The 72,089-nt window shown below is 37.9% G+C and overlaps 1 protein-coding gene and 2 long non-coding RNA genes across 3 annotated transcripts; 2 read left to right on the top strand and 1 right to left on the bottom strand.

Moving 5' to 3' along the window:
- The first annotated feature begins 30,977 nt into the window (after positions 1–30,977).
- On the top strand, positions 30,978–31,412 carry LOC127517142 (uncharacterized). The gene is made up of 3 exons (XR_007931190.1): positions 30,978–31,089; positions 31,212–31,277; positions 31,359–31,412. It is a non-coding gene; the product is annotated as an uncharacterized LOC127517142 (long non-coding RNA).
- Positions 31,413–31,546: 134 nt separating this feature from the next.
- LOC127517143 (uncharacterized) lies at positions 31,547–32,288 on the top strand. The gene is made up of 3 exons (XR_007931191.1): positions 31,547–31,871; positions 32,048–32,149; positions 32,248–32,288. It is a non-coding gene; the product is annotated as an uncharacterized LOC127517143 (long non-coding RNA).
- A 3,068-nt stretch (positions 32,289–35,356) lies between these two features.
- Positions 35,357–57,467, bottom strand: LOC127517135 (HLA class II histocompatibility antigen, DP alpha 1 chain). The gene is made up of 5 exons (XM_051902360.1): positions 57,359–57,467; positions 41,708–41,953; positions 38,350–38,634; positions 38,058–38,218; positions 35,357–35,489 (listed from the first exon to the last, which is right to left on the bottom strand). Exons 1-4 carry the CDS (start codon positions 57,441–57,443, stop codon positions 38,097–38,099), a joined length of 738 nt encoding a protein of 245 aa, XP_051758320.1. The 5' UTR covers positions 57,444–57,467; the 3' UTR covers positions 35,357–35,489; positions 38,058–38,096.
- Between the last annotated feature and the right edge of the window lie 14,622 nt (positions 57,468–72,089).

Genomic DNA, 72,089 nt, shown 5'->3' with positions numbered 1-72,089 from the left:
ATTATGGTACAATGTTGCCTTGAGGCAACACACAGTTTTTTGTTATTTTCTCTAAAACATTTGATGATAATATAATGTAAAGTTCTTAAAAATACTTCTTTATAAGGTGACCGGTAGGGGACATGTTCAGTTCATTTAGTTTTGTTGTGGCCACGACATATAAACTTGTGGGAACGTGATAATATGTCGTGGCCACATGATATTAATTTGTGGGAACGGCATATTAACTCGTGGGAACGTGATCATAAGTCGTGGCCACGAGATCATTTTGTCGAGGTAACGACATCCTTATGTCGTGGCCACGCAATGTAAAGTCATGTCCTCGAGATCATATGGTGAGGGAACGATATATTTTTCTCGTGGCCACGACTTCAATATGTTGAGGGAACGAGTTAAATGTGTAAACAACCTGCGCAACCATAGCAACCTGGAATTATCAGAAATGGACAATACCATAATAATATTTTTAATTAAGAATGAAAAATAAGGGTGGAATTAAGATATGAAAACCTATATAAATTCCCTTAAAATAATTTCCTGTAAAATTCCTGTGCGCCTACAGAAATAAAACAAAATCATAAATAAAGCTTTCATAGGTTATATACAAATAACAAACAAAATATTCTTTTAAAATAGCCTATTAATAGTAAAACATTTATTAACTTAATTTGACTGCTGTCACAGGCACGAGTGAAAACAGACGCTCATTTAAGCTACTGTAGTCAGAAATAGGCTAGCCTACAGAAACAATCATAAAGTCAAAACTTTATTGGCATAATCGGGCATTTACAGTATACAAACTTTAAGTAGGCTAACATAAAGTACAGAATGTTAATTAGATAAAGAAATATGGGAAATGAAGGGGAAAATAAAGCAAATAAATGTACAAATGTAACTAATAATAATATAAACATATTAAATAAAAAATAAACGATCAGTGAATGGATTTAAAAGACTGTTGGATGGGATTAAAATGTACAACATTTATTGATAAACTTCACATTGCGACTTTACATCGCGTGGCCACGACATAAGGATGTCGTTACCTCGAAAAAATCATCTCGTGGCCACGAGTTATTATCACGTTCCCACGAATGAATATCTTGTGGCCACGACATATCATGTTCCCACGAGTTTATATGTTGTGGCCACGACAAAACTACGTGAACCGAACATGTCCCAAAATGGACCCCTGTTGGTCATGTTTTGGTCTTTTTTGCACTTTTATTGATTAGTATTTGATTTATTCTGTCCTGAGATACATTTGATCAATCAATTGTTGCCTTGTTTTATTAAAAACAAACTAAAATAGACAGGTGTAGCGTCTGGACCAATCAGACACACAATTATTCATTATATTTAATGAATTATCTGTAAACTCACTCGACCAAAGTTCTATGAACCCATCCTCCTAAAACTGCAACTAGCATCCCAAACGTAGCTAACACACAGGCAGAACTAGGTGTCCTGTTACAGGACACAGGAAAACTGATAAGAACTTTTACGATCAGAAAGAATTTTGCAGAGACTAGTGACTCTGAATTCATTCTTTCTAAGAAGGACAAATAAACCCTCTTAATCCTATATATTCTATATATAACCCATTGAGATATGTATAAACATGTATCCAATTTTCCCATCTCATGACTTTCCTTTTATAGGCTTTATTCTATGTATTAATTCTCTCTTTTGAACTATTTTGGTATTAATGTTCCAGAGTTTCAAATGTATAGTTAACTGAAATCACATGGGTAGCATGTTTGGTATCTACGGACTCCAACTTTCGTTTCCTATTTGGTCATTTATGTTACGTGTTACTAGCTCTGTGACACGTTAGTATTATAAGAATCTAGAAGGTTCTTCTCCCATTCATCCAATCCAGTGTCTTATGCTAATATCCTGCCAAAGTCACAAAGACTCGTAAAGTTCCCTCTGAGGGGGCAACTCCTTATTGGCTCAGACACCTCAAGAGGGTGTGACACCTTCACCGCTTATATTCACTGATCACAAGATCAAACTCTCTCTTCCTCTCTTCTCTTTTACTGACAAATGCTGATGTCAAGATGATGCTGTAAGAAGCTAGAAGCTTCTAAGGAACCCCAAGCTTTTGCCAGGCTTCGGCCTAGACCTTCCATTCACCAAAGATCCTCTGGTTTTCTTTCATCAAGACAATATCAGCAAAGATTCAACGGGAGCCTCCACAAATTGCATCAGGACAGTTTTAATTCAACTTGGAGAGACATGCAAGTATCAAACTTAGTCTCATTATCTGATACATTAAGTATCCTTACCCCTTTTAAAGAAGGGCCTGTTAAAACTAAACTGATGGTTTGCTCAAGGCTGTTGATCTGCTGAATGTCAAACAATGCTGTAACTTCTTGCTTTCCTGTATTCTGCTTCAGCTCTCTCTTTCTCTTGGTAAACTGTATGCATGTATGTGTGTGAATGTTAGAGTAGTTAAGTGTTTAGTCTAGCTAATAAAGTCTTGTTCATGTCACATGTAAAGTTGTCCGTGTTTTGCGCTCATATACTGGAGTCCCTATTCATGCAGATCCTGACTACAGGCTCTCAGTAGTACTGTACAATAAGATTGTTATTTTCCCATAACCTGGAAATTAACATTTCTTAGAATTAATAAACAATTAACACTGTGTGTTCGTTGGACAACAGGTTAATTGATTGTAATATTAATTTTATTACATTAAGTTAATTTTATTAACTGATCCAAATATTTATAATTAATTATAACTAGTTATGATTAATTATTCATTTTGAGCTAATTTGCTACACAGGCAACACCGTATGTTTATAAAATGACACCTTTATAACATTTTGTAAAATGAATTGAACTGAGGAGCAGGACAAGTGCTCACATTCCCTCGTCTGAGGGAAATGGCACAAACAAGCAAAAACCCATGGCTATCTATGTGTAGACAGCACACGGGAGGACACCGGGTCCACTCTGAGATTATAAAATCTCGCAAATGTGTTTGGTGTCACCCAGCCTGCAGCTCTGCAGATGTCTGCCACAGAGGCGCCGTGTGCTAACGCCCAGGAGGAAGCAACACCCTGAGTGGAGTGAGCTCTCAAACCGAGGGGGCACGGCTCGCCTTGGGACTGGTACACCAAGGTGATGGTATCCACTATCCAGTGGGCCAACCTCTGTTTGGAGAGAGCCTTTCCCTTCTTCTGACCTCCAAAGCAAACAAGGAACTGCTCAGAGCTTCTGAAGCTCTGCGTGCGGTTCATGTAAACACGCAGGGTGCGAACAGGACACAGCAATGCTAGGGCTGAGTCTGCCTCCTCCAGGGGCAGTGCTTGCAAGTTCACCACCTGGTCCTGGAAGGGAGTGGTGGGAACTTTGGGCACATATCCAAGCTGGGGACTCAGGATAATGTGAGAGGAAGCCGGCCCGAATTCTAGGCACGATTTGACCAAAAATGCTTGCAGGTCCCCAACCCTCTTGAAAGAAGCGAGCGCAGTCAGGAGCACTGTCTTCAACGACAGATGTTTCAGCCCGCCAGGGCAACAGAGAGGTCCCAAGAGGGAACGAGGCGAGGCCTAGGGGGATTTAACCTTCTGGCACCTCTGAGGAACCAGATGATCAGGTCGTGCTTCCCCATTGACCTGCCACCGACCACATCGTGATGTGCTGCGATGGCGGCCACATAGACCTTCAAGGTGGAGGGGGACAGCCTCCGCTCTGTTGATGAATATGATGATTATGCAATTACTCTATTTTGTTTAAAGTTGTTTTTCTTTGTAGTAGCTTTATGTAACCCAATTAGTGATGATGCATAAAAATGTATTGAAATGATGGAATGTAGAAAAGAAAACTATGTATAAGAATGATATTAATGGCTATTATGTATGCATGTATACTTAACCATGTTGAAGTAGTTTATATATGGCTGTTTTACTTACAGTATATGTTTATGTTAAAAAGAAATATTAAACTGTAGTGTATAGTACAAAATTTATATTAAAGTAATGTAGAGTAGAGAACATTTATGTATTAGATACAAGGAAATTGTAATGCTGTAGATAAGGCATATTTTACAGACGAAAAGGAGACGGACACAGAGGAGAAGAGCCAAGAGGAGAGCTAACAGGAGAAAACGCAGGCACACCTTAAAAGGATTGTGGAAGACTTGGCAGCTCTCCAACTGATGACAACAGATGAGAATTTAACATCAGCAGTGAACTGTCTGAGTATAAAAGACGGATGAGAAGACTGGCAGGCAGATACTGATTGAGCAGTGTCTCTCGACGCGAGAAACCCAGTTGATTACACCTTTGATTGAAACGTTGCTTTGTTTTGTTAACTTTGTTAACCTTTGTTTGCCTTTACTTTTATTAAATTGTAATTAAAATTATTATTACATTAATTGCAAATAACTGTCTACCGATATTTTATTACTAAACCCTTGAGCACGAACAGACCACAGAGAAGTCTTCTGAACAAACTGTAAGTACTGTTTGAATGCTTATGATTTAGGTCAGATTTGACTTACTCAACCTAACCTGAGAATAATAAATGATAAGGTTAAAGGTGTTAAGGTAAAAGTTATACACCATAAAACATGGCGCCCAATGTGGGGCTTGAATTGTTCAATTACTGGCCAGAATTGAACAATTAAGTGTCCGCTTTAAGCGTGTACATTGTTTTGCTTAAGGATAACGTAGTAGTTTGAAAAATAAAAAGATAAGTCACCTAATAAACGACGACTAGAGAAACTAGGTCGGGAAGAAATAATCTGGAGAGATTGTTTAAAAAAAAAAAAAAAGGAACCCAGAAAGGGTTGAATGTGCACATAATAAATTAATTTAAGAGTAAAGGAAATGACTACGAAGTCTCTATAAGAAGAGGTTTCACTATGGCAGTAAAAGCCCAGGACAAACCCAGCAATATTTTTATACAAGTTTATACATGGGGAGATTCTCGTGTATTAGGATGGCAGGAAATAGCCTTACAGGCAGAGACGTCAGTCCAAGAGACGGAACCAGGAGAAATACTTCTTTGGCTCCCCTCAAAAGATGGACTGAAAGCAGGGAAATTTAAAGAAAGTGAAGTAGGTCTGGCAGTAATAAAATGGATGCAGGAATTAGGGAAAAATCGTGATTGTAATATACAATTACAGTGTAAAACACCAGAAGCAGAGAATATAATAGCTACTATTAGCAAAAGAGATCAAGGCAAAATAGAAATTTATGATATGAGAGGTAAAGCACTGAAAAAAGTAAGAGGAGATATACCAGATATGGAAAAAGTCAAGAAATATCAGCTTGGCATTAATGACTTTGAACAAGCAGCAGAAATTTGATTCTCTATCCTCCTCTTCATTTACTGGTAGAGTTAAAGTGTTATTACCATGGCCCATCAATATTCACCTACCCCAGAATCGTACGAGTTAGAAATAGGAAGAATAAAACTTTTAGTTCGTGACAGCTTAATTGAGAGAACAGAAGGGGGCGTTGCAATACTAAATGGAAACAAACAAATGATAGCTGGATCTGGAACAGCTGAAGCAATTTTCAGTAGACTAGGTACTCAGGCATTACAGGAAATAGAGAGCATGAGGGCTCAGCTTGGACCCCAAAATGCAGCAACAGTAAGAATGACATCTGGGCTCCCTCAGTGGAATTATGTTGCGCATACTGTAACATCAGTAATAGAAGGAATAATACCAGGAATCACAGATATGTCTCAGGAAGGTCAGATAACCATAAAAGTATTAATGACTAATACAAATCGAGAAGAATTAGAAAAAATTCTTAAATGGAGAGATGAAAAAAAAACAGCCAGGATCCTCTCATCCGTCCGCTCCACAATGGGATGAACCTAGAGTAGAAAAAGATTTACAACAGGCTGAGACGGAGTCAGAATTTGAGTCTGAGATGTCAGTGCAAGAATATGATTCTGACACGTCAGATTCTTTATCATCGGGCACAAATAGTGACAGTAGCGAAGTAGAAAATATTAATAAAGAAGCTAGACTCTGAAATAAAGGAGGAAGTAAGCTTGAATTAAAACGAGTAACACATCAAAAAGAAAATGACTGGCCTGAAGTTGATATAAAAGGGACTAAATATAGAAATCCTACTAGTGAGAAACGGGGTAGAACATTAACAAAAAAGTGGGACCAGAGAATTGTTCAAGATAGAAGTATGACTTACGGACAAATGAGGTCAGCAAGTCGCTCCCCATCGGCCCAGCAAGTTGCTAGTACGGAAGGATGGTCTAAAACGGGGAAGCAAATATTGTTTCAAGAAGGATATGAATATAATAGGAAAGTGGTTAAAGAATTAGAAAAAGTGATTAAGTCACTGAAATCAGAAATTAAAAGTTTGAAAAGAGAAGTGGAAATATTAAAATGTCAGAAAGCGATAAGAGAAAATACTATATTTACGGAGCCGGAGGACTGGGAGAGAGAAATATCAGAACCTAGGAAAATGGTCAGAATTAGACCAGCAACCCCTGGATTTAAGACTCCAATTAGACAATTAGAATTTGAGACTCCTCAGGAGACCAGGGAAGATCAGAGTAGCGTACATGCAAAGCTGCTAGAATTACAGCTTACTGAAGCAGTAAGAAAGCAAGTAGGGGGCAAAAAGATGCATGAAGACCCCAGTGCATATGCAGATCGTATTATGAAAGCAGCAGAGAATGCACAGCTGAGCCGGGATGCCGCTACAAGGCTTGTACAAACCTGTACTGGTCATCCCATCTCTGCTGAAGCCTTAGGACGAATGAGAAATCTAACAGGCATAGAAGATAAATTTGTCGAATGGGAAAAAAACCCTCGTTAATGCCCAAAAGGAGCAGGTTCCATTATTAGGAATTTGGTTATCCATTGAGCAGGAGATTCCTGCTACGGAAAAGGTGCCGTTATTAAGACAAGTTGGACGGAAAATTCCCGGGGGACAAGGACTTGTTACACTGTTAAACAATACGACTAGAGAAAAGATTGAAGAAAAATTGGCTGAATATGATCTTAGTTCCCGACATGTGAAGGCAATAAAGAAAATGGCACCTCAAAATAAACCAAATCAGGGGCAACAGAATAAAAAGAAATTTAAAAATAATAGATTTCAAGTAAATAAGAAGGGTTTAAAAAGTATGACACACGATTCCAGAGTGAACAGAGGAGATTAAATAAGTTTGCTGGAAATAGACAGAACTGTAACACAATAAAGAAAACAGTGCATAATATATCAGGTGGGAAAAAGAGCATAAGGACCCCGCCTAATACAGGCTTTATTCCAGCAGAAAAGTGGGAAGAGATGACCCCGGTAGAAAGAAGTAAAGTGATAGAAGACCGTAAGAACCAAACTTATAACTCAAAAAAAGTTAGGAGGAATAAGATAGTCGAGCAGGCAGAGAAGCAAACGCAACCTAAGAAAGAAAAAACAGACAAAGCTATTAAGAAAGAGAGAAACGGCTCTGACCCGGAATGAAATACGGCTGGCCAGCTGAAAAATAGACTTTGTGACCCCAGAGTGATAGAGGAAGATTGTAATTTATATATTGAAATACAAGGGACAAATTACTTGATTGATACTGGCGCCGAAGTCTCTATTTCAGCTGAGCCCTTAGATAAAAGTGGTATAATTCATGTACAAACGTATGATGGACAAATAAGAACGGAAAAAACAGGGGAAAAATATGGAATTACTATGATTGAAGGCTCAGAAAATTTATTAGCAGCAAAAGACCTAAAGAAGATTTTAAGATTGAAAGAGGTCAACTATGAACAAGAATTACAAAGAATAGAAAAAGAAATTAAGGGTTCAGAGTGGGCAAAGAATCAGTTAATGTCAGCATTAAGGAAAACCCCATATGGGCAGAGTAAAAATGATTGTGGAAAAGTGAGTGATAAATTTGCACGTTATTGAGGGAGGAATACATAAACCTCAACGACAATACCCGATTAATAAAAAAGGAATACCTGAACTAAAACAAACAATACAAGAATTAGAGGAGCAAGGGGTTATAAAAGAAATAAAAGGAGCTATTACTAATAGCCCAATACAGCTAGTACCTAAACCTGATGGAACATTCAGATTAGTAACTAATTATAAAGCCTTGAACATGGTAACAAAGCCAGATAGACGTTACCTTATTAATTCTCGAGACACAATTGAATGATTACGAGATGGAAAATGTTTCTTAAAATTAGACCTTGTGAATGGATTTTGGTCTATACCTTTAGCAAAAGAAAGTCAGGAAAAAACAGCCTTTACTGTAAATAATAAACATTATGTTTATCAAAGGTTACCACAAGGTTATTTAAATTCACCAGTAGTGTTTCAAGCGATAATGTTAGAAATATTAAAGGATTTGGAGGTTGAAATTTATATAGACGATGTGTTGATTGTATCTAACGATGAAGAAGAACATGTAAAAACTGTAAAACAGGTGTTAAGTCGTCTTGCGGAGGCAGGTTTCAAATTAAAAATAAAAAAGACAGACATGGTTGAATTTTTAGGTTTTTGGATTTCAGCAGGAAATCGAGGGGTTACTCAGTCTATGAAAGACAGAGTAAGCCAACTTGGAACACCGAAAACCGTTCAAGAAGTTCAACAAACAATGGGATTGATGGGGTATGTTAGAGACTTAATTCCTCGTTTTAGCCAGATGGCAAAACCAATTTATATGGCAATAAAGGGTGGACACCTAAATTGGACTGAAAAAGCAGAGGAAGCTTTGCAAGAAATTAAAGCAGCTATTTTAAATTCAGGACAGTTGGAAGGGAGAAATGATGGAAAAAATTTAGAAGCTGATTTGGAAATTGATAATATAGGATATCAACTAATAGTGAGGAATGAAAAAAGTAACATACCTACTAGAATTATGTCGGGTAGTTGGGAAAATCCAGAAACTAAATTTACTCCTGTGGAAAAGCAACTTGCAGCCCTCAGTAAAAGATATTCCGAGTTGAAAGGTCTGGCACGAGGGCAGAAAATAATTATTAACACAAATACAGCAGGACTGGCTCATCTTTCCAAAAATAAAGTTAAAGATGCTCGTGCACAAAATATTCGATGGCAGCGATGGGAAAATATGCTCATGGATCCAGACTTGATCCAGATGATTAGGTATAAAGAATTAAGAAAATGTCAAAAAAGACACTGGATCTGTACAAAAGTACAGTTATTTTCACTGATGGTTCTAAAACGAATAAAGATAAGAAAGCTCATTGGGCTTTCATTGTGAAACAAGGTATTAAGGTCAGGGAAATATAGGAATATACGATTAAACTGTGAAAACTGTATGCGGAAAGGGTATAATAGAACAATACGAAATGATTATGGAAGTATAACTCCAGAAAGAGTAAATCAAGAATGGTCTTTAGATATTGCAGGGCCATTGAACCCTCGATCTAAAGCAGGTAATAAATATTTATTAGTGGCAGTGGATGGATTTACAGGACGAATTTGGGCAAAGCCTTTAAAAGAAACAAAAGCTAATGCAACAATTAAGGCCGTTGAAGAGTTAATGATTTCATGGGGCCGCCCTGAAAGTATACGTGTTGATAATGGTACATATTTTGTTGGAAGACAGTTTGAAGATTTTCTAACCGAAAAACATATAATCTTAACTAAGTCCTTGAGATATGCTCCAGAGAGCAATGGCCTTGCTGAAAGAGCTGTAGGCACTATCAAAAGTTGGATCAGAGCGAACTGTAACCATGCCAAGTGGGACCAACACATTGAAGACTTGTTGTTTCATGTTAATCTTACAGAGATTAAACGAAAGACTACAGTAAAGGAAAAGCAGCCAGAGGACTGTTGCCAAGTAGGAGACTACGTCTGGATCAGGTTGGACAATAAAAATACAAATAAACCATTTAAAGATTTAGTTACAAAAAAAGATAAAATAATCAAGCTAGTTGATAAACATACAGTAGAATTAGCTGAAAATGGCCTCTGGAATAAAAGAAATTTGGTTCTTGTTAAGGAATAGGGAGGCAAATAAAGAAATGAAACAAGGGAATTATCAACATGATAAAGAAGAACTGCTTAAGTTAGTAGAAATACATAGTCAAAGAGGTGTTATTAGAATTGAAACTAATTTAATGACAAAATGTGAAGCTAATTATATAGTAACAAATGTCGAACATGAAAGAGCTAGACAAATAGGCAGGTTAGTTAAACCTGTGAAAATAAAATGTGATAAAGCGTTTTTTGGAGGAATGTGTGTTATTTGTGGTAGTTTTGGAGAATATATTTGATGGGATGGGCCAGCCAAAAGTAAACCAAAATCCAGAAAGGAATTAAAAGATAGCAAACCACAAACAATGTCCAAAGTACCAAGAGACCAATATTTCAAATGCCCTGGGGGCATAAAAGCAGCATTGTGTGTTATCTGCCAGGAATGCAGGATTAGTTTCCCTAAACTTGAAGTGATAATGACTCAAAGACTTGGAGAAAGGAAAGATGCCTGTGAATGTTTATGGACAGGAATTAAATGGATTAAATGTGATGAATGTCTTGAAGACATTAAACAACGGAAATTGCTGGTGTACGGTAGACATAGAGTATGGTCTTGGCATAAGACTTATGGTGATTTATCTAGTAAAGGCAGAATTGAAGGTGCAAAGGTGTACATGGATAATACAAATTATCAGAAACAGCTGGGTAATTCTAGCGTCGATTATTTAGGGTCCTACCGTATGAAGAAAAATATGGAGGATGTTCAAAGTAAATGGCTGCTACTTGACCCTAGAGATCTAGGGAAAGAGTTAGAGAACCTAAAAACTTGCTTTGATGAAAAAGGCAGAATGTTTCGGCCTGAAAAAGGAATTGGAATTATTTGGTCAATAGCTACTATTGCCAAAACATTATTAGAAAGTCATGGAGGAACACAAATTTCACCACCACGAATTGATTATTCAAGAAGGGGAAAATGTGATGAGGTGAATGGTAATATGCGTTGTCAATTTGGACAATTGGATGAAGAACGATGCTCGAATAAAATCTTGTTAAAAGAGAGCAGAGTTATGTGTGTTCCAATTGGCTTCTGGAGACAAGGAAACATGCAACCAGGTGCTTCATCTCCTGGCAGGAGGCCAATAATGGAGGGGGAAACCTCAGTTTTGCCAGTACACAGGCATACGCTGGTGTTTAAAGTAATAATAAATATGACCACAGCCTCAGAACCTCAAATTCTTGCATGTGCTGTTGAAATTGAATTGGCACAAGATTAATAATCAAGTGAGTTGACAGGAGATTCTGGGGTGGGGGGTGATCTAAAATTTCTATTATATTTTTCAGGAATGATGCAATTTCAAGACGGAGATGAACGAGAAGAATGGGCAAGAAAATTACAACAATGGAGGAAACCGTGTTTGCCTAGGCCTTTTCTGGTGGTAATGCTAGCAATAGGGATTGTAATCCTAACAGGAATTTGGCCTTTAATTGATTTCACCACACAATTGATAGTAGTGGATGAAATTACTATAAGAGAAGTAGCAAATTGTACAATAGAAACAAGATTCATTTTTGGCTCATGTGAACAGAAAACTTTGGAGGTGTGTAGCCGATGTGAAGAAATAGTAAAAAACTATACAGTGGGAAAAAATACAATAGTGAAATGTAGAACAAGAAAAGACATATTTAATATTACACAAAGAAAGAAAATTTGGACTTGGCACAAGATGCAAGGAATAGAATATATTGGACCTGGAGAGAAGCATGGATGTTATCAGGAACATCAAGAGGAAATTACTATGAAGAATAGAGAACCTCAAATTGTTCCGACCCCACTCGCACCAGCTAATGGCGGATCACAAAAAGAAAAGTGGGGGTTGTATAATCCTAAAAGAAATTTTCAGAGAAACTGTGAAAAGTACTATACTAGAAATAAGTATACTATGTATGAAACGCCAAAAAAGATGTGGGATCCATTTTCATGGATAAAGTGGTATAATGAATCCACCAGATTAGGGGAAACTACCCTAGGCCGATACTCTAGAAGATTACGAAACTTATACCAAATTAGTATTGTAACACATAAATTCTGAGAAGACTGTCCAGAAAAGAACTTAAGTAAATGTGATGGTACTCAATATAATTGGGATTTACACACCATTTGGAGATTAAAGGCTTTAGATGCCTATAGGAAAATGATTGAGAACCAAAACTGTGTAGAAAGAGAGAAAGAATATACTACCAGTATATGCCCATGTGACCAAAAGTAAAGAAAATAGAATTGTGGGAAAGATTATATGGCTAGAGCTGGAATCACCTGGAAAGAAGAAGACAAAACTAAACACTGGTTAGCTTTTTGGAGAAACCCAAAAGGTCAAACTTGGCAAGGTTTACGAATAGCAATAATGGAGAGAAATAACGAATTGTGGAAAAAGGTGATTACTGACAATGGGACTGAGACTGACCAAATGGTAATACAATTCAGACTATGGGATTTATTTGGAGATATTGGAACTAATATTTTAGAAAGCATTACTGTGAAAAGTATGAAAGCTCAAACAATTAAAATAAACAATAAAGAAACTCATAATGGTATGGGAATACAATATAAGAATACATGGTTAGGAGGTTATTATCCCTTACCTATAGTAAGGATGAGATATGCAAATGATAGTAGAATAGTATGGGCTATTCCTAGAGGAATTCCTGAATACCATAATAGAGAGAATGTGCCAACACCAAAATATAGAATGTCAGTTAATTTCAGTGGCATTGTGAATGACCAGGAAGAAATGTCAGTCGACAGGAGTTTATGGACTGTTTATTACTTTGAAGGTAAAAAGACATTTGTGTATGCTGGATGGGCTTATCTAAATACAACTATAGACAGTAACCTTAGGAGAATGGATATTAATCAGGGAATTAACAGGATGTTGGCATATGAAGTTACTTCTTATAAACCTATATATATATATGGATAGCAAAATTGTTTATGATGAAGAGGATAAAGGGAGATGCATGCCTCCTTACCCATTCTATTGGGCATTGGCTAGACTGCAATATGCTGAAAAAAATTCAGGATACAGACAATGGACTACCCAAGACTGGAAACACATAGGAAGTAAAATATTTCAAGGATGGAAAATAGTGGGCAAAAATGTCAAAGAAACAATCGAGACAATAGTTAATGTAGGAAAAGGAGTGGTTACTACAACATATAATGCAATACAGTGGATAATTGATCACTGGTATGTTATATTGATAGTAGGAGCTATTATAGGTATTTTGATTCTATTAGAAATTACAGGCCTTGGAGGGGTAATGAGAGCTTTATTAAAGGGCTTTTGTTGTGGACTCATTAAGTTTATCATGCAGGTGTCTGGGCAAAGCAAGAGAGCAGATAAGGAGGACAAACAAGCTCTTATTGTAAATCGGAAGCACTGCAAGGCCTTGACTGGATCTAGAACCCCTCAGAAATGATTAATAATGAATATAAATATGTTTTTGAATTATACTATAATAGCATATTGTGTGTAGGACTGAAATGAATTAAATAAGTTATTGGGTTTTAAGTAACTGATAATAATTATTAAATTATGAAAAAGAACATTAGTAAAGGGAAAATTAAGGCTTTTTAAACTCATATTTAACATATATGCTGGATATGTCAATGAATGAAAAAGGAACACATTTTGGATATAACTTATTTAATGTTCCTAGGAACTCAGAAGAGCTCCAGGGGGAGAACTTTTGACAAGACGATTTAATTACTGGGTGGTTATTGATGATGGAAAATGTATGAGAGGCTGCCAGACACTGATGGACCCAAGAGTAAAACTTGTAATGGGCGATTTATGTAAAGATTGTTATAAAAGTATGGCATATATTCTGTGGTACAATGATGATGAAACCATTGAGTATACTGTGAGATCTTTTGAAGTAATTACTGGATTAAGTACAGACATTCTGGAAGAGAGGAAGAACAATTTAAAAATTTTTGAACCAGGATTCAAAGATTGGTACAATGATTTGGATGCACACAAGGCATGGCAGTCGGGGGACCAGGTTTTTGTGCACTGCTTGCACAGCAAATATACTACAGAGGTTATAAGATTAGTTAAATTTGATGGGGTGTTTTTTGTTGTAGACAGAGTAGTTTGTGGATTTTCTGGAGACGGAAGATCAAACAACAAACAAGTCACCTTCACGCCCCAAGGATCCGAAGAACAGGAAAACGGCACAGGTTTCCAAGGTACTCTGCCTGGAAGACCAGATTCCCTTGCTTGGCTACTGCAAACCTTGTCTGAGCCAGGGGAGGAGCCGAACGTTCCTGTGTGAGGATCCTAAAGGGCGCTTGCTTGGAATGGGTGTACATGAGATTACAAATGGAAGGCTATTGAGATCAAAATTTGGCCAGTATTTGACTATCCTTAAGCAGAGCACAAAGATTTGGCCCCCAGGTGATGCTGTGAAAGGTACAATAATTCATAAGGTAAATTTGAAACCAAGAAACAACCGCATTTGGGTGGAACACTACATGGATGTGTTTCACACCAACTTGCTAATAAATGATGGAACAGTGTACATGCTCCTTGCCAAATACAATAAATTCAAAGACCTTGTTGTGCAGTATCTTAGTTTGAAACTGCAAACTTAGAAAAATAGAATAATTGCAAGGAGTGGGTGTTGATGAATATGATGATAATGCTCTATTTTGTTTAAAGTTGTTTTTCTTTGTAGTAGCTTTATGTAACCCAATTAGTGATGATGCATAAAAATGTATTGAAATGATGGAATGTAGAAAAGAAAACTATGTATAAGAATGATATTAATGGCTATTATGTATCCATGTATACTTAACCATGTTGAAGTAGTTTATATATGGCTGTTTTACTTAAAGTATATGTTTATGTTAAAAAGAAATATTAAACTGTAGTGTATAGTACAAAATTTATATTAAAGTAATGTAGAGTAGAGAACATTTATGTATTAGATACAAGGAAATTGTAATGCTGTAGAGAAGGCATATTTTACAGACGAAAAGGAGACGGACACAGAGGAGAAGAGCCAAGAGGAGAGCTAACAGGAGAGAACGCAGGCTACGTCAGAAACACCTTAAAAGGATTGTGGAAGACTTAGCAGCTCTCCAACTGATGACAACAGATGAGAATTTAACATCAGCAGTGAACTGTCTGAGTATAAAAGACGGATGAGAAGACTGGCAGGCAGATACTGATTGAGCAGTGTCTCTCGACGCGAGAAACCCAGTTGATTACACCTTTGATTGAAACTTTGCTTTGTTTTGTTAACTTTGTTAATAACCTTTGTTTGCCTTTACTTTTATTAAATTGTAATTAAAATTATTATTACATTAATTGCAAATAACTGTCTACCGATATTTTATTACTAAACCCTTGAGCACGAACAGACCACAGAGAAGTCTTCTGAACAAATTGTGATTACTGTTTGAATGCTTATGATTTAGGTCAGATTTGACTTACTCAGCCTAACCTGAGAATAATAAATAATAAGGTTAAAGGTGTTAAGGTAAAAGTTATACACCATAAAACAGCTCCAAGCCATCTTGAAGGAAGGAAAGCACAGAACTGACCAGGCATTTTTGGAGGTCTTCTCGGCGGGAAGAACACCACTCAGCGAACAGACTCCACTTCATGGCAATAGCGCGCCTCGTAGAGGGGGCTCTAGCCAAAGTGGTAGTGTCAACTACCGCTGGTGGTAGGCCACTTAAATCCTCCGCGTCCCGTCCAGAGACCACACGTGGAGGTTCCAGAGGTAGGGATGTGGGTGCCATATGGTGCCCCATCCCTGAGAAAGCAGGTCCTTCCTCAGGGGAATCCGCCAGGGAGGGGCTGTCGTGAGGAGCATCACCTCTGGGAACCAGGTCTGGTTGGGCCAGTACGGCACAACTAGCAAGACCTGCTCCTTGTCCTCCCTGACCTTGCCCAGCATCTGTTGTGACAACAACATGCCTGGACACTTGTACTAGGGGCACTCCAGCCCGTAGAAAAGAAAGGTCAGACCACGGGCTGAATGTACAGCGACAACTCGGTGTGATGATCACATGGAGTGTGCCATGGTGCCATGCCCACCTCGGTTGTGTAGCCAGTGCTGAAGCGGTCTCATATGCAACAATCCAAGCGGCGTGACCGTGGCTGCGGATGCCATATGCCCCAGGAGCCTCTGAAATTGCTTCAGTGGGACTGCTGTTTTCTGCGAGAACGTATTCAGGCAGTTCAGTACTGACTGTGCGTTCTCGTTGGTGAGACGCACCGTCATGTTGACCGAGTCCAGCTCCACACCGAGAAAAGAGATGCTCTGCACAGGGGAGAGTTTGCTTTTTTCCCAGTTGACCCAAAGCCCCAACTGGCTGAGTTGCCTGAGCACCAAGTCACTGTGTTCGCACAACTGATCTCGCGACTGGGCCAGTATGAGCCAGTCATCGAGATAGTTGAGTATGTGAACACCCACTTCCCTGAGCGGGGAAAAGGGCACCCTCTATGACTTTGGTAAAGACGCGAGGTGACAAGGACAGCCCGAAGGGTAGGAACTTGTACTGATATGCCCGACCCTCAAATGCAGCGTGGAGTGCTGAAGCCTAACCCAGGAGGCAGAGCATCCCGAGGTAGAGGCAGTGAGTGGGGTGCACTCACGTGGCTCAGAGTGTCCCCTGGGGGACAGGGCAGGGAGGCGTGGGGAGGCTGTGCATCCCCGAAGCACCAAAGCGCTAGCCGTGGCAAAGGAGGGTGTGGCTGAGAGTGAGGAAGCGGTGCGTCACACACTGTCAGCACAGACCCTGTATGGCCCAGAAATTTTGGAAACTGCTCTTTTATTGAAAAGTTGAACAGAACAGAACAGAACAGAACAGAACATAAATAAAACTAAACACAGGATTCTCCACCCAGCCCTCTCCCGGGGGAAGGAGTGGTGCCTTCACCATCTCCTGGGACAGAGCAGTCCCCTCCATCTCTGGGTCACCCGTCTCAGGACCGCTTCAGAGGCTTCTTTTTCGAGGGCTTAGCGGCCTGGGCGGGCTGCGTCGCCTTCCTGCGGGAGGCTCGGGGAGGATGGTAAGGTCCCGATCTCCCGGGAGCCTGTGCAGCTGCAGGGGGACGCCCTTGGCGACGAGCAGGTTGGGGGCCAGCCCGCTGCGGAACGGTGGCAACATCACGCCGGGTGTTATATGACCTCCGTCTGCTTCTGCACTGCCGAGAACTACTGGGCAAAGTCCTTGACAGTGTCGCCGAAGAGGCCAGCCTGGGAAATGGGGAGTTGAGAAAGCAAACTTTGTCGGCGTCCTTCATTTCAGCCAGGTCCAACCAGAGATGTTGTTCCTAGACCACCAGTGTGGACATCGTCTGACCTAGGGCACGCACCATGACTTTCGTCACCTGGAGAGCGAGGTCTCTCTTCAAACAAGGTCTCCTCTTTTAGGGAACACTCTGACAACTGAAGCGCTCAGTGATGAAATGCTGCGCTGTCCTGTGTCAGCGCGCCACTGCACACACCGCTGAACTGCGCCTTCACACCAGCCGAGAATCCCCGCGAGCTTTGAGGCAGAAAGCAATCAAAATTGCTGTTGAGGAGAAACTCCAGGTAGCAATTAAAAATGCTGTTTTGCTCTCTTAGTAGAAGGAAATGTAACATTGAACGTGACTGACTAAATGGGAACCACTCTTAGCAACATAAACTGTTCTCAATTAATATTGTTCATTGAAGCTTACTGTTATATGTAGAAAAGTATTGTGAGAAAGAGATCGAGTGAGCGAGTTTATTAGACTACCTGCATTCAGATTTAGCATTTTCCTTTAGGTCAGTCCTATGTTCATAATAAAATATCTGTTTAAATGTCCAATGTATTATCTTGTCCTTTTAACAGTTAAGGGGTTTTCCCGTGACTGCCAGCGCTAGTCAAAGCATTTGTCAGTTGCGTTCACGGTCAGGGACTATTTTTTCTGGTGAAAGGAAGGCTTTTAGTGAAAGTTTACTTCCTGAAAGTTGCATTGATACATATTTTTGGCTTGAATATTTGTATTGTTTGGTAACCAATTTATAAAAGCAATAAGGTGCTCGAGGCTAGTGCTGTATCATGAACAAGTCACAACTTTGCGTCGTGCCTAACAATGCCCTTCAGCCTTGACTTATTCACAATACAGCACAGCATCTCATACCTTATTGCTTACAAATAAAACATTTTGAAAGAACCTCAAGTAAGAACCTAAATTATCCACCTTAATCCTACGCCCCATGACGCTTTGCGCGAATTATGGGCGTAACTTCTGTTAAGCCGTAAACATCAGTGAAAGGTTCACTCTATGAATGCAATAATACGTTTTTTTTTTCAAAGTGATTTCCATCATTCTGACAGATAATAAATTGTATTTACTTATGAAAATAAACTTGGAAATATTTTCCCTTCTTTATTTTAGCTTAAATAACATCAAAATCTTGCACTGAACAGCACTGTACAGAACAAATCCCTGAATACATTTGTACACTATTCTATTTCTTCTAGTGCTGTGTGAGCAGTGCTTCTGCTCACACAGCTGAGCTACATTTGTCCAAGATGCCGTGTGAGCATAAGTAACATTTATTGGTAGCATCGGACGCGTTTCGGTGGTTTAAATCGACGCTTGTGACTTGCGCAAGTGCTTTTACTGTAATTTAGGCAAGCGCGCTCATAATAGACGGCGCACTCGTTTTTTCCAGGCACGCCTATGCAGCGGCGAGATGAAAACATCTCAACTTTTCAGAATGCCGCAAGCGCACCGCAGGTCATGTGACAAGAACCAAACGACATAGCTGTGCAGGGCGGGTTTTTATTCCTCATCTCCATAAATAAATCTAAAAGTAGATTTAATGCAAGGGCTAGAAATCAATTTCTCTTTTGCTGAAACATCCTCATCATCGTGGAGAGCGCAGCTCATGGTTGCATAGCAACGACAGACACCACAGGAGCGAAAGCGCTTTGGAAAGAAGAAAGCGGTGCGGCCGCTTATGTGATGCGATATGTGAACAGCCCTTTAGAACGGCGACTTTTTCTTTGCATATCAGACAAGGTAACGTTTCCATTAAACTCCACGAAAAAATACTGCAATGTCCATCTTTCTTGAAACTGTCTGTGTTCCTCATCTGCTTTCCTTTTCGGTTTGCATTCGCACTTTGCAGCCAAACAACAAATAAACTACGAAAGCCGAACCAGCTCTTATCAAATCTGCCTGCGCGCTTTTTTTTTTTTTTCCTCAATAGAATCATGTCATTCTTTTAAATATGGAATATGGTATGAGACAACTAGAGAATAATAATAATAATAATAATTTAACCGAGCTTCGAGCTCGGAATTTTGGCCCGAACCCAGAGTACTCCCCCCGGTGTGGTAAAAGTAGATAGAACTATAAGTGAGGAGATGGGGTGGAGGAGGGACGCTGATAAACTCTCAGATGAACGGAAGTCTGCTGAATTTATACCTTTTGACATCGGTTGAGTTGATTAACTGAAAGCTCTCCACCTGTGCTAATTAGGTTAATTATCTGAACTTGCTCCTCCCGAATTTTGTTAATAAAACATCATTTCACGAGTTCACATATCCATATAATTAAATAGAGTAAAGTTATGCATATTTGGCGTGCTGTCCGGGGAGAGGGCTCCGAGCTCGGAATTTTGGCCCAAACCCAGAGTACTCCCCCAAAAAAGCAAAAGAGCAAAAAGGACAGCCGCCAGACTAAAGACCCCCAAAAGACGCCAAGAATTGGCGGACTGGCATTTCAAGAAGCCTGGTCGCTTGACCAGGAGAGCCCATGTTGCCACTGACAGGAGCGTATCACTGTACCAGGCGGACAGGCCCTACTAGCCAACAAACAATGGGTAGCTGAAATTTGGAACGACCGATCGGGAGGGCTCTCGTGACATCTGATGGGAGACCAAGGCTCCAGGAGACCAATGCTCATTGTATCGGATGCGTAAAGCCCTACTGGCCGATAAATGAGGAGCAGTATGAGTTAAACCGTCTGACCGGGGGGGTCCGTGCTGCCTCTGATGGGATCGTGCATCGCCAGGTAGACGGTCCCTACCGGCCGATTGACGGGGAGCGCGTGATTTGGAGCGGCCGATCGGGAGGGCTCTGGTTACGTCCAACAAGAGACCAGTGCTCACGGTGTCAAACGGGTGAGCCCTACCAACCGAAAGATGAGGGGCAACATGGTTTAGGAATGACCAGCCAAAAGGGGCCCACTCAGCTTCCGTCGGGAGCGGCCCCCGGTAACAGGTGAGTGGGTTCCATTGGCTGATGGCGGGATGAAAGAAATTGGAATGCCTGGCCAGGAGAGCTCTCACAGCATCCGATGGGAGACCAAGGCTCCAGGAGACCAATGCTCATGGCATCGGATGGGTAAACCTCGCTAGCACACAGGCGGAAAGTAAAGAGCAGAGGCTCGACCGGGAGGCTCTTGCGGCGTCCAACGGGAGACCAAGGCTCCAGGAGACCAATGCTCAAGGCCTCGGACAGGTAAGCCTCGCCGAACGAGGAAAGAAGCACGGACCAGGAGGCTCTCGCGGCGTCCAATGGGAGACCTAGACTCATGACATCAGACGGGTAAGCCTCGCTGGTGGACGGCAGAAAGTAAAGCACAGAAGAACAACCGGGAGGCTCTTGCGGCATCCGACGGGAGACCAAGGCTCCAGGAGACCAATGCTCAAGGCCTCGGACGGGTAAGCCTCGCCAGACGAGGAAGGAAGCACTGACAGGGAGGCTCTTGCGGCGTCAGATGGGAGACCAAGGCTCCAGGGAACCAATGCTTGTGGCATCAGACGGGTAAGCCTCGCCAGACAGAGAAGGATAACAAGATGGAAGCTGACTGGGAGGGCTCTCGCTGCGTCCGACGGGAGATCAAGACTCACTGTGTCAGACGGGTAAGCCTCACTGGACGGAAAAAGTTAAAAAGACGGAAACTGACCGTGAGGGCTCTCGCTGTATCCGACGGGAGATCAATACTCATGGCATCTGATGGGTAAGCCTCGCCGGACAAGGAAGGAGAAAAGATGGAAACTGACCGAGAGGGCTCTCGCAGCATCCGATGGGAAATCAAGACTTGCAGCATCGGACGGGTAAGCCTCGTCAGCGGTGGAGAGAAAATGTTTTTTTTTTTTTTTTTTCCCCTCTCTTTCTCTCTCTTCCCTCCTCAGAAAACTGAACTCCAGCAGAAGCAGAGGGGACATTACTGCTGCAGCAGAGGACAAATTTAGCTATAGAACTGGGCTTTTATGGGAGTGGAGGGGACATTGCTGCCGCAGTGGAAGGGCCAGCCAGACAAACTGAGTTCCTGCGAGAGCATGGAGATAATGTTGCTGCACCGTGAAGGCAAGGTTTGCCAGAGAAGAAGCTCCTGCGGGAGTGGAGGAGACAACACTGCTACTGCAGTGTAAGAACAGAGTGGGCTCCTGCGGAATCAGGTGAGAAGATGGAATACTATTTTAATGGATTGATGGTGTTAATTTGCAGTGGATATGGTGAGCTTGTAGGATTGAGCGAGAGAACAAGCTGAAGCTGAAGAATTTGGCTGGTAAGGGTTTGTTGAGCTTCTTTAACATGGAAGCGATTGGATTAGATAGGATATAGATCTTTAAAGCCTCTGATGGCCAGCGACTAGAGTGTTTGAATCTGATGCTTGGAGAGGCCTTTTGGGGCAGCTGTGGTCCCTTGCCGCTGTTGCTTCTGGCTTGCTTAGTTGGGGACACTTGATATTCAACAATGTTTTGATCTGCCTTCATTATCTTCACTGCACACCATTGTATGCAAACTGAACTGTCCTGGATGATAACATCACTTTGCCTCCAGAGCTGTTGTATAAATTAACTATATGAATAACTAGTTTAATGATGGAATGAATCAATACTGAACTTACTTAAGCTGGACAGTGGCACCATTTTCTTCTAGAGCTGCTGTGCAGCCAAAATTATTTTGCTATCACTTTAAAGCTGCCCTGACACTGCATGTAAAAAGCTCTATAAAGGTGACTTGATTTGGTTGCTGCTCCTGTGCATAACAAATATTTGGAAAAGTGAATAGGCTGGGTCAGGGTCCACCTTTGGAGCAAGCAGCCTGAATTTCAGATCAAATCTATGTTCTGATCTTGCTGGCGACCTTCATAAAGCAAACAAAACAAGATAATTGTAACAACAATTTAATAAAATAACACATAATACCGACATTTCATATTAGGGTTGCACAGTGTACCGGTACTACAGTAGTATTACGATACTAAACCTTCAAAATACTGGCAATGCCATTGTATTGGTAGTATTGTCGGTACGGTAGTACCTTAAGGAATGTTAAATGAGCGGCAGGTACACTTCATTTGAACGCGCATACCTGCAAAAACATTAAAAGAGACTGCCGTTGCCTGTCTGCTGTGCCCTGTGTAGTAAATGTTGTGTAGCGTCTTATTGTTCCCCAATGTTTCACATAATCTTGCAATGAGATAAAGGTGCACTTGCACTTGTTTTTTCGTGCTGCATTTTTTCAGGAGTTTTTTATAAAACAGCAGCTCAAGCATCACTTAATCAACATCATTATATCTTTATATAAGAATGAATTCTCAGTTTTCCTGCTGCTCATTTGACCACTTCTGGAACAGGTGTAATTGTTTATTTATAAAAACATCTTTGCTAAGACGATTCAGACAAATGCAATTCCATTCCTCAATATAGCAGCTTTGCACTCATTATTTTTATTTTTTTTATTTATCTTTAAAAAAAAAAAAAAAAAAATATATATATATATATATATATATATACACACACACACACACATTGTATTATGTTTTAGTACTGCTCTCCAGTCAAGGTTGGAAATTTCATGCCAGAAAAAATGCTCCTGATAGTTCGTGACGCGAGCAAGAGCGTTGTTTTTGTTTAGTTTCTAAATGAATCTGTTTTGAACAAATCGGGCAAGTCGCTGACTCACTAAGTGATTCGTTATTATTTTATTTTTATTTTATTTTATTTTTTAATTGTAATTGAAGTGCAAATGCATAAATGCTATGTAGCTTCTGCTACTGTACATTGCTGAATTTGTTTACAATGATTCATTTGATTGGTAACAAGAGCCTGTTCTCATTCTCAATAATGAAGTATTCGGAGAAAAATCTGGTCTGTTTTATATATTTATGAAAATAAGGTCCATTTTGTATACTGCATGGCACCGTGATACTTCAGCTATAGTATTATCTAATGGTATTAGATAATTTGTTAGTAGCAGTTAACACTTAAAACAGTTGCAACTGGGTAGTAAAATGTTTTTCCATGCATGCTTGAACTGACTACGGTGCATACCCTTCTGACCAGTAGACATCACCGGCGTGTGACGTTCCGAGGGAAACTGAATCATTTCCTCGAAGCGATTGGTTCAACTGATTCAAAAAGCTTCGTTTCTCCCATCACTAGGAGGAACCCTCAACAGTTATTTTCATCAGTTATCTGAGTCTTAACATCAATTATCTTATACAGATGTTGTGGAATTTATTTGAATCCATTAGTGAGAATGAATGCGTGTATTAATTTGTCTTACCAGTCTGTGCAGCGTCTCTTTAACGATAGTGAAGCTGGGTTTGAGTTACTTCAAAACAGAAACAAATCGATTAGAAACTGAAAATTATATAGCGTTATGTTTTATGTTTATCTCAGGACAGCGCTGACGTTAAGTTCTTAATTCTGCAAATGTGCGTGCGATCTGACTGCACATGATGTCCGAGCTGTTTAGACGCGTGCGTTTAAGATAAAGGGAAGCAGCGCCTTAGATTAGAAACAGCAAATCTATGAAAATGGTTCAAAACATCTATTTCTTCCGATCAAAAATTGAGTATCCAGATAGCAGACCAACCTTAAATCAACGTTGAATCAATGTTAATGCATTAACCAAATTATCATTGAATCAGTGTTGATCAACGTTGAATTTTAAGTTGATTTTTCATCAGGTTTGCACCCTGAAATAATGTTTCAATGAAAAATTCACAACTTCCTTCAGTTTACATACAAATGTATTCATGAAGTGAGTTGATTCAAAACTTTAACTCCCTCGATCACAATGCCAATGTCGGCAGGCAGTTCATGAAGTTCTCCCCCCCTTCAGAATAATTACCACCACCATGAAGAGCTGCTCAGGGTCACCCTCACCATCATCTGTCTGGTTATCCTAAAGTTGTGTACATAAAACAAACCAGTTTCATTGCCTTTTGCTAGAATGACTACAAAATAAACAAATTTATACTTTTTCTGAAAAAATAACAAATGGGAACACAGGCAAAACAAAATTATTACAAAACAGATATTTTCCAGATAAAAAAACAACACCACAAAAGTCACATGCATTTGGGATGGCATAAAGGTGAGTTAATGAACATCTGGTTTGGACATTAGTAATTCATTATTTATTAACAACTATATCAGTTTTTATAGAAATTACTTACCATGTATTGTAAAGTGTCCTCAGTCATCAAACATCATTGAAAAGTTTTAGGTCCTAAGAGGAGAAACATTTTTACAGCATTATTAGTGGTCGATAGTTGTTTATCAGCTCAATTAATTAGTTGTGCAAATACTATTATTATAATCTACTATTTCTACTACTACTAAAAAATAAAAAAAAAATAATTTTGGGCAAACATAAACATCAAATCAGTGCTAACATGTCAAAGACAAATAATAGAACACACAAATATTAATTTAAAAACTTAACTCAATATTATAACGCAGGAATCCCCACAGCCTCGGGTGTTTTCTCCCGCACCACCATTTTTAAAATATCTCGCGCTGCATACACGGTAAAGGAGGAATTCATTTTAAATTCGATTAATTAGCTACGATTCTGTTAGGATTCATGTCCACAAACAACGTTAATGAACTATAAAACACACTTTCAAACGCTGCATTATCTAATATTATAAAGTAAAACAAATTTCCAAATTCAACCTACCTTTCAGTCCGAGAAAATCGATCGATTCGAGCAGAAAGTTCAAGACGCTTGTGCGTCGTGACGTCAGAAAAACGTCTGACGCGGGATCCTTAAAGTGCAGGTGAGGTGTTTGAGTAGTTGTGAATTTACAGTTTAAGTTGAAAGAGTGTAACATTATTATAATAATAATGTCCAGCTGGTTCATCTCACTGACTTCCAACTGGTTGGAGTTTATCTACACTTCAGTTGGCAGGATTATTTATTTATTTATTTTTTGTGGGACTAGAGGGAAGGGTCATGAGGAGCATGAATGCTAATGTGAATAAAGTGTTGAATGAGGGGACAGATGGACTGACATAGTCTAAGTTCCACCAGTGATGAAGCTGACCAAAAATTAACATTGATATCTCTATATTATTATTACAATTTGAATGTTAAAATTTTAACAAAATTTGAGAAATAAATTATTTACCTATTGAGAGTACATTGACAGTCTGTCTTGAGCTCCAGAAAAGTGAAGGAAAAACCACTTTTGCGTAGCGGCCGGCAGAGGCTTCGGAATGCCAGCTGCTCATGCTGAAGTCAGCGGTGGATCGCCCTGCCGGCGCCACCCAAGCTCCTTGCCCTGTCGGTGCCAACCAAGTTCCTTGCCCTCGAGCCAGCTCCAGCCTTCCACGAGTCAGCTCCAGACTCCGCACCAGAGCCCGCTCCAGTCGCCGAGCCCGCACCAGACTCCGCTCCGCTCCACAAGCCCATTCCACTCCACAAGCCCATTCCACTCCATGAGCCCTCTCTACTCCATGAGCCCGTTCCACTCCACGAATCCGCTCCAATCCACGAGCCCGCTCCATTCCACTATCCAGCTTCAGAAACCGCTCCAGCCCAAAGAAGTGCAGACTCACCATGGCTCTCTGAGGCACCTGACCCTCCGTAGGCTCTCTGAGGCACCTGACCCTTCGTAGGCTCTCCTAGGCACCTGACCCTCTGTGGCTTTCCGAGTCACCTGACTCTCCGTGGCTCTCCGAGGCACCTGACCCGCCGTGGCTCTCCGAGGCACCTGACTCTCCGTGGCTCTCTGAGGCACCTGACCCGCCGTGGCCCTTCGAGGCTCCCGTGGTGCCTAGAGTCCCTCGATCGGCCTGGAGACCTCCTTCCTAGCCTGCCCCACCCTGGCCACCTACCCACCTACCCAGCCTGCCCCACCCTGGCCACCTACCTAGCCTGCCCCACCCTGGCCAACTACCCAGCCTGCGCCACCCTGGCCGCTTGCTCCTCCCTGGCACCCTGCTAAGCTTCTGTTGGCACGCCCTCTTCCACTCCATGGACCTGGTCCTCCACTCTGCCCCCTTGTTCACCTCCACCCTGCCTCTTCGGAGTTATTAGGAGCATCTGGAAGCCGCTCCTTAGGAGGGGGGCTATGTCATGTTCCCTGTCTGTGTCCCCTGTTTATCCTCTGTTTGTTCACCTCATGTTTCCCTGCTGCTCCCCTTGTTTGTTGCCATGGACACTCATTGGACCACGCCCCCTTGTAATCTCGTTATCTTGTTTGTGCCTGTGTATATATAGTCCCTGTGTTTCACTCATGCCCGGCTGAGTATTGTTTAGCCATTGTTTACCCCTAGTCTTCGTGTTCTTTGTTCCTTGCCTTGCCTAGCCTGTGTTTTGACCCTGGACTGTTTCCTTGTTTTATGACCTTTTGCTGTCCGCCCTGACCCTTGCCTGTGTTTTTGGATTACCCTTTGCCTTGCCTTCTTGTATCTGTTTGCCGGTGTTCGACCTTCTGCCTGTTTGACTACGCTCTTCGGTTAATAAAGCTCGCATTTGGATCTCCCACTCCGTTGTCACGTCCCATATGTTACAGATGGTTTTTGTGTTTGTTTGTTTGTTAATCTAGTTAATCCAATGAATAACAGCATCTTTTTTTAATCAAATATAAATAAAAATCATTCATTATATCTGTCCTTTCCAATTTGTAATTATTTCTCTAGCCATCTGAACATCTGAACAGAGAATTGTTTTGCCACCATGATTGATTGTGATAAGGAACCACAGCTATTTTTTTTTGTGTCTCTCCCCAAAGGGGAAATTGTTTTAAATTGTTTTGAACAATCATGGGGAAGACTGCTGACTTGACAGTTGTCCAAAAGACGACCATTGACACCTTGCACAAGGAGGGCAAGACACAAAAGGTCATTGCAAAAGAGGCTGGCTGTTCACAGAGCTCTGTGTCCAAGCACATTAATAGAGAGGTGAAGGGAAGGAAAAGATGTGGTAGAAAAAAGTGTACAAGCAATAGGGAGAACCGCACCCTGGAGAGGATTGTGAAACAAAACCCATTCAAAAATGTGAGGGAGACTGACGGGGGTCTATCCTATGCACTGACGGGGGTCTATCCTATGCCATGGCCATGAGGGGAATAGAGGCAGCTTTATAATATCTTATTATTAATAGCTGTATCAATATTACCATTATTAATACTATTATTATTATTATTATTATCACTGCCATTGCAACTACTACTATTATCATTACTATTAATGGCTGTATCAATATTACCATTATTAATATTATTATCATTATTGCTATTACTGTTATCTTTATTTTTCCTCTTCCTGATCCTTTAACCTCCCCCTCATTCCGGATGAAATGAGTATATTTCTTAATATTTATCATTACTACTACTGCTAATACTATTATTACTATTTGTCATTTCTTATTAATTGGATTCATCATTATTATTATTATTATTATTATTATTATTTATTAATACTGTTGCTATTGTCACCTTCCTCATTTTTTGCGTGTGATACTATTATTATCTTCATCATTGTTTCCTCCTTTTTGATATATATTTTTTCTTAACTCTGGTTATGTCTGTTGTACTTTCCTACATGCTCTTTTATTCATATATTTCCACTCCCACACCCAGTTACACTTAGTTACACACACACACACACATACCCAAATCATACTGGCGGTTATGTATGTTTTGTTGGTCTTTGTATTTTGCATTTAATTTCTTTTCTGTAAATATTGTAATTATCTGTTTGCATAATAAAAAAAAAAAAAAAAAAAAAAAAAATGTGAGGGAGATTCACAAAGAGTGGACTGCAGCTGGAGTCAGTGCTTCAAGAACCACTACACACAGACGTATGCAAGACATGGGTTTCAGCTGTCGCATTCCTTGTGTCAAGCCACTCTTGAACAACAGACAGCGTCAGAAGTGTCTCGCCTGGGCTAAAGACAAAAAGGACTGGACTGTTGCTGAGTGGTCCAAAGTTATGTTCTCTGATGAAAGTAAATTTTGCATTTCCTTTGGAAATCAGGGTCCCAGAGTCTGGAGGAAGAGAGGAGAGGCACACAATCCACGTTGCTTGAGGTCCAGTGTAAAGTTTCCACAGTCAGTGATGGTTTGGGGTGCCATGTCATCTGCTGGTGTTGGTCCACTGTGTTTTTTGAGGTCCAAGGTCAACGTAGCCGTATACCAGGAAGTTTTAGAGCACTTCATGCTTCCTGCTGCTGACCAACTTTATGGAGATGCAGATTACATTTTCCAACAGGACTTGGCACCTGCACACAGTGCCAAAGCTACCAGTACCTGGTTTAAGGACCATGGTATCCCTGTTCTTAATTGGCCAGCAAACTCGCCTGACCTTAACCCCATAGAAAATCTATGGGGTATTGTGAAGAGGAAGATGCAATATGCCAGACCCAACAATGCAGAAGAGCTGAAGGCCACTATCAGAGCAACCTGGGCTCTCATAACACCTGAGCAGTGCCACAGACTGATCGACTCCATGCCATGCCGCATTGCTGCAGTAATTCAGGCAAAAGGAGCCCCAACTAAGTATTGAGTGCTTTACATGCTCATACTTTTCATGTTCATACTTTTCAGTTGGCCAAGATTTCTAAAAATCCTTTCTTTGTATTGGCCTTAAGTTATATCCTAATTTTCTGAGATACTGAATTTGGGATTTTCCTTAGTTTTCAGTTATAATCATCAAAATTAAAAGAAATAAACATTTGAAATATATCAGTCTGTGTGTAATGAATGAATATAATATACAAGTTTCACTTTTTGAATGGAATTAGTGAAATAAATCAACTTTTTGATGATATTCTAATTATATGACCAGCACCTGTAGAACCCAAGAGGCGAAAATCTTATCCTTTTTGGGCAACAGTCACTAGATGGCGCGCCGGTAGCGCGGCCGCCAATTTGGGGTGAAAATGCCAACTGGACCATAGAATCCTTCACATCGTATGCACCCAAAATCTGTGAATTTCACTGCCAAATCAGAAGTGCAATAGAACATTTTTCAAATTAAGTCATCAGTAAATTTTATGGCACCTACAGTAAATGTTGTATTGTCTTATATATGTTTTATTTTACCAGTTGTGGAATTCAACCATTCATCCATCTGAGGTAATGTAGTTAGTCTACTTTATTGAGTATTTCCATTTTATGCAACTTTGCATAACACATATGCAACACATTTATTAATAGTAAATTAATAATTAATACATTTAATTAGATCATCATGTTTGCAGCGAACAATATAGATCAGACCTAATGGAATAATAATAGTATTACTCCACTATCTGAATTGAAATAAATTGTACGTTTTAATAGATCACGCTACAAACATAATGATCTTATAATACATGATGCATTGCTGTGTCCATTATCGCATAATTCCAACCCTATCTCACGGCGAATTCGTACTAATTCGTACGAATTAACCAAGTGGCTAAATCGTACGAAATCGTACGAGCTAGGTCGTACGAATTCGTACGATTTGTTCATTGCATTTAAAACAACCTCGTCAAGGCGAGTTCGTACTAATTCGCACAACTTAATTAGGTGGTTAAATCGTACTGTATAGTACGATTTCTTGTTCGCGTTGAATAAGCGTGACCCAACTCTCGATTGGAAAGCATCGCGATATTAAACAGCAGTTACACGTGCCACAAGTAGTTTGTCATATGCTGTCCTAATGTCCTAATATAATGTTCTATATAAGTCCATTATATGTTATTTATTAATCAGATCGGCTCCATAATGCTCGCTGGATTTTATCTGCCATCTTTTACCATGTTTTGTTCCAAAAAGTTGAACATATATCGCTAGCTAGGGTGATTAAACGCTACAGTTAGCGTCAGCTAGCTTCGATCAGTTTATTATGTTCATATTGGTGGAATTATAGAAGTAGTGACCACCACTGTACTTCTATTACTATTTTGAAGTTTTAGCTCAATAACGGCAATGCTTACTATGCTTTTACCATAGTTACTGTGGTAATTTGTAGTTTAAGTACAGTTACCGCAGTAACTGTAGTTCTACCTTGATATGTGTAGTAAAAGCACAGTTATTGCAGTAGTTGCCATGCTGTTAATACCTTTTATTTAATATGCAAAAATTGTAATTCAGCATTTCTTTTTATACCTTGCAGTTACTTCAGATCCCACACTACTCCTCCATACAGACTTCCTACAACATATTAACCCAACGGCTCTTTTAAGAGCCATCTCTTGCAAATCTCTTGTCTCTCTGACACACACTCTCTCTCTCTCTCTCTCTCTCTCACACACACACACACATACATACACACACATACATACACACATACATACACAGCGACTCTTTCCCCCTCCATTCCTCTTCTCTTCCTTCGTCTCTTTGTCTTTTGACTTTTCTTTGATTATTTCTCTTTCTTTCTCTTCTTCAATATGGCATCTTGTCAAAACTCAGGTTTTGACCAATTATGTCAGGAAGCTGCAATTATTACAAGGGAACTTGAACTCAACGCTGCCAGTGCTGAACTTGAAGCAGCTACCAAGGAGGCTGAAGAAATTCTACTAACCTTCAACCCTCCACCAGTAATGTTGAATACATTTCATTTCAATTTTTTGTTTTGTTTTCATTAAACTACTTTTTAATTCAAATTAATTTGCTGTATTTTTAGCTGTTAATATATTTAAAAGACCTAGCTTATGATCATCTTAGCATTTTGTTTCAACATGAATTTACAAAAGAAAAAATAAGTCCTTTTTTTTCTAGCTGAAAAAGAAGACCAAACAAGCCTGTAGCACTCGTCTCAGACCAGTCTCTTTTGTAGAGAGGGATGAGTTTGGGCATCTTGTGCCAAAACGGAGAAGGCCAAAACTTACCAAGGCAAACATCTCCAAAGGTACATTTTTTATATTTTGCACAATGTATTCTTGCAGCTTATACATGTTTCTCCTCTCATAATGAGTAGCACCATATTTTGTCTGTTCTGTATGTTTCTATTAATCTTAATCTGTTTTTTAGCTACAACGATTAACAGTCCAGCTATGTCATCATCTTTGGAGTCTGGGCAAGTAGACATTGATCATGGTGAGTAATGACATCAACACTTTTCAAAATAACTAGTCATGCAGAGTTATTAGTGACTTTTTGATGTTTCATTGTTCTTAGGTGAAATTCCATCACTGCCTTCTCACACTGTATGGCCAGCAGTTGAAGATATAGGTGTGTATATTTGTATTGTTTAAAGAGTTCTCAGTATAATCACTGCTTTGTAATGATCAGTCTAACCAACTGCCATGAACACTATAATTACTTTAGTTTTTTTCTAATTCAGAAACTCTTCATCAAGAGGTAGAGGATATGTCGGCTGATACTGGAGACATTCAGTGCCCAAATCCGACTTCCTCAAACACATGGTCAGTTCGCATGGCCCAGACTAAAAAGAAGTGGGCAGCTTTGAGGCCAGAGATGGTGGAATCTTTATTAACAGCTGAGTACACGGAGATCAGACAGTGCCAGCACTGCCAACTGAAGCGATCTGTTATCCGCTGTAAAGACTGTGTTCCTAAACAGCTGTACTGTGCAGACTGCGATATTTTGGCCCATGAAAGGAAACTGCACAACCGAGAGACAGATGTAGAAGGATTCTTTCGGGCCATATCCCCGTCAACTTTGGTGAAGGTGGATATTGACGGCCAATTCCATTTTGAGGAAAAAGGCATGTAATTCAGTTGTTTTAGAATTTATAATACATTCATGTTAATCTATCATGTGAATTTCCATGTAATCATAATAATAACACAGCTATGGTATTTTTGGTAAAGGTTGAATTTTCTAGCCTTACTTTTTTTTTCCAGATTGCCTTTTGCCTCTAGAGACACCTGATCAAATTTGCAGCTGTGCCACTGATACCATTGTGGTGTCAGGAGGTAAAAAGGCTATTCTCATTGGAATTGATGGTGTCCAGTGTATTTAAAAAAAAAAAAAAAAAAAAAAAATATATATATATATATATATATTGATTATTTTGTTTTTTTACTATACATTATTTCAATAGGTCGCTACAATGTCAGCTTGCCAACCTTCACATGCTCAACATGAGCAGAACGACCAGCATCCCACAACTGATCAAGTCTGGTTACTGGCCTGCCACAGCAAGCTGTGAAACACTGTATAAAATTGATGTGTTTGTGTCATATGACCACATGAAATTGAATGCTCCTGGACTTTCTAGACAGTCCTTCATCAGTTTATTGGAACATCGAGTTCTTTGGCCGAGTATTAATTGAATGAACTACTGAATCATTTCCTTTTTTCATCTTTTCATGTTTGGGAGTGAGCTATTTTTTACAAGGTTTATGTTTTTGTGTGTGTGTGTTATTTTACAGGATGGAAAGATCTGCACAGATGCTTTTCAAAGAAGTTTTTTCGAATGGAGATACTGCCAGTTCGAAATTGATCAGCTCTGTGGACTGAAAGTGTTTGACTGTCCAGCCTGTTCTCCATTTATGCTTGCTGTGTCAGTAGATGGTAACAGGAAATTGTATCGCTTCAAAAGAGGGTAGGAAAAATTCTATATCAGTGTGAAAAGCATTAAAATTATATTTAATGCCAATTAGCTTTTCATTAAATAATTATGTAATTATATTCAAGGGCTGAAGATCATGGTCTGTTCATGATCATGAGATCAGAGCTTTGTCATTAGTTTTGTTTTTAAGTACTAAAAGTGTGCTTCAGAATTATAAACAGTGAGCGTTTTCAGGTTAAAAATAACAAGCTCTGGTCTCTGTGAATACAGTAAGAGACAATGGTAACTTTAGCCACATTAGCACATTCAGAAAGGCGATTTGCGAAAACACACGTTATAAGGTGCGGTACTTGCATGTTCTGGATATGAAAAGTTGGATCACAAATAGGGCTGAACGATTAATTGCATTTGTGATAATATCACAATATGATAAAACAAGATTTTTTAAATGCAAAGGCTGCGATTACACTCTGGTCACGTCACGTGACATGCAAGAGAGTAAAGCAGTCTTCAGAGTAAGCATCAACTTGGCATGTTACGCATATAGGCCTGGCCTGCAGGAACAGTTTGTTTAACCTAATATTGTGTTGGTCATACTAGGGGTGGGAGAAAAAAACAATGCATCGCGATTCTCTCTCCATTCTGTATCGATTCTGAGCTTAGTTTTTAACCACAGATGTTCATTATTACAGCCATCAACAGATTAGTTATAATGTATGAATAGCTGAAACATTATATCACTATCTGCTCTAGCAAGGGTATAAACATGACGGACTGTGTGTGGCTCCCTCAGGGCAGGATCTATGCTAATAGTGCAGAGATCATTGCCAGTGAATGGGGCTTTTCCCTACAATGATGTCACAGTAGGGAGAAAACTGGAACAGTGCGTTTTCAGACACTGCTTCTGATTTATGGGGACTATAAAAAAATAGATTTTTATGATTGTAGGGTGGTTGGTTATACACACGGTGACACAACGTTCAAACACCATGTAAAAGTGAATTTTACATAATAGGCCTTTTTAACAATTTCAACACCGGGTTGCGTTGTTTTATAATAGTGAAGCCTTGTATAGCACTAAGCTGAAGAACTTTGGGAAAGAAATAAATGTTATGTACTTTAACAAATATGTACAGTATTTTGCAAACTGCTTTCTGAATGATTTTTTTTGCCTATATATATATATATATATATATTAATTTAAGAAAGAGTCTTAAATTGCACATATTATGGCATTGCATTGTCTTTTCAGATGGAAACAAAAGAAGACACAAACTCCGTAGAAAAATTTTGGAGGAAAAGGCCAAATTTAGTGCAGCTGTAGATAAGATGCTTTCAGCAGCATGTTCCCCCAAGACCAAATACAATAACTTATCCATCATAACTTATATTCATCATATCTATCAATATACTACAAAGTTTGTAGTATATTGATAGATATGATGAATATAAATTAGTTGTCATTAATGAAATGTATAATAATACATTCATAAAAATTGTAGCTTTGATAATTGTTTCTGTTTATACGTGCAAACGTCAGACAAAATGCTTGTTTAATTTATATTTATTTTTTAATTATATATTTAAACACCTTTGTACAAAGTATATTGATACACTATTCATGTCATTATTTTTGGAAATATCTTCACAGATAATCTTGTCACCAAAAAAAGGGCCTTTGACCAACTGATGCTGCTGAAGCGCCTTACCGAAGAGGAGTGCATTGTCCTGAATGAAATCAGGAATCACTGGAAAAGCCTCAAAAGGGATCTATCTCTTCTAAATGACCTTTCATGTCATGTTGCTGTTGATATAAAAAAGAACAGTAAGCACTACATACTTTTCTGTTAATTTTGTTAAAAACAATATTAACATCAATATGTCCATAATATCATGCTCTTTAACTGAATCTCTGTTAATAATCCATAATCACTTTCTTCAACTGGTGAATAAGTTAATTGATGCTGTAAAGTTTGCAGAAAATTAAAGCAGAATAGAACCTCCTTAAATGACTGATTTATAATTTTGTTTTTTGTGTTACTTACAGAACAGGACTCTAGACTTTCCAAAAGTGGAATTCTGGGACTTCACGCTCTACTACAGAAAAAACTATGCTACCTAAAAAGTCACATCTCCTCGGTTCGGCAGCTGTATGGTAGTGTCCTAGACAATTGTGAGGTGTGTGAGAAACTGCAAGATGATGATTACCTTGACATGGATGAGGGTTATATCCAGTATGGTTCAGAGGATGAGGAGGATGAAGATGAAGTTTCATTTGAAATTTAAAAACTTTGTAAATCATTACTGTGGAAAAACTGAGCAACATACACTAATTTATGATACTCATTTAATTTCCATTAAATCTTAACTGTCTATATTACTTGATAAAACACTGACAAGGTGTTGTGCAAATGTGTAATCCTACTGTTAAATTCTTGTTTTTATATTAAATTTCATAATTTACATGGTAAAAATTACACTGTAAAACATTACTTGCACTCACTATTATTTATTGTAAAATAGCTTCTTGATGTAACAAACCTGTAATATTCATGACTATCTGTACATTGTTTTACCAAAACATGCATCCACTGTTCAAGTACAATGTATTTGTTAAAACAAATTCATTGAAGCACAATTACTAATATTTTGTATTTATTTCATTATATGCACTGATATGTCAAATGTGTATGAATTTAAACAGAAGCAAATAGTTCGCAAACTACTGTACAGCATCCTCGGACACCCATGTACTCCGCCACTTCTTGCCACTAAGAAAAAAAAAAGAAAGACAGTAGTTGTTATAAAAACTTGAAATCACCCTGTCAAAAGATGTGCCCAGTCTTTTCTTCAATTCTCAATTTCTTTTTTCCCCTACATTGGTTCATTTATACACTCAAAAAAAAAAAAGATTTTTTGATGCTGTTCAGATTATTTAAACAATTTATTTTGGTTCAACACCATTGTATCAGGTTTCTGGTTTAAATGTGATTGATTCATGTTAAATTGACTTGAAACAATTACTCGATGAAAACTTGATGTTTTCTATTGGAATAACATGTTTCAATCAAGTAAACCCAACCAGGACTCAATCAAACAGGATTTTCACTTCCCATCATGCTTTGAAAGGGGCTGAACTAGGAGTGTAAATGTTGAAATAAAGTGTTATTTTAAGCAGTTTTTAGGAAGATGAGAAAATGGAAAGACTTTTTAATGTTTACTGTTCTATTATGTTGGTATTTAAAAGTTTCTGTTAATTAATAGTTTTAGGGTTACCATTGTGGTGAATTGTTGCACTTGTGCTTAGGTTGAGGACCTGCTAACAAACTTTCAAATTACTTTAATAAGAAAGTAATCTTGTGGTAGTGCTCTGGGTTGCCTTTCCCAAAAGCATTGTAAGCCTATGTTGATTGTAAAACCATTGCCACCAATGGACTTATGATCAATTTAGGCCTTACAATGTTTTTGGTTAAAGCAATTTAGGATGAATCCAGTATCACATCTAGATTTCTAACACAGAACATCACAAAAGTTATATAAATCACAAAATTAAACAAGAAGAATTAATTGTAAAAATCAATGTATATGAAAACTATTTATTATTTATTTATTGCTTTTTATTTATTTTCCAAAACATTGCAAATTAGTTGGGCTGACACTATTAAATTAAGCTGTGCCCAACCATAGTAAATAAGTTGAATCAACCTTAATAAATTAAGTTGACCCAACGTAAGTACATTAAATTGGAATAACAGAATTGCATAATGCTGAAATAAAGCAACTTAATCATGTGGAAATCCTTTCCATGATTTTTTTTTATGTTCATTCAAAGAGTTATTTTTTTGAGTGTAGTTTCAATATTTCATTGACACAGAAACGCCTTTTTCATCTTATCAGTTCTATACAACAATAATTCTGTCAGCCAAATATGATTTTGTCCAGCACTGCCCATGAGTTTATACTATAAAAAAATATTTCCATGAACCATCACTCACTGTTAACTATGCATGACATTTGAAGCAGGTATTGGTCACAATCCATAAGCTATAGTATGCTGATACAGAGTTTGATGTAGGCTATTTTTTTAATATTTAATAACTTGTTTTTATATTTAAGAACATGCTATGATTTTGAATGAGGCCCTACATGTCCTTCACTTCAATAGTTCAATAGTTTAGTCATAAGTATTGTTATGAAATATAATATAAATACACTAAACGTTGTGTCAGAATGATGGCTTGCAATAATTATATGACCAGCAACATTTCTCATGTGCCTGTTTCTTCAAATGGCATTAATAATTAACAATTAACAAAATAATTAATTGCATAATTAACAAAAATGAATGTTTTATGATCAAATGAAAGAGGTATCAGTGGCCCTATATGAGCAAATGAAACAATAAATACCAATTTACACATAATAATGCAAATATATATATATATATATATATATATATATATATATATATATATATACACACACACACGCACACACACATTATATATAATACACACGCACACACACATAATATATATATATACACACACACACACACACAATGTGTGTGTATATATATATATATATATATATATATATATACATACATACATAATGGGCAATATATAATAATTATAAATAATAATGCAATATTTCTTTATTAAGGTGTTATACCAAAATTTGTGTTAAATACAGCTTCCAAACTTATTATACAACTATTGAATAGTTTCCTGTTGAATGTCATCTATCAGAACATCTGCCAGTAGGGCGGTTAAGGTTACAGATGCTTATGCAAAATGGGCTCTGATGATTTGCTCTTTTTGGATGTCTGATATATCGCCCATCTTACACACGGCTTGTACAAAAAAACTAAGGTCTTACGGGTGTAGAACGACATGAGGGTGAGTAATAAATTACATTATTTTCATTTTTGGGTGAACTAACCCTTTAATGTCTCAAGTTACGTATGTAACCTCTGTTCCCTGAGAACAGTGAATAACACACTGCATCGATGACACTATTGGGGAATACCTCTGTGTGAACTGGTATCTGAAATGCTTATCAAATCATGGCAATCGTATTGGCTGACAACAGCCTATGACCTCATACTGGTGCAACCCGAAAGTATATAAGGGGCGCCTAGAGAACATTTCATCTACTTATTGTCTGTAGGGACTGTTCAGCAGGCAGCCCCAAGTCATGGCAGGGAGATGCAGTGTCTTGTTCCCTGTTCTAAGGGAAAAGAGGTTACATACATAACCTGAGATGTTCCCTTTCTGGAGGATGTCAAAGGGAAGGGAACTAATGTTAACTAATGAAACCTTATTGTAAACTTTTACCATTGGAACTTTTCAAAGTGTGCTTCCATGGTTCCATAGTCAGTTGCAGCTGTTTCCTTTAATGAGGAACAATGTTCCAGCAGCGACTCCCAAAAGTCCAAGAGTCAGACCCATTCCACAGAACACAGCTGGACCAACACTTGGGAGGGCAACTTGAACTTCTGGACAACACATGCATAGGATATTGGAGGGTGCATGAATATGATAAAAGCTTTTTGTTATTATTATTATTATTATGTTGGACTGTACTGAAATATAATGTCCGTTGATTCTATTTGAAAATCACACTCACCCCATATTTTGGTCTGAGGTTGACCCTGGAGGGCTCTGTGGTTCACCATGCAGCTGTAAATGTCTCCTTCAGCAGGTGTAAACTCAAGAGTGGAGAATATGTTAAATGTACCATCTGTCCTCGGACGGTACTGACTTAAACTCATACCCTCTGTCACATTAACATTATTCTTCATCCATAATACTCTGACAGATGGAGGGTAGAAGCCAGTCACATGACAGACAAGGTTGTTCAGAATACCCAGCTGTACATTATCCTTTGGATAGATGGAAGTCTGAGGTGCATCTAGAAACAGATAGAACTTTATTCCTTCAGAAAAATCTAGAAACTTTATTCATTCATTCTTCAGTTAATTCAAATAAAAATAGATATCCTTACACACATTAAGCTGTATTGTTAAGGTGTTATAAAGGAATTCATTCATTAGCCGCTTTCACACATATAGTCTTTTTATCCTTAAGAGATCATGTGTGAATAGGACCTTTTCAAAAATACCAGTAAATTGTAAATTACTTGTATGAAAAAAAAAAAAAAAAATGAGCATCTGCTTTGGGCAAATCATAAAGTTCTTATGGAGAGGATGTGAATACTGCGCACTGTTTACAGTAAGTGCCACTGCTTTAAAAATTTGCGTTAGATTTTAATGGACCATTACACTTTAACGGCAATTCTGATTTTTCTATCATTGCCATCACCTTCAAATGAACGAATAAGCAGAGTATTTAACGAATTTTAAACCAATTAATTATGATCTTCATTATTTATCTGACCAAAAATCATTAGATGATGGAAAAAAAGGGGTGTGGTCTGCTAAAGGAGACATGCGTAGAGGTGAGGAAGTAGAGACGAGTGTTTTGAATGGAATATTTGTGTTTGTCTTTGGAGTTTAACTGTTATCGCTTGAGTTTCAAACCTTGGGGGATACACCGGGAAAATCGCGTTGGAATCTTTGGATGTATCATACTCTGCACAAGGAAGAGTTAAGGCTATTGAAACGGAATATACCGAAGTTCAACGTTGAATAGGTTTGGGGATTTTATTTGTACTCCCTTTTAACTCGAATGCTGGCATAACTATTCTTGAAGAAAATCCCTCTTTGAATCTCAAAGAAATGAGAGATCAAACGGCACTATTTCTACGTCTTTAAAACCTCATAATATGGTGGACCAAATTACTCAAAATGAAATAATTAAATAATGAATTCAATAAAACAACAATTAAATGTATCAGTTTATTCTGAAATAGGCATAATTCAATCATTATTAAATAATTAATTTAATTAATTATTAGTTAAGTAATTAAATAAATCAATAAATAAATGTATTTATTTTGTAAAATTCCATGAAATCACATTTATTGTTTAATATACTTCACGATATTGTCTTTCACACTATTATTGTTTAAATATTTATTTTTTCTTAATTAAATGTTCCTTTTCAAAAAGCTGTTTTTCATAATAATATGCTGTATTTACGAAAAAGAACATATAATTATGAAAAAATAAATATTTTTTGACGAATCATGTATTTCCAAAGCACGATTTTCCTAAAGATTCTTTTCATAATAATAGAGGACATTTCATAAATTCCAATCAACAGGAAGTGGGCTGTGCTTGGCACTAATTGGCTAATCCTTTCTGATGAATTACTTGGGTCTGGCAAGGTGAACTGAAAGATAGGAAACAAATATGGCTGTAGGACTATAGACTGGGGACTTAAGTTGAAAACGCACTGCTTTCATTTGCAGATGAAGTAGAAGGGAATGTTTGTTTAGTGATGCTCTGTTATCTGGATTAGACGACATAAAGGATCTGCTAATAAGTGCGTCAGGGGATCTAGAAATTGATGACTACATATGGAACACTTTACAAGCGACTGAACGCAGAATTCTTGTAGATGAGTAGTTATGTGACAGGCGTAATTTGCGGGTGTGACGTGATGTCCTCACCACATTTTCCCAGGGTCGATATCCCTACCACTTTTTTTTTTTTTTTTTTTAAATCTCGCTGTATGGATATACATTATACATTACCTAATGCAAATGAAACATCCAGTTGACGTTAATTTATCTTAAAAGGAGGAGATCTGGCGAAGGAATGTGTTGTTTTTGAAATAATGCTGAGTGCTTGTTGCCGCCGTTATCAGGCGGGATGTTCTATTTTGGCGCGTTCACAGCCTTCACACAGAGGAACGCGCGCGAATCTATTGCTTAATGCCGTTGCGGAGGGTCTATTTTTTTCCAGTAAAATCACAAAACAAAATGCACACAAACGTGTCACTGCTCTTGAAAAACAATCATTGATGAACATCTTTGATTTTAATGAGGAGAAAAAAACTATAGGAGTTAGGAGTGAGGGTGGAACATTCCGTGACTAATGTCACCAACCACACGAAGATCGATTTGTCACGTCATGTCTGTCTGCTCTTCAGTTTTCAACCAATCAGCGCCAAGCACCGCCCACTGCCTGTTGACTGGCATTTGTGAAATATCCTCTATTATTATGAAAAGAATCTTTGGGAAAATCGTGCTTTGGAAAAACATGATTCGTCAAATAGGCGGCATTTATAAACGCAGCATATTATTATGCAAAACAGCTTTTTTAAAAAAGGACATTTAATTATGAAAAAATAGATATTTAAAGACAATAATAGTGTGTGAAAGAGGATATTGTGAAATATATTAAACAAATTTTACAAAATAAATAGATACATTTATTTGTTGATTTATTTAATGAATAATTAATTAAATTATTTCAGAATAAACTGATAGATTTAATTGTTGTTTTATTGAATTCTTTATTTATTTAATTATTTCATATTTAATTTGGTCCTCCATATTATTCAATCTCTCATCCCTTTACAAAGATTATAGGCCCTAGCCTAGCCCTATACAAAAGAAACCAACCTTATAAAAACTTAAACTGAATACTTTTTTTTTTTTTTTTTTTGCTCTGAAAGAGTTCTTTTGTTATCTGTATGCATGAACGAACTGAAATAATAACTCTTATTTTTGGAACTTTTTGAGAGTCCTTTATTATGTTTAAACGCTCTGTGATTGGAGTCCTTTTTTTTTCCCGACAGTTATTTAAACTGTCTGGTGCCCAAACTAAAACTTTAAATTATCTGTGACCTTTGCGCCACATCACACAGCTTTTTCAGCAACAGAAATTTTAAGTGCTGAGTAAAAAAAAAAAAAAAAAAAAACTACTGCTTTTGCGCATGGTTGGCATATTGCTTACGGGAACTCTTTATAAACCCCTAATAAAGGTTAATTAAAGTGTTACCCATGTCTAATACACAAGCAGTATTGATGTTCATTAAAAAATGGTAGAAGTTAGTAACACATTCTAATGTCTTACCCAGTTGTGGTGGTGGGCTCTTGAAAATGATTTTGTAAATTTGTAAGTTACTTTTGCATATTGCCATTTCACTAACACTGAGTTCATAAACTCCAGGAAATGTTATATTTCCTGCAATTTCAGGGAATGTCACTACTCCTTTCTTCTGATCAAAGTCGGTGTGCCACATCTCCTCTTCATCATATCCAATGAAAAACTCTTCTTCTGTATCAGAGCATGCTTCAAATACGTAAGCTTCATGTTCAACTGAAATAGATTGAGCATCATAAAACATAAATAAAAAAAACAAACTTAATTTTTGAGGTTAACAATTTAGTAACATTGAATAGCTGAGAAAATTTCATGTACATATAATTTTGCAATATTGCGATATGAAATACATCTGCACAGCTTTCAATGGGTAGGACTTCTTAAAGTTATTGAAACGTTTTTGTGATAAAGAAACATGGTTAAAGGAGAAAATGTATCCGTTATACTTACATTGGTTAGCCTAGTATTATTTTTTAGTCTGGCATTGAGAATTTCACTGGTAGGCCTATCTAAAATGTTGATTTCCTAACAGCACTATGTTTCCAGCTACACTGTGACATATATCATGAAGTAAAATTACTAATATTGTGATTTAAGATTTTGCTTATATCGCCCACCCATATATATCATGTAAAAATTAGAGAAATTAAGACATTTTTAAGCTATGGTACCTTTTGTACTTAGCCATAAACCAATTACAGTCCCTAGCCCTATTCTGATACACTAGTTTTCTAAACAATGCTTGAGTTACTCTAATGTAGCTCAAATGTAATTATGTAATTCTTCAGTGAGTGTAAAAGTAGTTAAGGACACAAAAATAAAATACTTTTTAAATGTTAGTTTGTCCTAAAAAATATATTTGACACAAGTAGTAATTTTGATCATTTATATTAATTTTTGTAATAATATTAAACACTTTGCACATGCATGAAAGTACTGTCCACCCTGTCATTATGGGTATGTACTGTCATAAACCAGGTGATGTACTCAGTGGCATCCTCACTCCCATTTTGTCTTTCTACGGTAGAGGTTTAAACATCTGCTGCAAGTACAGTAATATCTACAAATAAATATCTACAAGTAAATATCTTTTTTGATGAAGCTCTCCTACATGTGAGCTGCATCTGGATCAAATTTTGGGGTGATAGCATAAAGTAACCAAAAGTTACAGCATTTGGAACCAAGGTAGCCTTTTTGTTTAGCCCTTGGCGCCCCCTAATGGCCATTTTAAAATCGTTCCTCCATGCGGAATATCTTGTGATCGACGCAAGGGATTATGTTGATTTTGGACTGGGACTTCTGGCAAGATGGTGCTCTGAGCAGCAACACTTTCCAGAGCTCTTCAATTGATCTGTCAAAAATCATTTCCAAAAGCAAGTTAAGTCTCATTTGTTTACTTTAAAATACATGTAGGAGTTTCAAAAAGTAGACAGACATTTATATCCGTTTGATGAACAACTTGAATCATAATTATACAAGCGACAGACCGATCAACAACAAACGCAGTGCCCCACCAGCTATGCCAGACATGGCATGAAAAAAAAAAAAAACAGAGCAGTGGAAGAGAAAAAGCCTCTGGAGAATATCGCTACTGGGTCAATATCACTGTAGGGTGCCTTTTGGTGTCCTGTACATAAATAACTCATTTGCCATGATAACTTAACATAAAAATGACTATAAAAGGGTGTGTTATATTAGGCTAAGTTTTTATATTCATATCAAAAGCATTACTTGGCTCTTTAGATACATTTTCTAGATTTTTTTTAGTTGTGTATAAGACGATGCGTGCTATTTTGCTATGTCCCTTGCATTGCTCATTAAATTTGAATGAGAGTAAAAAAAAGTCAAATCATGTAAAAATTGTAAAATGTAATGTAAAAATTTTGTTTTCCTATTAATATTTTGTTCAATAAGAGATTACTCAATTTGAGCGTATTGATCATTTGGTAATAAAAGCAATATTTTTATTTAATAAAAAAGAAGAGTTTTTTTATGTCCCTTGAATGGTTGTCCACCCTGTCGTATTGGGGAATTGTCCCTTTAAGAAAAGGCCATCCCCTATAGTGACATCAGGACAACAGATTTTTTGTCTCTTCAGTGGCGGGAATTTCAACGGCTGAGGTGAGTAAGTTGGTGACTTTCCAACTGACAAATTTTCTTCGTATGAGTTTGCTTACTTGTTTTGCCAAAGCCTTAACATGTCCATCCTGTCGTTAAAATATGCTGGAAGTGATTAGAATACAATATTTTCAAAATATGTAAGTTTAAATATACCAAATTCTCTTCACAGCCAGACTAGCTATTTAGCTAATCACAGTTTGTTGTAAGCTAATACCCTGTCATATATATGTCCACCCTATCAAGTCCAAGTGTCAGACAGGGTGGACATTTTGGAACAAGGACAGGGTGGACATTTTGAGCTTCAATTAGCATATTAGCTTACAACAAACTGTGATTAGCTAAATAGCTAGTCTGGTTGTGAAGAGAATTTGGTATATTTAAACTTACATATTTTGAAAATATTGTATTCTAATCACTTCCAGCATATTTTATGCCGACAGGGTGGACATGTGGACAGGACACCAAAAGGCACCCTACAGTGATATTGACCCTACTAATACAAAAATACTGGAAGTTGTTAACAAGTTGGTGGACAGATTTGACATCCAAGAGAGAAGGATGGAAATCTCTCCCAGGAAAATGGAGGAAAATTCCAGCCTGATTGCTATGATGAGAGAAGAGGTAACCCGATTACAAAAACAAAACAGTGGAGTTAGAACGGCAATTCGGCAAACTGCATGACAAAATGAAGTAAACAGAAAAGTGTAAAGAGCAGGAAAGATACAAAAGGAGATGAAACTTAGGTATCAAAGGCCTAAAAGAAAAGGAAAGCGAGGATGTCAGGGCAACAGTGATTTCTCTCCTTTCAAAAATCGCGCCGGGAGTGCTGTGGAATGTAGATGACATGGTGGATACTGATACATTTCCGGTGCGCTGCTCAGTGGCGCACTGCGTCTCGTTTATTCGTTGTTTGTTAAGTGTTTGGTTCGTGGTCTTATAAAAGTGGAGAGATGAAGGCTGGGAGAATTGTACTATTGATTTGGATTCTGGGGATGATGGGCCTCTATGGATTATGTTTGGCGATGCAATCTCCAACTGCACGTGGAACCTTGACAACATGCAGCGTCACAGTGCCGTCTGCATGCCTGTACAGCCGGGGAACGTTGCTGGAGCTAAACTTTACGATGACTCAAGAGATGAGAACAGGCCAATTCAGAGATTTGTTTGAAAACATTCCTCACAAGCTGGTGAGAACAAAACGAAAGAAAAGAGGAAGAAGAGGTGGCATTCAGAGTCGACTGCGAAGGCGATTTAATCAGGCCACCTCTGCCGTCTATTATCTTCAGTAATCTGCGTTCTCTAAATAACAAAGTGGATATAAGATCACATACAAGGTACTGTAATGAATTTCGTGAGGCATCTCTGCTCTGCTTTACGGAAAGTTGGCTGCAGTCTACAATGCCTGACTCGCTCTTTGTGGTCCCTGGATTTACATTAGTACGAGCTGATAGAGACAAAGTATCGGGTAAAAGTAAGTGAGGCGGCATCTGTGTATATATATAAATGATAAATGGTGCAGAGCGTATTCAGTAAAATATAAGATGTGATCCCAATGTGGAAATTTTCGTCATGACTTTAAGACCATTTTATCTGTCTAGAGAATTTGGTTGCATTTTGCTGTTCGTGGTTTATGTTCCGCCCAGTGGTAAACCAACTCAGGCAGCCAGCCTGATAGCAGACTACGAACTACAGCTCAGCTACTCACATGCACCCGTGATCGTGCTGGGCGATTTAAACCAGTGCAAACTGGAGACTTTGTTGCCAGGATTTGAACAGTGTGTAAAGACTCAAACAAGAAATAACAATATTCTTGATAACTGCTACGTGAATGTCAAGGACGCTTATGTGTCAAAGAGTATGCCACCAATTCTAAACTCTGACCATAATGTAGTACATATGATTCCTGTGTACAGGACTGAACTTAAAAAAAGCAAACCAGAAAAGAAATTGATTAGATTGTGGTCGAACGAAAGTATACAACAACTGAAAACTTGTTTCTACTGGACAAATTGGGACATTTTTAAGGAAGGCTCACTTGATGAAAGAACTACAGTGTTAAATGACTATATTCTGTGTAGAGTTGGTCATACCTACAAAAGAGAATAAAATGTATCCTAATAACAAACCATATGTGACTAAAGATATTAAATAAGTTATAAATTTGAGGAAAGTAGCATTTAGGAATAAGGATATTAGGGTACTTAAACATAAAGAGAGTTAAACAGTAAATTAAAGGAAACAAAAGAAGTTCATTAAAGGCGTCTGGAGGAAGCCTTTAAGACTAATAATACTAAAAAGGTTTGGGACATCATGAAAACAATGACTGGATTGTCATCTTCGAATAAATCTACTGTAATTGATAATGAATTTTGTTTTGGGAATGAATTAAACACTTTTTTTTTATTTACCAGATTTGAATCAATAGGTAAACATGTCAAATGCAATGAAATAATAGATACTGTGGCTCCATTATCATCAGACAGAACTGTTGTAGAGGTTGAGGATGTTAGGAAAACATTTCAGTGTATAAATACGAAAAAAATCTGCTGGTCCAGATGGGTGTAGTGCAGGTCTTTTAAAGAATTTTGCACATGAATTGGCTCCAGTGTGGCAATCAGTATATCAAGCTTCAGTTGACACACATACTGTCCCTGTGTTATGGAAGACCGCATATACAGGTGCATCTCAATAAATTAGAATGTCGTGGAAAAGTTCATTTATTTCAGTAATTCAACTCAAATTGTGGAACTTGTGTATTAAATTCAATGCACACAGACTGAAGTACTTTAAGTCTTTGGTTTTTTTTAACCTGTTAACTGTCACCCCCACTTTTTTTTTTTTCTAGACATGAAAATGCACTATCCAAACTTAAATGGTTGTAATTCATATAATAATTTTGCAGATTATTGTAGAAGTGAAAAAGTATGTAAGAGAAACAGAAAAAAAAGGATATAGAAGTTTAAGTTTATGAAAATGTAAAAATATAATATTTTATAATAGTTGTGTTCCAAATTTTAGGTTGATATCTCAAAAAATGAGCTTTCAGTAAGATTTTGTTTGGGCGCAGTACCAAACTTTTTCACTAGATGTCAACCAAGCTCCATTATTGACTATATAAGGGCGCCTCCATTTCCATATATGGTTTGAGTGATCTGAACCATATATTTCCATAATTTTCATACAATTTATGAAGTAGACATCCTATATAGAAGTAGTCTGGGAAGCTTGGCAGAATTTGATATGAATTCAACCTCTAATAAACATAAATACAACATGTATCTGGGCTATAGCTTGCTGCCACAATCATAAATTATTATTATTTTTTTTCTATTAAAAACATTTTCAGGCCTTTTTTTCTCAAAAAAATTAATGGATGTTATCTTTTGAACTCTTGGCATGAAAACAAACATGTTTCAACCAATCTTTCATGATTTTTCATGTTCATCGCTATTTCAAAATAAAGGTCTGCACATGCCTTATGAGTATGAAAATATGCTTGTTGCAAACTGATAAATTACTGCTCCTCTGTAATTTATTTTGAAAATCACGATCATATTGATGCTCTCTGTAAAAGAACAAAGCAGAGAATCTATTTTCTTCATCATCTTAGGTCATTTGGAGTAAGAAAACAGATTCTTCTGCTGTTCTTTATGTCTGTGATATTGAGTGTACTTCAATATTGCAACTCCATTTGGTATAAGAGTTTGTCTGTTATGCTAAAAACAAAGTTGTTTAATCAATTGAAAATTTGCTCAAGGATTGTACACTACCAGTCAAAAGTTTGGAAACATTACTATTTTTAATGTTTTTGAACGAAGTCTCTTATGCTCATTAAGGCTGCATTTATTTCATAATAAATACAGAAAAAACAATAATATTGTGAAATATTATTACAATTTAAAATTATGGTTTTCTATTTTAATATACTTTAAAATATAATTTATTTCTGTGATGCAAAGCTGAATTTTCAGCATCATTACTCCAGTCTTCAGTGTCACATGATCCTTCAGCAATCATTCTAATATGATGATTTGATACTCAGTTATTATCAATGTTGAAAACAGTTGTGTTGTTTAATATTTTTTTGCAACCTGTGATACTTTTTTCAGGATTTATTGATGAATAAAAGGTTAAAAAGAACAGCATTTATTCAAAATATAAATCTTTTCTAACAATATAAATCTTTACTATTACTTTTTATCAATGTAACACATCCGTGCTGAATAAAAGTATTAATATCTTTCAAAAAAAAAAAAAAAGGTAAGAAAAAAAAAACTACTGACCCCAAACTTTTGAATGGTAGTGTATATTGTTACAAAAGATTTCTATTTTAAATAAATGCTGATATTTTTTAAACTTTTTATTCATCAAAGAATCCTGAAAAAGTATCACAGGTTATAAAATAATATTAAGCAGCACTGTTTCCAACATTGATAATAAATCAGCATATTACAATGATTTCTGAAGGATCATGTGACACTGAAGACTGGAGTAATGATGCTGACAATTCAGCTTTGCATCACAGAAATAAATTATATTTTAAAGTATATTAAAATAGAAAACCATAATTTTAAATTGTAATAATATTTCACAATATTATTGTTTTTTCTGTATTTATTATGAAATGAATGCAGCCTTAATGAGCATAAGAGACTTCGTTCAAAAACAACTGGTAGTGTAGGTCAGCCTCATGAGAAGCTATATGATTCAGCTTACTATAATAATTTGTTAAAGGAACACTCCACTTTTTTTGAAAATAGGCTCATTTTCCAACTCCCCTAGAGTTAAACAGTTGAGTTTTACCATTTTCGAATCCATTCAGCCGATCTCCGGGTCTGGCGGTACCACTTTTAGCATAGCTTAGCATAGTTCATTGAAACTGATTAGACCGTTAGCATCTCGCTCAAAAATGACCAAAGCGTTTCGATATTTAACTATTTACTTCCTATTTAAAACTTGAATTTTCTGTAGTTACATCGTGTACTAAGACCAACGGAAAATGAAAAGTTGCGATTTTCTAGGCCGATATGGCTAGGAACTATACTCTCATTCCGGTGTAATAATCAAGGAACTTTGCTGCCATACCATGGGTGCAGCAGGCACAATGATATTACGCAGCGCCTGTGACCCCCTGTTTGCACAGGGAGCGTGCCTTGCAACCATGGAGACATTTGTGAGAGATGCTGCGCAATATCATTGGCAAATGAGCCTATTTTCAAAAAAAGTGGAGTGTTCCTTTAAGACTGGCTAATAATATAGTTTCTGATCCTAATCATGTCCTGCATAATGAGTTTGAATTATTACCATCGAATCGGAGTTACAGAGTTCCATGATTCAACAAAGTTAGGCTGAAACACTCATTTGTGCATCAGGCGATACTTGAGTTGAATAAGACACTTAATCAAAAACCAAGAGTATTGTGAATGTGTTGTAGTTGTATAAGTGTAGTAGGATGTAGTAAGGGTAAGGTGTATTGTAATGTTTAAGGGAGTGTAATATGTGTGTGTGTGTGTATAATATATATATATATATATATATATATATAAATTCCTTTTGTGTGTGTGTGTGTGGATTAAGTGATGTTGATGTGTAAGAGATGTTGACTGTTGTAAACATAGGTACTGTTATGCAAGAAAAATGTCAGACTCATCTGACAATAAAGTGCTATATCCTATCATATCATCGTATCGGTAGGAAGGAGCAGAGTTGTACGAGACAAGTCATCGTCCAGTTTGTTAAATGGGAGTGCAGAAATGAGATCTGGAAACTTTACAAAGAGTGTGATGTATGCAAACATGAATTTGATTTGCAGAGGATCTAACCAAGGAAGACAAGATGGCACGGGAGCTGTTGTGGCCAAAGATTAAAGAGGCAAGAGATCAGAAGAAGAGAGCATTTTTTCACAGGCCTTTTGGGTTCATTGAAAATGTACAGATTTTCCCATAAGAAGGCAAAATGCGTTGGAAATATTTGTTGAGATTTATTAATGTGAACAAATGAGACACATAAGGTTATGGGACCTATATAACGTTACTTTTCACAGATTTATTGTGGTGTTATTGTTAGCTTGTTGTAGCTAATTGTAGTACTACTGAATACTATGTTTACATTTTGTTCTAAGTTTTCTTTTATTTCGTTAAATACCAGGGGGATTAAAGACAGTATTAAGAGAAAGGCTATATTTTTATTTTGCAAAAGGCAATAGGCACAGTGCATTTTCCAAGACTCATTCCAGTATAGAAAACTCAACTTTTTGGAGAAACCAATGGGAGGATACCATTTTGTTTAGCCATGGAACTAATAGATCTGCTGGCATAGCCATATGTTTGAACTGCCCAGTAGCGGTTTTTGGCACGGGCGAACCGGGCAGCCGCCCGGGGCGGCATTTTTTTCATGATACATGGGGGGCGGCACGAGCAGTTAAAAAAAAAAAAAAAACCCATATCCATGTCATGAATGAAGGGCTAATGTTAATTGGTGGGTATAACTCTTAAGTTTGTTAGCCTTTTTGCTATGATGCTTGCTATGCTTATACAACAATTCGGTTTTAACTCAACAAACACGAGATCTAAGGGGGTCTCGCCCAGGGTGTAATTCAATGTAGAACCGCCACTGCAACTGCCCCCGTAAAGTTGTTGAAGTTAAAGGAGATAAAGATGGACACTGGATTGCTGTGATTTTGAGCTTTGAGATTTTAGAGCTCAGACTAGCGCTTGGCATTAGTCCAAGTGTACTTAGACTGTGAAGGCTAATAAAGGGAATTTCCGTTTAGGGCAACAGAATGTTGACTGACCAACCTAAATAGGGTGAGCCTTACCTCTGTTTAATGTAATGTTACTCTAGCTAAGTGTACATGGGAAACCATGGCATGACCATATCAAAACTACTATTAGAGAAAGTATTGGTCGGCTTATATCTGGAGTAGTGGTTGTGACCTCTAACTAGAGATAATGTTGCTTTAATTCAAGTGTACACAGATCTATGGGGACTAAACAAAATACTTTTAGAGTGAGTGAGCATGGGAGCAACCCTCTAAATAGTATAGTCAATTACCTCTGTCTATGACCAAAACTGCCGGGTTTGTGATCGTGGGCCCGCGTAATTAATGAATGGCCGTTGCGAGGACCCTGTGCGACTCTGGCACCCAAATGAATGAGAACAATAAGAGTAAAGAGTGAAACAGAATAATCAAATGTCTAGATAAATTATAAATATAAATGGTCTATAATCAATTGGCATTACAACCTAAATTCGAGGTCATAATAAAATGAAGTCAGATAAGAGTTTAATTGGAATTAAACTACCTTGCCACACTGAAAAGACCGAACGTGCAAGAAACCTTCTCCGTCCTATGGGAAAACCGCCATTGGGCCGATTGGGTGGGCTTTACATAACCTATAAACATCATAAAATATATATTCACCTTATCAGCAAAACTGCATAAATTTGATTCGGCCAGTGGAAATGAATGAATCAACTCTATTCTAAAACCTTTATCTGAAGTATTTTATACAATTTTGTTTTTATGGATATTTTGATATATTTATTCTAAAACATAAAGAGGATATTGGATGATTTATATCAATGTAATGTGTATTGCACAAATGGCATTTATAGTCCATATCTAATATTTTCCAATGTCTTGTACCTTTGACGGTTAACCATGGTGTCACGTGGATGAGAATATGCATGGAAATGATATGCAGATGAGGTTATGCATAGTAAAACTAGGCGCTGTAAGCTCCATATGTGATGTGATCTGCGAAAACCCATCACATGGTGAAATTTTACGCATCACAGGTGTCAATACCATCTGAAAGCTGAATTCCCTTTCCAAATCTGTTTTTACTTTTTTCATAGCTTGTCTGTAACAAAAGTTATGGTTATCTGAAGTCGGCTGATCGCTCTGATTTTCAGGAATGGAATTTTGAGAAAAACAGGTTTAAAAAACTGTCACCCCCTTTTTCGCATAGCCATAAAAATGCACTGTCCAAACATAAATGGTTATAATTCAAGAATGCTTTGGAATATAGACCTAAGGTTGGTCTTGTTTTAAGGTCAGATTATTGTAGAAGTGAAATACATAATGAAAGTGAAATTAAAAAAAAGTTATGGAAGTTTAAGTTTATGAAAATGAAAAAAATATAATTGTTTATATTTTATAATAATATATTACAAAACATGTTTTACTCTTAAACTGCAAGAAAATCAAAGCCAAAAATGTAAACATTCCAAATTTTAGGTTGAAATATTTCAAAAATGAGCTTTCAGTAAGATTTTGTTGGGGGCAGTACCAAACTTTTTCACTAGATGACACCCAAGCTCCATTACTGACCATTTAAGCCTCCATTTATTTGAGTGATCTGAAACATACAGGTGCTGGTCATATAATTAGAATATCATCAAAAAGTTGATTTCTTTCACTAATTCCATTCAAAAAGTGAAACTTGTATATTATATTCATTCATTACACACAGACTGATATATTTCAAATGTTTATTTCTTTTAATTTTGATGATTATAACTGACAACTAAGGAAAATCCCAAATTCAGTATCTCAGAAAATTAGAATATTGTGAAAAGGTTCAATATTGAAGACACCTGGTGCCACACTCTAATCAGCTAATTAACTCAAAACACCTGAAAAGGCCTTTAAATGGTCTCTCAGTCTAGTTCTGTGGGCTACACAATCATGGGGAAGACTGCTGACTTGACAGTTGTCCAAAAGACGACCATTGACACCTTGCACAAGGAGGGCAAGACACAAAAGGTCATTGCAAAAGAGGCTGGCTGTTCACAGAGCTCTGTGTCCAAGCACATTAATAGAGAGGCGAAGGGAAGGAAGGAAGATGTGGTAGAAAAAAAAAGTGTACAAGCAATAGGGATAACCGCACCCTGGAGAGGATTGTGAAACAAAACCCATTCAAAAATGTGGGGGAGATTCACAAAGAGTGGACTGCAGCTGGAGTCAGTGCTTCAAGAACCACTACGCACAGACGTATGCAAGACATGGGTTTCAGCTGTCGCATTCCTTGTGTCAAGCCACTCTTGAACAACAGACAGCGTCAGAAGCGTCTCGCCTGGGCTAAAGACAAAAAGGACTGGACTGCTGCTGTGTGGTCCAAAGTTATGTTCTCTGATGAAAGTAAATTTTGCATTTCCTTTGGAAATCAGGGTCCCAGAGTCTGGAGGAAGAGAGGAGAGGCACACAATCCACGTTGCTTGAGGTCCAGTGTAAAGTTTCCACAGTCAGTGATGGTCTGGGGTGCCATGTCATCTGCTGGTGTTGGTCCACTGTGTTTTCTGAGGTCCAAGGTCAACGCAGCCGTATACCAGGAAGTTTTAGAGCACTTCATCCTTCCTGCTGCTGACCAACTTTATGGAGATGCAGATTTTATTTTCCAACAGGACTTGGCACCTGCACACAGTGCCAAAGCTACCAGTACCTGGTTTAAGGACCATGGTATCCCTGTTCTTAATTGGCCAGCAAACTCGCCTGACCTTAACCCCATAGAAAATCTATGGGGTATTGTGAAGAGGAAGATGCGATATGCCAGACCCAACAATGCAGAAGAGCTGAAGGCCACTATCAGAGCAACCTGGGCTCTTATAACACCTGAGCAGTGCCACAGACTGATCGACTCCATGCCATGCTGCATTGCTGCAGTAATTCAGGCAAAAGGAGCCCCAACTAAGTATTGCGTGCTGTACATGCTCATACTTTTTATGTTCATACTTTTCAGTTGGCCAAGATTTCTAAAAATCCTTTCTTTGTACTGGTCTTAAGTAATATTCTAATTTTCTGAGATACTGAATTTGGGATTTTCCTTAGTTGTCAGTTATAATCATCAAAATGAAAAGAAATAAACATTTGAAATGTATCAGTCTGTGTGTAATGAATGAATATAATATACAAGTTTCACTTTTTGAATGGAATTAGTGAAATAAATCAACTTTTTGATGATATTCTAATTATATGACCAGCACCTGTATGTTTCCATATTTTCATACATTTTATGAAGCAGACATCCAATTCAGAAGTAGTATGGGCAGTTTGGCAGTATTTGATTTGAATTCAACCTCTAATAAACACATAATTAGAACATGTGTGTTCATTATAGCTCCGTTGTTCTCTTGTGCTCCGCCTTCTCACGATAACGTATTCGAAAAAAAAAAAAAATCTTTGCGTGGCGTAGTTTATACAGGACTGGCGGGAAATTTGCATTAATACACCTTCATTCTACATGTTATATGGTTTATTTTGATCGGTGAACTGTCTTTGTAGTGTTAAGAGAGCGAAAGCTATTTTTTTTCACCTCCTGTTTTTCTTAAACAGTAACGTTAGAGAAAGTCTAGAGAGAGTTTTTTCAGCTTGCCACTATAAATCGCTATTTTTCTGCACTTAACAGGCAAGATTTGCCAAGATATTTTCAGAGATGATAGACGAGATGTTATAGAATAATAATTTAATGAAAACCCAATTTTGACAAAAAAAAAAAAAAAGAAAGAAAAAGAAAAAAAAAATTGACCTATTTTTTGACTTTACTGAAAACGTTTCAGCGCGACATCCGACGGGTTTCCCCCAGATCGCATCACATATACGGCTAATGCTAACTGGCAGTACGCAGGGAAAGAGCTTTGAACGGCGGGCACTAACGTCTCTGCCATTACACGATAGGCTGAGAGCGGCCGCATGTGATTAAGTTAGCCGTTACGCTTTCTCCAATGGTAAGAGATACAGACCCTCTCATCTCCCTATAATGTACAATCTCTGTTATGGCATAATGTCAGACACCGACGGAATCGCTCGGTGATCGTCCGACGAGTAGCTGTACACAGGAATGTACAACCTCTGCCGAACGCAGGAGTCAGGAGTGCTGCTGGTGTCGTGCACAGACAGTAGCCTAAAGATAACCCATTTCATGGTCTTCCCAACATTATGAAAAATGCCATTGTATTTTAAGGATAGATTTTGAAGGAAACGGTAAGATATGTACATTTTATTTTTAAAATGTTTTGTCATACAATAATTTACAATGCAAAACAACGCTGCCTATCTGTTTCAATTAAAAATATATAAACATTCTAAAATATAGGCTATGTTATAAATTTGATTTGTTTAAATTAAAAAAACAATTTGGCCAGTGGAAAAGAATGAGAATAACTCTTCACTCAAAAAAAAAAAAAAAAAAAAACACACAAAAAAACATACTGAACAGTATTTTATACAAGTTTGATTATTTTCTAAAACAAGACAAGGATAGTGAATATTTTTTTTAGCAATGTAATGTGATGGCATTTATAATCATATTTTCCTAATGTCTTGTACAGTAAAACATGGTGTCACGTGGAGGGAAATGTGCGTGGAAATGATATGCAGATGACGTAATGCATAGTAAAACTAGGCGTTGTAAGCTCCATATATGGTTATTTCGGGGAGGAGTCAGGGTGGAGATTCATGTATGCACAATTTTCCGCTGACTGGGATTTATAAAAGAAATTTTGCACAGGTTCTGGCGTATGCATGGTTTTATAAATCTGAAAACTTTTGTGCATACGGAAAATCTGGCTTTTATGCGTACGCACACTTTTAGGATGAAATATATGGAAAGTTTTATACATGAGGCCCCAGCTGTTTGTTTTGTTTGATTCCACTAGGTAGCAGAATACTTCAGAAAAAATCATTTTGATTCTGTCATATTTTAAATATAAAATATTCAAATAGAACTGCAAAGAGATAAAACTTTTTTTTAGCGTCTACGAGTGTCCTTTGCTAAAACAGATTTTTCAAACTGTTTTACCCCCCAAAATCCTATTTTTGCTATAGTATAGCACTTCTCTTGAATTGATTTTCTTAATTTTTATCTTTGTCTCTGACATTCAGAACAAGTAATATGCAAAATGGCATAAAAGTACAGAGCCCCTAAATGGACATGGTGGTGGAAATAATTTGGGATGGGAGGAAAAAAATATTTTAAAAGCTTTTGCGTTCCCTTGCAAAATTGTTGCATTCTCTTGCAAAACCTGTTGTGACATCTGACAAACACTTCCTGTTTAATTCACTTAGACATTCAGAGAACACACGTCCACAATGGAGCGGTTTGGACTCAAATATAAATAAATGCTTTTTTTAAAATAGAGATCACTTTTCTCCCACAATTCTGAAAACAAAGCATTAGACAACAACACAAAAGAACATGTGGTTTACTTTTTCAAAATGTTCTATTTAATGTTATAAAGGTGTCTTTTTATAAATATCTAAAACGTTATAAATGAGTCTATATTTTAAAAAGAATATTCATTAAAATGAATTCGATTTGTTAAAGAAATTAATTGTTGAAATTAATGAATCAAATAAATTTGAACAGTCTCTGGTCTCTACCTACTGATGTAATAATGTAATCTTTATTTGACCTGTGCATTACAGGTCATTTGCTCAACAATTCTGTGAGGTTGAAAACACTGGTTTTGAAGCTGTTTCAGACATAGTCTGCTACACTCTCTAGATCAGGCAGCGCTAAAGTTTAAATATCCCGGTTTGATCATAATTTTAGGTTAGACAAAGTGTAATCACTGTCATTTAGGAATAAAATCGCATATGAGTTTGAATTGAGATCGCAATCATTAATCAATGATTAATCGTGCATACATATGGGTCTAGCTATATTTTTGTATGTTATGTTTGTACCAGACCATAAAAGTAACCCGATGAACCTGATGATATGCACAAGACTACTAATAACTATAACAACCAAGGAAACTAGTGCACTAGTAACTATAGCAACCAAGGAAACAGAAAGGAAACACAGGAAATAGCACAGGAATTAAACAGAACATAACAGAGCCAGGGCCCTCCAGGTTAGAACATGTTTTATTAGCAAGTTTAGTTTGATTTGAAGGACGATTATCAACTGTTTATTTCCTCATAAAATTACATTTTGATAACTAACTCCCTAAAATCTTATTAAAAACCCTAACAGATATTTTGATTCAGGCAACAGCATCAAGGAGAAAGGATTGAAAGGAGTTCGAAGTCATTCTGTATATTGCTTCAGAGTTTCTTGTTGATTGTGTTCTCTTCCAGATGCTGCAGTTTAGATCCTTAACTCAACCTGCTTGCAATCACATCGTTATCTATAGGACACAGCTGATTGGTTCCTTAAACTGAAGGAACATCCTTCCCTATTGCATTTTACTGATTAAGTCTAATGTTCTCATTACATATTTATACTGAGAGTTTTGAAAAGTACCACTTACTTGTGGATAATACCAAAGTGATTAAAAAAATATACATACCAAATATTTTGATTACATTAGCCTACATAATAATCTGTTTTTAAACAATGACTGCCTGAAGGAAACATTCAAATCCACAATAGCATTTTATGAATGAATGACTAGTAACTGATCATTTGTAACAACAGAAGTTTGCTATTTTACCACTCACTTTAATACAATAATACAAATTAATAATACAGGCAATTAATTTTAAAAACTTACATGCAGCACCATTTGAGAGAACAATGGTAAGGATGAGAATGGTTCTGTGCAGCTCCATCTTGATAGATGAGAGATGAACAAACATCAGAGAAATATTTGACTGAGGTGAAAAAAGTATATATTATTTCCTCTCTGCATTTATCCACTCAGAGATTAACTAGACACTGATGCTGCTGTATCTGAGAAGATTAAAAGTTTTTCCTCTTTCAGCTGTCAAGCTGCTGGCTAATCTTATCTTATGTTATGATTCTTTAAATCCGCAAGTGTAAATACAAAACTGCAAAAAAGACTGATGTGCTTTGAATTGACTCTTATTGTCATTTTAATTGTTGAAGAGTAACTAACTAAAATAAAATTTAGAACACTACTAAATTAACGACATTGTGACAGTCCTTTTAAATAGACCTCCCTGATGGTTGATACAGGAGACCACCGACGTGTTGTCCGTGTGGACAAACACGTGATGGCCCCTCAGGTCTGGGAGGAAGTGTTTGAGAGCTCGAAACACCGCCATCATTTCCAGCCAATTTATGTGCCAGGAAAGTAGATGGTCCCACCACAGACCCTGAGACTGGCCTCTGGTATTGGATGAGCGGTCAGACCAGTGCCCTGAAACGGCGAACCGGCAGGGAACATCTGAACTGACCGCTCTACGACCCTCCTTGGAGGATCGCTGGAAACCGCTGCGCCCTGAAGCACATGAGCTGGCAGGGTTGGCAGACCGGCCTCCTTTTTTTTTTTTTTTTTAATTTAAATTCCTTGGAATTTAATGTAGCCAGATATCAAACAGACAAGTAAAAACGGTCTGGATGAAAAGGCTGAATATAATGTATTAATACAGAATCTAAATTCTGAAAAGTATTTACTATAAGAAACAAAAGAGAATTGATCCAACTGCCAGATAATAAAAGCAGTGAACCCCCAGACTTTGATCAGTCTCTCAGACTGGTCTCCCGAACGAGAAAACCGTCCTCACAGAGCGTGCATTCTCCCTCCCAACCCAGAGTCTGTTTCGACTATCGAAATTCACACCTGAAACAAAGTACAAAGTACACACAGACACACACACACATGCAGCAACATATGCAAAAAACAAAAATACATAGCACAGCGTACGTAACATTCTGTATAAAATTTTAGGGTCCATAAAAAAACATTCAGTCTTTGCATATTGCAACAGTCTTTTGCAATATGCAAAGACTGTTAAAAACCCAGAATTACATAATTACAAAATTATTACAACATCTCAAATACTAAAATAAATAAAGTGTGTTTTGCATAATGCTTGAAGAGTGTGATTGACAGCTGTGTTAAGCAATTAGGTATTAGCCAGGGCCAGGCTGTCTCAGGCATGTCGCGCCTGTGAGTTCATGTGTGTTCGACCATTCACTTAGCCTATAATTTGTAGTTGTGTAAGAAAATGTTAGAAAAACAGCAGCGATGCAAAATTCTATAAAAAGGCTGTTTAAAAACTCACATTGAGAACCCGGCTGTCAGCCTGCAAGTAACTGGAAGACTTTTCAATTTCAAGAGCAGGTTCAAACACACTGATTATTAATGTAATTTGTGTTTAGTCTGTGTTTTTAAAGTCGTTTAGTGCACAGTGTCTAAGACCAGTTTAAGACCAGCTGTTGCCAGTCGTCCTCACAAAGATTTTTTATTAACAAATAAAAAAAAAAAAAAAAAATCACTAACATGACATTTCTGAATAAAATAATTGTAAATAACAGGATCAAAGAAAATAAGATTAAAATGACCTGAATATCTAGTCCGTCCGTTAGTTTTATGTGAAAGTGCCCGCTCACTTTTGCCCAGGCCTGGCCAAAACAAATTAAAAATTGCCTTCGCCACTGCATCAAACCGATCAAAAACATCATATCGCTGTTGTTTTTGTTTTGTTTTTTCAGAGACAGATGCAGTTGTGACCTTGGCTAAAACATTTTCTTTGTGTAGTTAACCTTTTTTTTTAAATGGTCTGCATTAGCTAAACTGAGGCTTTGTTACAGTCATGTTATGTTCGTTTTAGTTCTCATGGACTTTTAGATTGTTCTCATATGTCACGTCTTCCTTTGTTCTGTTTTTCCGCCACCTTTTAGTTGTCAGGTAATTCATTAAATCATCACAGGTGTTCATTATTAGTTCCCTCATTTGCTTTGTATTTAAGTTCCTGCCTTTGCACTCTTGAGTTGTCTGGTATTGCTTGTGTTAACTTGTGTTTGTAGCACACTGTTGCGCTTTTGGATTATCTTGAGTCTTCCAGATAAACCTTGTTGGATTTTTGTACTCTTCTTCGTCTTCCTGGGAGCCACCGTAACAGGCTTATTGTCACATAACATTTCTAAAATTTTATTAGAGCTTTTGGAGTCCACCACTTTATTTTTCCTAATGTATTTGAGATAAAATTCTATATTAAATTGCATTTTTAAAATGATTTAATTTACAAGTGTCATATTTGTGATTTTCATTTGTCATGTAGCCTAGAACCACTTCTGATCATGAAATCGAAATAGACTCATGATTTTATGACAGTAGCCTACTTTTATTTATTAAAATACAGAAGTAACATTTCTATATTTTATTTTACCTTTCTTTTTGTCAGCATTGAAAACTCCAGCAGTTTTCCTTAATTTGACAGACACCCCGCTTACACCCCTTGGACACCCCGTGTCCAACCCTGCTCCTGGAGGGCTACTGTCCTGAAGAGTTTAGCTCCAACCCTGATCAAACACACCTGAAAAATCTTACCAAAGTCTTCAGGATTACTTAGAAAACTATATATTGTATCATAAATTACATTATATGATTGATTAGGGATTGAGCTAAACCCTGCAGGAAAGTGGGCCTCAAGGGCTAGAGTTGGACACCCCTGTTCTACCGTAAAATGAGCTGTGTGAAACTCTGCAAGAAAATATCTAGTTAAAAAAGCAAAGATGTAGTCAACATACGTAATAATATCAGTTTTACATGTGAATATTAACATTTGCACAACTTTTTAACTAAAAATACATAGATTGAGAAGGTGGACTGTGCAGGACTGTACAGTGGGCCCAGAGGCCAGGAGGGCCTATAAGGGTCTTCCCTCAGGGCTCTGGCCCTGGAACGCGATTTCTACTGGCCCTCCCACCACCCACAATCCACCTCTCACAACCCACATCTCACTCATCACCCTGGAATTCGCAATAATGAAATGACCAGTACAGGGAGCCCAGTTTACCTTGAGACACAATTCATTGTCAATACTGTGGATAATACTTTTTTTATACCCTAAAAGTGTAACGTGTCCTGGAAGATCCATACTTTTCAAAATGCGATAAATAACAGCATGAGCAAAATATAACTTAAAGTCCCTGTGAATCGGAAGTTGCAAATGACTTTTCTCCAGTGTTGTGACGTATTTCCAAGTGAAACGGAATATTGAATAGAGGGCAGAGTTTTACTTTAGCGCTCCTCCTCTCCATCTCTGGCTCATAGCAGACTAACGGTTGGAGGGGAGAGGTTTAAGCGTTTTCAACCCAAGCCGCCAAACTGAAGTCATCAGAGAAGGAATGCCATTCCAGACCGGAAGTAACTTTTCAGATTTTGATTAAAGATTACCACGACAAACAATTTTTTTTCTGTGTATTAACTTGCACAGATTAATTGTTCACCACAAGACTAGTAATATGCGTGTAACACCAGGCCAGCTGAGGGAGCCGTCACCGGAATACTGACCATGTTCCACTCCCTCTGCTTCCTCTTCAGTCACTTCCTGTTTGTTGGCCTTTTAACCAGAGACCATGCTGAGTCTCATTGCGAAGTATTGCCAGTTTACCTGCCTTACCAAGCGTTATTTTCCCTGTTTATTCTGTCTGATTACCTGTGTATGCTTTTGCCTGCTTCTCTGTTTACCGGTTACCTGGATTATCCCTTTCACTTTGGTTGCCCTATTGGACTGATGTTTTGGTTTAGACCCATTGCCTGCCTTCTCACTATTGCTTCTTGGACTAACCCTTTGTACGTTGACAGATTGGACTGCTCCTTTGGTTTTGACCCTCTGCCTGTTTTTCTGAATCTGTTTATTGCTATTGTCTACAATAAACAACCGCACATGGATTCTAACTCAGCCTCAGCGTCTCCGTTACAAAGTGCAAAGTAAAAAGGGTCAATTTTGATTGATTGGTTCAGAGGCTGTATCTCGGCCAAACTTTGAGCAATTGAAACAAAAATTGGTATGCTTCATCTGAACCATGATCTGAGGGTCAATGCCAAATTGGGGAACAGGTTTAAGCGTTTTCAACTAGGGATGTGCAACAGCGACCGAGTACTTGACCATGACAGCGACGATCGATCATGTAAACGATGATCGAAATGTATTTTTTCTTTTTTCTCCGGATTGGTTATAGTAGCACTTTGGGCGGCGCCCTGAGCTCCGATTGTTTAGCTTTTCACAGCATGCGTCAAAAGATGTGAGAAGAGAGAGAATGGCCTCGAAGTCACGTAGTGATGTCTAGTTTCACTTTGACAAGATAGATGAAAATACAGTTCAATGCAAGCTGTGCAGTGCCAAGCTTTTATCTTGTGCTGAAAATATCCTTTAAATTCTATTCATAATTAATTTAGCAATAATCATCAATGATTTTCATACTGCAGTGAATATATTACTGCAGTTTTAGACGATTGTAAGAATATGAATGATCAGCCCGCAATTGTGTAGACATTTCAAAATAAGAGTCCCGGTATATTTGGGGCTTGTTTATAATTAAAAGTCACAAGCTTTTGACCTGAATATCTAGTCCGTCCGTTAGTTTTATGTGAAAGTGCCCGCTCACTTTTGCCCAGGCCTGGCCAAAACAAATTAAAAATTGCCTTCGCCACTGCATCAGACCGATCAAAAATATCATATCGCTGTTGTTTTTGTTTTGTTTTTTCAGAGTCAGATGCAGTTGTGACCTTGGCTAAAACATTTTCTTTGTGTAGTTAACCTTTTTTTTAAATGGTCTGCATTAGCTAAACTGAGGCTTTGTTACAGTTATGTAAACAAAGTTTTTTTTCTTCTTCTTCTGGGCATTATTGTCTGAGTCATTACTGAGAGAGACACTAGATGACATAGCAAGGAGAACATATGAAAAGGAGAACCATTTAAATGCTGTAATTTTGCATAATTTACAATGCATAATAATACATAATATTAGTATGTAATTATAAACCCGATTCCAAAAAAGTTGGGACACTGTACAAATTGTGAATAAAAAAGGAATGCAATAATTTACAAATCCCATAAACTTATATTTTATTCACAATAGAATATAGATAACATATCAAATGTTGAAAGTGAGACATTTTGAAATGTCATGCCAAATATTGGCTCATTTTGGATTTCATGAGAGCTACACATTCCAAAAAAGTTGGGACAGGTAGCCATAAGAGGCCAGAAAAGTTAAATGTACACATAAGGAACAGCTGAAGGACCAATTTGCAACTTATTAGGTCAATTGGCAACATGATTGGGTATAAAAAGAGCCTCTCAGCGTGGCAGTGTCTCTCAGAAGTCAAGATGGGCAGAGGATCACCAATTCCCCCAATGCTGTGGTGAAAAATAGTGGAGCAATATCAGAAAGGAGTTTCTCAGAGAAAAATTGCAAAGAGTTTGAAGTTATCATCATCTACAGTGCATAATATCATCCAAAGATTCAGAGAATCTGGAACAATCTCTGTGCGTAAGGGCAAAGGCCGGAAAACTATACTGGATGCCCGTGATCTTCGGGCCCTTAGACGGCACTGCATCACATACAGGAATACTACTGTAATGGAAATCACAACATGGGCTCAGGAATACTTCCAGAAAACATTGTCGGTGAACACAATCCACCATGCCATTCGCCGTTGCCGGCTAAAACTCTATAGGTCAAAAAAGAAGCCATATCTAAACATGATCCAGAAGCGCAGGCGTTTTCTCTGGGCCAAGGCTCATTTAAAATGGACTGTGGCAAAGTGGAAAACTGTTCTGTGGTCAGACGAATCAAAATTTGAAGTTCTTTTTGGAAAACTGGGACGCCATGTCATCCGGACTAAAGAGGACAAGGACAACCCAAGTTGTTATCAGCGCTCAGTTCAGAAGCCTGCATCTCTGATGGTATGAGTGCGTGTGGCATGGGCAGCTTACACATCTGGAAAGGCACCATCAATGCTGAAAGGTATATCCAAGTTCTAGAACAACATATGCTCCCATCCAGACGTCGTCTCTTTCAGGGAAGACCTTGCATTTTCCAACATGACAATGCCAGACCACATACTGCATCAATTACAACATCATGGCTGCGTAGAAGAAGGATCCGGGTACTGAAATGGCCAGCCTGCAGTCCAGATCTTTCACCCATAGAAAACATTTGGCGCATCATAAAGAGGAAGATGCGACAAAGAAGACCTAAGACAGTTGAGCAACTAGAAGCCTGTATTAGACAAGAATGGGACAACATTCCTATTCCTAAACTTGAGCAACTTGTCTCCTCAGTCCTCAGACGTTTGCAGACTGTTATAAAAAGAAGAGGGGATGCCACACAGTGGTAAACATGGCCTTGTCCCAACTTTTTTGAGATGTGTTGATGCCAACTTATTTTTCCCTTAAAATGATACATTTTCTCAGTTTAAACATTTGATATGTCATCTATGTTGTATTCTGAATAAAATATTGAAATTTGAAACTTCCACATCATTGCATTCCTTTTTTATTCACAGTTTGTACAGTGTCCCAACTTTTTTGGAATCGGGTTTGTAAATGTAACAGTATGCTATGTAATTAAAATGAATTTTAATAAATAAAAATACTGTTAAAAATCACAAATTATTTGTTTGTCACATGCAGTAGATCATTTCTGTGCCGTGGGATTTTTCACCCGGCTACCACTGCAAGTATATTTCAAACCTGTGGGAAGCACTGTACTGTAAAATAACATTTTGGTTGATCAGAAAGTGCGAATTGAATCCAAAATATTGCTGAAATATTAGTGACACTTTTTAAAGCACAATCGGAGTTACACTTTCGGTCAAACTCACGTTTGCATTCGCAAACCTTTTGCAGATGAAAGCTGTAATAGCTACATCTGATTAATCTACTATAGGATGTGTTGGGTCGGGATATCAACATTTATTAAGATGCTGAATGCGCTGCATATCAGTGTTTAGTTTCATGTTCAAATGCAATGCCCGATATCGACTGAGTTTTTTTGAGATGGTCATATTACTTTAGTTGTTTCTTTTAAAAAAATAAAAATAAAAATACTGATGTTATAATAATGCAGCAGTGCATTTTTCGTCATATTTTGTTCAATGGCATAATTCACATGGCTTCGAAAACGCGCAGGTGATTTATGGAATCACTTAATAATGTGATTAAAATAAAGCACAGATCTGCCATAAACACGGCATTATAATGAGAACTTTATAGAAATCTACAGTAAATTCTGTCTCTACCTGTTATTCAGCGTGCTGTCGTGAAAGCACATCACGGCGCTCTCTCTCTCTCTCTCTCTCACTCTCGCTATAGCGCGTAACTTAAAGTTCACTAGCATTTGCATCCTTTTGTGCCAATACAAGTTGTACTGTTACATCTATGTTATGTATCTAAGTTATCTGATTAATATCATAGGATGTGTCATAGAACGGGCTTCAGTTCGGGCGTCACTCACCTCAGGCAGCTATTCCTTTTAGATGCTTCCTTAACATTGCTGCATCATAATCAATCTAACACTGTTCTAATCACGTTTTCATGTTTTCATGTCATATTTTTTATTTTTAACATTCATTTTCCTAACAGTCTTCAGATATTTTCATTATCTCCATGACGGCCATGCCCTGCCCCCCGCCTCCCCACAAAATCTTAAAGCTAAATGATATAAGAAACATATATAAATAAAGAAAATCAGAGAGATGTCACATTCTGGTCAAGAGCTGCTCCTGGGAGAACCATCCCACCAAGAGTGCTAACCTCAATGAACAACCCAAAGTCCTTATAGTCTACACCCCTAATTATCATTAATTAATTAACATGGGGAGTGATGCAAAACTCCCACAGTCTGCCACCAACAGGTAAGGAGAACACCTCCCACTCCAAAAAGAGGTTACCTACAGAACCAAAAAAAACCCTTTACACACGTAAGAGAGCATCAGCAATTAGATTATCCTTGCCGCGTATGTGTTTGATCTCTAGATGGAAAGATTGTAAGATAAGACTACACTTCATGATTCTTTGGTTTTTACCACGCATTCGGTCCAAGAAGGTTAAAGGATTGTGATCAGTGTACACTATGATGGGGCCACAAATTGAGCTCAAGTAGACCTCAAACTGTTGAACAGCCAACACCAGGGCTAAGGCCTCTTTTTCAATAGTGGAATAAGCCTGCTGATGGCGGTTACATTTTTTTGAAAAATAGCTAACCGGATGTTCAATTCCATCAGCATCTTCCTGTAAAAAAACAGCACCAGCACCATAAGCACTGTCATCAACTGCCAGGAGAAAAGACCTCTTAAAATCAGGAGTAACAAGTACAGGTGCATTGGCTAAAAGGGCTTTAGTATTATCAAAAGCACACTGGCATTGTTCTGACCACTTAAATGGTTTCTTTGGACTCAACAAGTCAGTCAAAGGAGTAACAACAATCGCAAAATTCTGGCAAAACCCTCGATAGTAGCCTACCATTCCCAGGAATCGACGGAGTTCATGACAGGTAGGAGGTATAGGGAACTTACCAATAGCATCAACCTTAGCATCAATTGGTTTCACACAACCCCGACCAACCACCTTACCCAAATAGGTCACAGTGGCTTTTCCAAACTCGCACTTGGCAGGGTTAATGGTTAAATTGGCTTCGGCCAGACGTACAAAGAGCTCTCTAATTTGGTCAAGATGTTCGGACCAAGAAGAACTAAACAAAACAACATCGTCCAAGTAAGCCTCGCACCCTGACGACCCAGACAGTACTCTATTTACCAACCGCTGAAATGTGGCAGGAGCATTTCGGGCCCCAAAAGGCATAACAGTGTATTGCAGGAACCTGTCAGGTGTAACAAAAGCAGACAATTCCTTAGCATGAGATGTCAACGGCACTTGCCAATAACCTTTCAGAAGGTCGAATTTGCTGACGAATTCTGCGGAGCAAACACGATCAACGCAATCATCAATTCTAGGTAAGGGGTAACAATCAGGTTTTGTCAGAGAATTAAGCTTCCTGTAGTCAGTGCAAAAACGATACGTATTATCAGGTTTATTCACTAAAATACATGGTGAACTCCAAGAACTGAAACTGGGTTCTGCCAAGTTATGAGTGAGTAAATAATCCACCTCCTTCTGAAGTAATTCCCTTTTTATAGGATTTACTCGATACGCATGTTGTTTTACAGATTGAGCTGTACCGACATCAATATCATGCTCAATGATATGAGTTCGGGTAGGGACATCAGAAAAAAGAGAGGGGAAAGAACTTACCAATTTCATTATATCAGTCTTCTCTGATTCAGACAAATGGTGAGTAAAATTAGCAAAAATTTCAGAATTGTTAAGTTGTTCCTCCACTACTCCTCGAGAAGGACCATTCATTTCTTCCTTAGCTATTGGACCTGACTTTCCCACCATCTCTTCAGATAATTCTGAAGTGCTCTGACCAGCAATCGCAGTGGTTGACAACATCAACAGATAGAGAAGTCACAGGAGTCATATAAGATTTTAATAAATTAACATGACAAACCTGTAATTTCTTTCGGTGATCAGGCATGTTTAATAGATAGTTGTTATTGGGAAAACATTTAGTGATCATATAAGGTCCAGTAAACTTAGCCTGGAAAGGACTAGTAAACGGGTAATAAACTCAACACTTGGTCACCTACCTGAAATTCTCTGGACTTAACCTTGCGGTCAAACAATCTCTGCATCTTCCCCTGAGACTTACCTAGTTTTCTTTGGGCAATAGCTCTAGCTTCATAAAGTCGATAACGAAAGCTACTTACATAGTCTAAAACATTCTCTGGTGGGTTAAAGGTCTTCCATTTGTCAGCAAGAACAGCAATAGGGCCCCTGACAGTGTGTCCGAACACCAATTCATTAGGACTGAAACCTATGCTCTCTTGTACAACTTCACGGATTGCTAATAACATCCAAGGAAGTCCCTCTTCCCAGTCACAGTCAAGTTCAAAACAATAAGATCTCAAAAGTGACTTCAGGGTCTGATGGAATCTTTCTAGCTCCCCCTTGTCTCTGAGGATGATAAGCACTTGAGATGTTATGTGTTACTTTAAGTTGTCGCATGACTTTAGAGAAATGTCGAGACATGAAGTTCAAGCCCTGATCAGACTGAATATTTTTCGGAATGCCAAAAATAGACATTAAACTTGTTAGAGCTTTTAAAATCGATTTGGTAGTAATTGATCTCAAGGGATAGGCTGCAGGATAGCGTGTGGACTGACACATTACCATCAATAAATAAGCATGTCCAGCTTTAGATCGCGGTAAAGGACCAAAAAAAATCGATGATCAAATGTTTAAAAGGAGTTGTAACAGCAGCAATAGGCTGTAACGGAGCCAAAGGAATTTTCTGGTTACATCTCGCTTGATTCTAGGCCAACAGAATTTTCTCAAAATTCTGTCATAGGTCTTTCGTACACCCATATGACCAGCGACACCTTCATGAGATAACTGCAGGACAGCTCGACGAAAAGTATCAGGAACCACAATTTGAATCCTAGGGTCGATTAAAACGTCAGAACTCATAGGTTGTTGCCTACAGAGCAATCTGTCTCGAAGAAAGTAGACAGGAAGTGAATTCTGGTCACCTCTTCCTTCCTTCACCAAAGAAAATAGATCTTGGAGGGTGCAATCCAACTGCTGTTCTTTAATTAGTTCATCTCGAGTTGCACTACACAGTGGAGATAAAGAACAAGCATTAACATGGTCATCAAAGTAAAATGGACTTTCAAGCTTGGAACCAGATTTTTCCACATTATCAAGGACAGATGGTAACTCAGACAGCAGGGATCTCAACTTCAACACTAGTGCACACAGTATTATGTTCTGGCTAGGAAGAATTCACAGAGGAAATAAAAGTATCACTAAGAATACTTTCCCTTTCATATGATATCATTTTCTTGGCCTTGGCTCGGGTTATCGCACATGCAGGGAATATGTTAGGATAGTCAGGGGAGTCATCTATTTTGCCTACATCAGGAACCACTATAGGCGGAACTCCACCATCTGACTTTTCCCACACATTTCCCCCTGCTAAATCATTGCCAAGTATAAAAGTGACACCAGGAACAGGAAGCACAGCACGAACTCCAATGACAACATTACCTGACACCAGTTTTGAGGTGAGATGTATGCGGTGTAAAGGAACTTCCATAAACCCCATCTCAAACCCTCTAACTAGTACATGAGTTCCAGTAGCAGTACTATCAGACAAAGGCAGAAGTCCTTGTAATAAAAAGGACTGCGTGACCCCAGTATCTTGGAGGATACAAACAGGAACAGTCTTCTCAAAGCCAGGCAAAGACACAGTCCCCTCTGTAAGAAATGGTGCATAATCATTATGACACTTAACATCCTCGATCTCCACCTCAGAGATATCCTTCTGCTTAGGCTGGGTTTTCACAGATTGGGCAGGACTATGGTTCTCAGATGATGTAGAAATAAAACCGACAGTTTTAGCAGATCTCTCTTTTTTCTTAAGAACAGCGCAATCAGAAATTTTATGCCCCGCCTTTTTACAATAAAAGCAAACAATCTCTCCTTTTATGCATGTATTAGCAACAGCATGATTAGTGGAAGAACTAGAAATAACATTCTGATGTACTACAGTCGCTTTGCTCTTACCAAAGACACTCATTTTAGGTCTATGCAAATCATTTAAACGGCTAGTCGAACCTCGGTGAGTAAGAACAAATTCATCGGCCATGAGAGCAGCATCGGACAATTTATCACCTTTTGCTCATTTAAATACATAGCGACAGCATTTGGTACGCAATGTTTAAACTCTTCCAAAAGAATCAGTTCTCTAAGCTGTTCTTTAGTGGTTACTTTCATCGAGGTACACCAACGATCAAACATGTTTTCTTTTTCTCAGGCAAATTCAAGATAAGTGCACTTCTCAGGTTTTAAAAAACTTCTAAATCTCTGACGATATGCCTCAGGTGCGAATTCATGTGCTTGCAATAGTGCAGATTTAAAAATTTCGTAGTCATCGCTTTGCTCAACAGTCAGCGCTGAATACACTTCCTGTGCTCTCCCTGTCAACACACATTGCACCCCTCCCTCAGGTCAAAAAACTGACGTGGAGCAATCGGAGAAGAGCGAGCGTTTCCAACTTCCATATGAATGAAAAACACTCTGTTTCAGGGGACACATTCAGTCAAAGTGCAACAAAAGTTGTTACCTATTTGCCGCTTCTATTTGTAAGCTTCTCTGACAACGTACATGACAAGCTGATTCTTCTTCGGTTTTTGCCTTGATCCTCAACATGACCGCGGACACTGCCTCCTAGTGCTCTGCATGCACGTCGACGCAGAAGTATGCATGAATGCACGGAGCGTTCTTTAGAACTTCCGCATTAATATAAGCCAGCTCAAAAACTTCCGGTGATATGTCATTTGCTGGTGTGTTGAGCATCAGTAGTGTAATACTTAGTTTATAATCAGAATATAGTCACTTAAATAGTCAGGCATAGCATTAATTTAGTTATTCAAACGTAAGAAGGCATAAAAAATAAATAAATAAATAAATAAAGACGTACCTCATTGTTCCTCCTTTGGCAAAATTCAATTCGACCATCAGTTTTCACACTTTTATGTGAAAAAAGCTTCAAAAATTAAATATTTATTGTGCACTTTAGTTAGATTAATTGAATAAAATGTGTTTTTACAAGTGTGCTGAAATCATTGATCTTGCGCTGCACTGACTGACAGCTGCTGCACTGACTGACAGGTGCTCGCTTTCTGTCATGAATCACAAGAAAAGTTGTTTTTCTTAAGATTTTTTGAGTATTTCATACTTCACATTGACAAAATGTATTTTTAATAGTTATTTTATAATGTTTAATATTTAGTCAAAAACGAAGTGAAAAACGATTAGTGGAAATGGCTGATATATGCGCAAATAAATGCTACTTTGCCGCCACCTGCTGGTTAAAGTGGTAATTACTGTCTTTTTTTTTATTTTTAAACAAGTGTTTTCTATCAAATGTTGAATTTTTACGATGGGGACAATCTCAGAAGGATGAACAAATAATGTTTGTGGTCATCACATTAAAAATAACATTTGAAGTGCTGGGGGAAAAAAATGCGTGTGCGTGTCTAATTACAGACATGGCGTTTTTAAACGGCCCCAATAGCTCATCTTTATTGCAATCAATAAAACTGGTTTATTGGAAAATTAGGTAAATGTGATAAGTGCATTAAAATATGAATACAACATTAAAAAGTCAACCATTGATGGTTTTGTGTCGATGTACAGCGACTACAGAATGAACAGCTAACAGTTCACCGGAAATGCCCGAGCTGGCTTAATGACAACCAGGAAGTAACCGTGCATATAGCCCATTGCAAACCCCGCCCAGTTACAAGATAGATGCTGCGTCCGAAACCGCCTACTCAATGAGTAGGTACTTAATTTAAATGAGTACTTACTTAACGAGCGCTAAAAGAGTAGGTACTTAACAGCCAAATCTCGTTGAGTATGGCTGTGTCCGAAATCGCCCCCTATACCCTTAAATAGGGCACTATTTGAGGGGACAGCCATTTGTAGTGGTGTCCGAAACCATAGTGGACGGATGTGCACTCATTCAATCCCACAATGCACTGCAACGACCGATACACGCTCAACGGCTAGAGAATACCCGTAATTCACTATGAGAGTCGCGTGCTGAATGAATTCCCGCGTCTCGCCAGGAGATGGCGCCCGCAGTTGAATCAATCATCCATTCATTTTCCAAACCGCGCTGGTCCAGTATAATATCATACAGGTATAATTTCCTTTTTAATTGATCATTAAATCGTTTAATTAAGGTTTGTACATGCTAGTTTTCATGGCAGAGTTTAACATAAATATTTACTACTGGTGCTGCCAGTTTGCTACATTTTAAATGATTATTAAACAGCAAGCACAAACTGCGAAATCGGCAGCCCTTCCGGTGCACTCAGTGTCCGAATTCACTCACTCGTTTCATCCTTAAAGTGGACTATATTAGTGGACTAATGTAGGGAATAGTGAATGAGGGTATGGGGGCGATTTCGAACACAGCATATGAATGAGATCCGGACATAATCCGCCATGTTGACGTTATCACAAGCGCAACAGCTTAAAAGATATGAGTGACAGTTTTAATTCATCTCTGTAAATATCTTGATATTGATTAAACTTGCTCATTTTGTGGTCTTGTTGAAGAAACAGCTGCCCATTTATTTTGTAATTGTAGTACTACTAATATGGGTTAATTTAAGTTCTTATATTTTTAACCCTAGGCTACTAATGCGACCCACAGTTTATTTTTTGTTACGAAAACCCAAATTCGCGTGAATATGTTGTTAATTTCTTTATTTTACGTATATGCAAAAATGTTCATCCACACTCATAAATCAAAAGGCATAAATCTCCTTTATGTTTTCCTCTTTTTCTTGTTGTATTAGCTCTAATTTCATCCCTCAGGCTTATAAATAATAAAATAAATAAATAAATAAAATGAATACTTTTTTATGCATTATGATGTATTCAAAA

The sequence above is a fragment of the Ctenopharyngodon idella genome, chromosome 8 (assembly GCF_019924925.1).
Source record: "Ctenopharyngodon idella isolate HZGC_01 chromosome 8, HZGC01, whole genome shotgun sequence".
NCBI classification, from domain to species: Eukaryota; Metazoa; Chordata; class Actinopteri; order Cypriniformes; family Xenocyprididae; genus Ctenopharyngodon; species Ctenopharyngodon idella.
Note: the sequence above shows the minus strand (reverse complement) of the source record. Positions and strands in the feature narration are given on the sequence as shown.

What these genes read in the sequence shown, in the direction of transcription:
- LOC127517135 (XM_051902360.1), bottom strand. Translation starts at nt 57,443, where the DNA reads ATGTTTGTTCATCTCTCATCTATCAAGATGGAGCTGCACAGAACCATT. An exon ending in TCTCTCAAATGGTGCTGCAT is followed by an intron (nt 41,954 to 57,358) that starts GTAAGTTTTTAA and finishes AATCTATTTCAG; the next exon opens with TTGAACATGAAGCTTACGTA. An exon ending in GAGCCCACCACCACAACTGG is followed by an intron (nt 38,635 to 41,707) that starts GTAAGACATTAG and finishes ATCTGTTTCTAG; the next exon opens with ATGCACCTCAGACTTCCATC.